General features: G+C 46.6%; 1 protein-coding gene and 1 long non-coding RNA gene across 3 annotated transcripts; one reads left to right on the top strand and one right to left on the bottom strand.

Annotated features, from left to right (window-relative positions):
- Positions 1 to 39113: 39113 nt before the first annotated feature.
- EDN2 (endothelin 2) lies at positions 39114 to 44100 on the bottom strand. Its single transcript, XM_003212474.4, has 5 exons — positions 43941 to 44100; positions 43615 to 43753; positions 42443 to 42562; positions 41913 to 42017; positions 39114 to 40998 (listed from the first exon to the last, which is right to left on the bottom strand). Exons 1-5 carry the CDS (start codon positions 44002 to 44004, stop codon positions 40887 to 40889), a joined length of 540 nt encoding a protein of 179 aa, XP_003212522.1. The 5' UTR covers positions 44005 to 44100; the 3' UTR covers positions 39114 to 40886.
- Positions 44101 to 44142: 42 nt separating this feature from the next.
- Positions 44143 to 52442, top strand: LOC104914268. Of its 2 annotated transcripts, none has more exons than XR_004161967.1 (3): positions 44143 to 45220; positions 46399 to 46473; positions 51466 to 52442. It is a non-coding gene; the product is annotated as an uncharacterized LOC104914268 (long non-coding RNA). The 2 variants fall into 2 exon arrangements; XR_004161968.1 differs by lacking the exon at positions 51466 to 52442 and adding an exon at positions 47100 to 50036.
- The last annotated feature ends 19169 nt before the right edge of the window (positions 52443 to 71611 follow it).

Genomic DNA, 71611 nt, shown 5'->3' with positions numbered 1-71611 from the left:
TATAACAGGGCAACATGCATCCTCCTAAGGCAAGCCAGTGCCTTGAGTCATGCCTCAAAATCTCTGAGTATGCCATAAATCCAGAGTGGATACTTCCTTGCATTGCATGTGTCTGTGGCCCGTTTTGCAGCAGAGCCCTACGTTTCCATTGCAGCCTGAGCTGTAATACATGTGAGCCATCCCTGTGGTGCTCCTGTGGTGTCCCTACCCCTGCTACTGAGCTTCTGTGTGGGACTGGAGGAGCCCTTTAGCTCCATTCTCAGCTAGATACCCTGAATACCTCCAGGCTGTCTTTGGAGCGTGACATACTAATGCAATAACAGCACTTGGAAGGTCTCCAGATCCTACCAATCAAGTTCCCAACTTGCAAGTCCCACTGTGTGGGGTAAAACACACTGCACACCTGTGAGACAGGAAACTGCCTTCCTGCTCTGCAGGCACAGAGAATGGCCTCAGAAGTCTCAAAGAAGGAATGGAAACTATATTCCCCACTCCTCCATCCCAGTTGTAGAAATGGAGACATGGCACACTCCAGTTCCACCTTACTCAGTAGGGAGTTGTAAATCTTAGGAGATCTCTATAGATAAAGGACCTATAGGTGAAACACAAGCTGGCAATGAGCTGCGTACTTCAAGCAGGATAAAGGATTATGCATCAGAACAACCTCACTGACCACAGTGCAGTGACAGACAGCTCTGTGCCTGTGAGTCTTAAAGACCCACAGCAGGTCGGCCATGAACTCTTTTCTTCACCACTGGGGGATGACCGAGTGACATTCCAAGGCTGCACTGTTTGGGAAGGTCGGGTGACATCATTATAGTGGTCCTTTCTGACCTCGTAATCTACAAACCCTCATAATTTGTAATCAGGATACAAATTATTTGCCTTCTAAGTTGAGGAAGGAAGTCCTCTGCATCACCTACCTGCTCCAAAACATCCGCTGTTTCACAACTGGTTGTGTGCTGTGTGCAGGATTTTCACATGTTGAAGGCTGCAGTTCAGTAGGGGCCACCAGTTCCTTTTTCCAGGATGGTTGGCTGGATCTGATCAGGCAGACCCTACCACTGACTTTGTGAAGCATACTGGTGTTCCGTCTGGGGAGAAAATACACTTTCTACAGATTATTAGGAGCTGAATTATGTTGACTCTCCTTGGTGATTGAGGGAACTCAAAATCCAGCCAAGCGCACTCTGTTTTTCGAAATGGCTCATGAGCACACCTCCTACTGAGACAAACAGCAAGTTTAGAGCTAACAGAGCAACCACACCAGCTACTATGTCATGGCTACAGCCATGGGGCTACATGGGGAAATGGACATGCTTCTGATCTCACCAGATACCTCCATTCTGCACGTTCACCCTTCCAAAACTGTCCTGCATCCCAAAATGTGCAGAAGCACCATGGCTACACCACATCCCATCACACGGCCCTGCTCCATCAAGATCCTGTGTGCTGTCACATTGGAGATACACTGCACATAGAATGGCTTAGTTTGGAGGGGAACATAAAGATTGTTGAGCTCCAACTCTCCTGCCTTGGGCTGATTGCTCCACACCAGACTGGTCTGCCCAGGGCTCCATCCAACCTGGCCTTGGTTCCTCTGGGGATGTTCCCTATGGAATGTGTAGGCTCACACATTCCCCAGCACCACACCAGCCCTCAGCCTTGATCAAGGAGTGTCAGAGCTCTGTTGGAGCTTTGTCACCTGTCCCTTAGTTAAACAGAGCAAACACACATGGGTGAGCTGGACCTTGTCCACCCTCTGACGTTTACACTTGTATTTATTTGCCCTATGCATTCCCCATGCCACCTGGCAAAGCAGAAGTAACACTGCTAACTAACCATGTTCCTTCTGTCCACTGTGAAAAAAGAGAAAAACAGGAGGACTGCACTATAGTTAATAAGTGCAATTTCATTTCCAAGCTCCATAGCGCAGACAGGACCACAGAGGTTTGGTGTGCACAGAGGGCAGGAACACGGCTGGTGGTTCAAAGTGGCTCTGCAGGGCTTGCTGTGCCTGCAGAGGTCTCCATCTGAGCTGAGTCTCATCACTTCAGTGAGAGAGGCATCCCCAGAGGATGTCATCCCAAGGCCATATCTGAGGTAGAGGGTCGAATTGTCCAACCATGCTGTTGCCTATATATGTCTAAGATGAGTGCACAGGACCAGACCCTTCACCATGAGCTGGCTCCAGTGACGTGACCTCAGTGAATTGTACCTCGAGAGATTAAATTTGCCATTTCCTCACCCTTCAGCACACGTGCTGTTCTGAGGAAATCCACTTCACCAACCTTGACTCCAAGCTCTTTGTACAGAGTATAAATAAGTCTGGGACCTTGAGGGAATACGAGGAGAGAAATGGGAGTATTAGTCAGCATTGCTCCTGGGGGCACTCAGAGCAAGGATCCAGACAGTGTCTCCTCTGGAGAGCATAGAAAACGCACTGTACAAAGTATTTGTTCAGAGCAGGAAAGCACTGCATTCTTTGGATGACAATGGCATTGTGTCACTGTCTGTGACCACAGCCATGACTCAGGCTGTTGCTGGGGAGCCAGAGGAGGGTGAGCAGGCAGCGGTCGCTGCCAGCCATGGCTTGTGCTGCTCACTGTACTGCACGGCTAGAAATTCCAAAGAAAACACAAGGCTATTGTTTCATTTCTCTTTTAAAAATAAAGGGTTCCTGATTGATAGTCTGGCAGTGTGAGCGTTGCTCCTGGGTCGTGCGTATGAAGCACACAAGCACACAGGGCTGACGTCCCCTGGCAGGGATGGACATCAGCTTGCTGCAGTGGCCAAGGCAGCTGGTCAGGAGGATCGTGGCACCCAGCATCTGGCTGCATTATGCCACTCCTCCCAGCAATTTGCAGCATCTGTCCCTAGGTGTTACCAGCACAGGTTTGAATTCATGAATTCACAGAAGGCCTTGAGCAGAGCACATTGCACTGGAACCGGAGCAGTTGGAGGCAGATAGGTTGAGTGTAAGCCCTGTATGCTTTAGCAAACCCCTGAAGTTGTGCTTCAGGACATCATCAGCGTGCCCTGTCATGAGAGGGCAGCTCAGCTCCTATCCTCCCCCTGTGGATACGAATTTTCACATTCATTTTTAGGAGCTGGATTTGATGTTTCCATTAAGTCCCTCCCAACTCAGGATATTCTACGGTTCTATGACTCAGCTGATAGCAGGTGGGGAAGGCAGGCTGTTGTCTCCAATAAGAGACCGAGATTCACTCCAAGGAAGAAGCAGGACGTGTTCCTGGGTAATGAGCAGTGATAAATCTGTATGAGCTCTTAAATATCACAAGTCTTAGTTAATAGAGAGGGGAAAGCAGCTCCCTGGGGCAAAATATTTATCACCAAATCTCTTACAACTGATCTCTGCTGCAGCCCAGGAATCCTAAGGACCAGCAGCTTTTGGAGCTTTGTTTCCTTCTCATGTTTTGTCTGCTATCATCCATTCTTAGGAATTGCAGATGAAAAGAGATGTGAATTAAACCCTCTGGACAACAAATGCATGGGTGGCCATTAGACAGCAAATGCTGCGGCCAGACTCCATGGCAACAATTTTTGAGGCTGTGGTTTGGAAGCAGTGGGCTTGGTGGGCTGCACGCTAGCTCTGGCTGAGCCCTTCTGACTGCTGCTATGTGGACATCTGTATTCCAGCTCTGGGGAAGCTGAAGGTGACCAGCACACAGCCAGGAGACCCACCTGCTCCTGCTTTCCTCCTAAGCAGAGGCATATTTAATGCTGGAGGAAAGCTGGGCAATGTTCATCCCTTCTTTCACCTGCCTCAGGGGGAAGAAATCCTGAGCTCAGCTCAGCTCTGTGGCAATGATAATTTTGTGCTGGCCAACAGCCTGCAGTAATGCTAAAAAGTGACCCCTCCATTGGAAACCTCTTCTAGGGCCAAGCCTTGCTACAGGTTTCCTTTCTCGAAATGCAACACAGCTGTTTCTTCACCAGCTTGCTGATGCAGAGAAATGGGGAAATAAGCCTGTTTTTGTTCCTTCTCTTATTGTGAATGGTGTGTTTTTGTATTGCTCTTGGAAACAATTGTCCTTCTGGGCAGAGGGCGTGGATGGAGCTGGATCGAAGCACTGTAGGAAAACATATTTCTCCTTCACTCACAGACCAAGCAAGATCCTCCCCCCATCAGTCAGGCAGGAAATACAGGAAGGCTTTGAAAGCACCAGCAGAGTGTTAACCATTGGAGAGCAGAGCACAATGCCTGGGAAAGACAGAAAGGTCCTCAGCCCACCCCTACCTGAGCAAGGTGATGGGATAGGGCAAAGCTGCCCAGCCCTCAATGTCCTCATGTGTAAGGAGGAACAGGGTGTTCTGTTGGTTTGGAAGGTGCTGGAACACATTCCCTTTTTCACCCCAGTACCTCAATGCTACGTCCAGGGAAATACGTCTGTTCCTTAAAGTTCCTGGCACTGACGGTGCTGCTGGCCTTCATGCTCTGCCAAGGAGCGTGCTATGTGCTTGGTGACAGCTGCCATGTTCCTCTTGCTCTGAGGTATGAGGCTAATGGCACTCAGAGATGAAGTTTGTTTGGAGAGGAAAATAATTGGGAAGAAGAAACTATGAAATGTACTCAGTAACCCCCAGCACGCACTGGTAGGTGAGCCCAGCCCAGCCCAGACCCGGGGAAGGAGCTATCAGGGCAACAAGCAAACAGTCCCACAATGCCTGCAGCCAAGCGTGGACTGTGAGCACTGATCTAGAAAACTCACCTGCACACATCCAATGTTCATTGCTGTTGTGAGAAGGGAGGGAAGTGTGAGGGTCAGGGAGTGCAGGGCAGTGCAGCTATCAGACCCCACCTCGGGTGCTGCTGACGTGGCTGTGCCCAGCCTACACCTCTCATCACACCTACCCTTGGAGCAGCTTTTGGCTTACTACCTGTACACACAGTCTGGCACCTCCAGCTCCTTTCACAGTTACACGGGCAATGGTGCTTTGGCAGCTCAGTGCATAAGGTTGGGGCTGAATGTTATGCTCTCTTAACACCCTCTAGTTTATGAACTTCTCTAAGAGGACCTGTAGTTGGGGTGTACTTTTCTTTCCCAACCTTAGGAGTGCCTGTAAGATCAAGGGCTCTGTGCTGATTCTCCTTAATTAGTAGAAAATTTAGACTGGATATAAGAAAGAAATATTTTACTGTAAGGGTGGTGTGGCACTGGAATAAGTTGCACAGAGCGGATGCCCTGTCCTTGCAGACACCCAAGGTCAAGCTCGAGGGGCTTTGAGCACTGATGGAGCTGTGGGTCTCTCTGTTCATTGCGGGGAAGTTGAACCAGATGGCATTTGAAGGTCCCCTCCAACTCAGATGACTCTATGAAAATTAAACGGAAGAGATTTCTGGCAGGTGTCAATGAAATGTATAAAGGAAACAAAAAAGTCCGAGATTGGATCATCATTGTTAAAGACAGCTAGCAAAGAAAGGCATAAACATGAGAAACTTCAGAAATGCTTACAGAAAGCCATGCAACAACCTTGGAAAGAAGATGGGATCTCAACTTAAGTCCTCCACTTAACACAGAAGTGAAACACTCAAGATTGTGCCCATAATTTCTGTTAATGTAAAGCCACCTCCTACTCAAAACCCTCTTCCTCATTTTACCGTGCATTTCAATTCAGAACTCACCCAAGATTTCAGGCAGAAACCAGCAATGGTTTATTCTTGGTTTATTCAACTCAGGAGGACAAGAAGGTCAGGTGAATACTGAGAAATGCCATCAAAAAGACTCCAGAGCTTGACAAGTCTTCAGGGTGCAGGAAAATAGGTAAGGGAAATGTCCACATTAAGTCATATTGATGGTTATCCCTTCAGAGTCTGGATTCTCCCCCACTTCAGTGACCACACTGCTGTATTGCAGGGGTAAGACCATAGGCTGGAGCTGCTATATTTGCAAGCTGAGATAGCACCAGGGCAAACTCTGGAGTGGGCAATGGTGCAGCTGTGAGCTCCTTTGTTTTTGTCTTAGTGGAGTATTGGGGGTATTCATTCCAAATGTGTACGGTTTTTGTGATACTTGACTTATGCTATGAGACCCCATAAACTTCCCACCTCTCTTCCCATGACTTGTGGTACACTGACACAGACCAGCATCAATGGGGGGGAAGGGACTGGAGCATCTTTCCACAGAGAAGCTGAGGGAGATGTGATGCTTAGCTTAGAAATTAGAAGACTTGGGAAGACCTTAATGATGGCCTTCAAGACCTAATGGGAGAGAATGAATATGCAAGAGCTGGACTTCTTCCAGCAGTGCCCAAGGACAAGAAGGCACAAACCGAAACACAAGGAATTCTCTCTGAAAGAACCTTTTTTCTTTTTTTTTCTCACTACTCAACAGCAGAAAGGGGCCCATGAGACTGACTGTGCAGGTTGCCTTGGGGAGGGCACACCAGAAGGGAGCTGTCATGAGCTTGGGTGTTTCACCCTTTCTGCAGAGCTCCAAATGGTCAGTGATGAAATGCTGGGGCGCTCCTTGCCTCGTGGCTACCAGTGAACAAAGAAGGATTTTCACACAACAGTCTCACAGATAATATATGTGCTCATTTAGCTATTGTGGGTGGTTGTCTTTGGGAAATCAGTCTGCCACAAGGGGAACATGCATGCTTCTTCTCCAGGCCAGATGGGCATCTTAAGGCCATATCCTCCAACCTCACCTGTGCCCCAAAGGGCAATGCACCTCAGTGCAGATGAGGACCTGATTCTCTATTTGGACCTGCATGGGTTTTTCCTTGCTCCTTCCCTAAGCTTCAAGTCTGTAGGTGTTCCCTGTTGTGAAAGTGTTTTTGTGCGCTGCTGCCTTCCCCATGTCCCCACATTTATCCCCCACATACCCTGTGCCCAAGCCTCTTGGTGTGTCCATTATTCTTCTCTTTGCCCAGGCAGAGAAATGGCAAAAAGTGATCCCAGAGGGGACTGAAGCAGGTGGTGGGCTCCAGGATCAGCCCAGCTGGAAGGTCCAGCAGGATCCTTGCAGGGTGGGGAGCTGGAATCTCTCCTTATGTACATACCATCTGAGCAGGACTCAGCTGCTTGCAACCCACAACCACGCTTGAGATTTAGGCTCCTCTGGCCACGTGTCCCAGCTACAGCAGGTTGTTTCCATCTGGAAATGGTCATTTAGCCTCACTGCTCTTATGGATAAAAGGGACTTGTCCAACATTCATTCCTCTGTTTCTCTGTACTCGGTTCCCATCCACATTCAAACTTTATCTAGATAAAACTGCAAGCAGTTGTGGTGTGTTTGAGGCTGTAGGAATGTCTCCCCACTCTTTGCTGTCTTTGCATGGGGCACCACCTCCCCAGCAGCCCTCACTGCAGCTTTGGCTCCCTCACATGCAGGGCTGCAGCACAGAGCTGTGTCTGTGCTAGTCTTAGGATTCTCTGCCTGCTCAATCCAGCCCTCAGAGATGAGCAATAAGCTTTCCCAACCTACTCCTTTTTAGCCTTCTGATTTTCTCAGCAGGTTGGCTGGACTCCCCCAAAGCAATGAAGCAGAGGTCTTTGGCCAAGACTACTATTTTTTATCTCACAGAGATAATTACAGTGATTTGTCTGGAAAATGTGGCTTTCAAGGAAAACAGATCTCTTTAATGAGAAAGACTTTAATCATGCATTGAAAAATATCCTGAGCTGAAGTAGATGCTAATATGTGTCACTGTATGTATGTTTCTATGCAAGTATGTTCATGCATATAAATAACTATGTTTACTAAACTGCTTCAACCTGCTTTACAGTACAGCCTGAAGTTATCTTATCTATGCTGCTGATGAAAATAAACAGAGGTATCCAAACATCAAAACAATCCTGCATGAGGAGTTCCTTATCAGGCCTGTTTTCTCCCCACTGACCCAGTTAAACCCGCAGTAATTCATTAATTTCCTAACCATGACTTTTAAGAAGTACAAACCAACTTTCCTATTAGCATATTTTTGATCCTGTGAAGCTGCAATTCCCTAATGTTTTGTTTGCCTTCTGCATCCTACAAATACGTCCATCAGTTCAGCTCTGGCACTGCATGCCTACCTTTGCTAATTATCACCTCTTTATCCACACTCTTCTTCCTTAGCAAGCAAGTTCAAAGCCTCAGCAGAAGAGAAGGCCAAACAAGAAATTATCCCAAGCCTGGCAGCATTTCCACTTCCTAAATTTTATTATTCACCTCCTCCAGATGAAGGGAAATGGAACAGTGCAAGCAAGAAAAGCCAAGGAGAAAGAGGTCTGGATGCACACCCAAACCACCCAGCTATGACAGTGAAACACCACCTGTGCAAGCTTGAGAAGATGGCCCATGTGAATCTAATGAGGCTCAGCAAAGCCCAGTGCAAGGTGCCATGGCAATCCCAGATAATGAGATGAGGCTCTGATGGGCAACCTGATCTGGTGGGGGGCAACCAGCTCACAGCAGGGGTTGGGGCAGGGTGGGCATTGTGGTCCCTTCCAACCCAACCATTCTGTGGTTCTGTGATTCTGTTATACTTAAGACATGGAGAGCTGCTGCGTTCAGAGCATGTGCATCCCCTCTCCATCCTTAATCCCATGACGCTCTGTCATGGTGGCCCAGTGGGGATATCACCTGACTGTGCAGAGCAGTGAGATGCTTGGGAAGGATTTATCCCACATAACTAGGGATAGGACAAGAGGGAATGGTCTCAAGTTGCACCAGAGGAGATTTAGGTTGGACTTTAGGAACAATTTATTCTCTGAAAGAAGTGGTCAGGTACTGGAACAGGGTGCCCTGGGAGGTGCTCCATCCCTGGAGCTGCTCTAGAAATAATTAGATGTGGTACTAGAGGATGTGGTTTAGTGGGGAAATATTGGTGGTAGGTGGATGGTTGAACTGGATGATCTTTTCCAACCTTAGTGACTCTGATTCTATGATGGGACACCCTGGATCTGGAGATCCCCAAACAGCCTGATTCCAGGGTTCAATCCAACCCTTCCCTACCAGACCTTCTGTCAAAGTCCTTTTTGGTCTTTCTCCCACCCCTCTCAGTCAGGCTCTGTTGTTTTTACACCTCACTCAGAACAAAGTCAATCAGCACAATCCAACCACCACTACAAAACATTGATCCCATTTGCTTTGTGTTCCCACAGAAAGCACTCCAGGTGCGAATGCCAGCAAAATGAAATTCTGATTCCTATTCATAATGCCCCTGTCAGAGCAAGGTATGGGTATGAATGCACTCCTTAGCCTGGGGATATATAAAAACCAAAGTCTAATCCCAGATAAGATAAGGAACTTTTCTTTCCATTTAAAGAGTACTTTTTGGACACATGCTACTCCATCTCCCTCTGCCTCACTATAAAAGAATCCATAACTTTATCAAAGGGTCCCAAATATGTCATTCCTGGGCAGTTCTGACACAACTTTTTCTGGCACCTTGTCCATGCACATGACATTGATCTCTGTCAGCCCTTCATTCTGCATTCACAGCATCTCCATTTTGGCACTGTAGATCTCTCTGTTTCTGCACTAAGATAATTCATCACCCATTTTAAGTGCAATAGTGGGGAACTTCTTTTCTAAAACCCAGTAGCTTGACTGTAAGGGCTTTGTGTAAACATTGTTTTCAGCTCTGGAAAATGCCATATTAAGATGTGCTGGAAAGCGAAGGTTGTCCTGTTTGCAGGAGCTCTGCAAACCCAACAGCAGCATCACTTCCAGTGCCAGGAAGGCTGACATGAATCCACCTTTTTATACTCACTCGTTATTAGGATGTTTGTTAACATTTAATTCTTCATGGAAACCGAACGAGGTTGGAGAGTGCAGCTCTGAGCATCAACAAGGGAGGAAATGTAGAATCACAGAATAACAGAACCATAGAGTCACTAAGGTTGGAAAAGACCTTCAAGGTCATCCATTCCAACTATCCATCTGCCGCCAGTATTTCCCACTAAGCCATGTTTCTCAGTACAACACCTAAGCATTTCTGTAACACCTCCAGGATCAGTGACTCCATCACCTCCCTGGGCAGCTATTCCAGCACCATTTTTTGACCACTCTTCCGGAGAAGAAATTTTACCTAACGTCCAATAATAATAACATAACAAAACATAATAAAACAGACCATGAATATGTTGAACACCAGATGGTACCTCCATGGTGATTGGTTCAATCTTTGGTAACTTGGTCTTCCCAAGAGTTTACAACCAGATAATGAAGTGTCCAGGGCCCAGTTGTGGAAATGCATTTTTACATCCAGCAAGCCAGAATGCTTTGGACTAAGAAAAGGCTGAAGTGCTTGTAAGAAAGGAGAGTGGCCATGCAAGTCGCTAAGAGGGGCTCTGCTGACCCTTAAATGCATATCTATCATCAAACTGCTTTCATCAAGGCTTTCTTCTTTGTAAGGAAAAATGTTCTGAACTTTCCTGTGACCCTGCAGTAAAGGAGATAAATATCCCTTCAAAACACGCAGGATGCAATGCACAGTTCTGCCAAGGGTGGCCCCATTTTTCATGATGATTATTCTAGCTGCATCTTCATGATAAAGGGTTATTTTAAGGACAACATAAAAAATGTTCATATCTGCCTTGATATAAAGATATAAAAAATGCCCTCTCAGCCTGGAGTCTCTTACTATCGCTGCTTCTGAGCTTCCAGAGAATATTTCTTACCTGTCTTTAAGGTCTAGCGTTACTCTGTGCAGGAGTTCTGATGGAAGAGACTTGGGCATTAGTGATTATACCTTAGACTTCATGGAAGATTATCTCATTTATTTTCATATTTACACTCTGTTGGGCCAGAAAATGACTCTGTTATCATCCCTCAAAGATAGAGTTAAATCAGTGGATTCATCAGCCCCTCTTCTCATGGAAATCTACCCGAGGAGGTGGAGCCAACCAGAACAACTGACCACATGCTCGAATAGAGGAGCATTAACATTGCTGCAAGCTATTGGAGAGAACAGAGACTAGGAAATTATTTGCCCAGTCATTTACAAGCAAAGAGAAACCTCAAAATACAACATAAAAATAACCATAAAAGAGATATAATCAGAAATAAAGCCTTGAATAAAAGCAGGAACAAGGGAACTCCTTGATAACTGAAATTCACTGGAAACGCAGGTAAATGCAGCATATGTTCCAAATGCCTTCTAGGAAACAAAATGGATGTTCCTCTTCCCTGTACATAAACAGAATTTTTCCAGGGAAATATTTTGATTCACATTACCAATTTCTTCCTACAACAGACACTTTAATGTCTAGCAGGATCTGGAAAGAGGTAAACACGACTAGATGAAAAACTTAGCACCATGAGCTTAGGCACAGGCACATCTAGGCTTATTTAGCCATATCTTGCCATATCAGTTCATTTGAAGATCTAGAAAAACTCAGTGCAAACTGGAAGCCTTACACAAAATGTGAATAATGTTGAGCACCAGTGACTTGAGATGTCTTGTACCAGAATAGCACTGTCAATGACAAGCTTAGAACCACAGTTCATTTGTTAATCTATCTTTATTGTTTTGTTTTTTTTTTTAATGTCTTCTCATTATATCCTTATTGTAAGTTTATTTGCTGAGTACATTCTAAATGCAAAAATAGTGTCTTGCCCATGGGAAATACAGTTCTCATGAATTACCCTCCAACAAATCTTCTTTATTCTGGACACTCTCATAGTTATAAGCATTAATTTCTGATAGGATTCACGAAATGAAACCCTATCATCTGTAGTAACATACAAATTCCAAGGCTAAAGACAGCAGGCTGCAAAAGGCATCTTCTGTTGCTACTTTATGATTCATTTCCACCTTTACTTTCAACTACCTCAGATCAGATGGATGCTGAAAGAAATTCACGGAGAAACCCCAGATAGATCATTCCCAAATAGGAAATGAAGGTGAACCCAGTAACAGGACACCGAAGAGTAGTCTTAACATCTTCCATGTTTGTCTTTGTGTTGCTTTGTGGTTTTGTTTTGTTTTTGTTGTTTTTTTTCCCACAACTTATTCTAAAGAAACTAAGGCCAGGTCTGTAAATCGGTTCCTCTGAAATCAAGGGGACTTAAATCCCTAAATATTTCTAATGGTCTTGGACTTAAGCCCAGTGCAAAGCTCACCGAAGCCAATGGAAAGAAGCCAATTAACAACAATGGGATTTAGAGTGTTCAGTGAGAAAGAAAATAAAATCTAATGTTACCACCAGCTAGCAAAAACTTCTGTGTCCCACTAAATCATACGCTAATGATAGTATCATTTCTTAGGGTGATAATGGCTTGTTATCAGATGCAAAGGCACAAATAGAAAAAATGTTATAATGCTAGAAAACAAGTTATGATACTGGTAATTAGTCACGCAACACCATCAAGAATGATCAGCCAGAATTATACATCAAATGAGAGCAAACAGAATATGCAATAGTCTCCTAAGGGAAGTGGTAGAAAAAAAAACAATTGAGTCTTTTATGTAGTAAGCTGGAAAATACACGGCAAGGATTGGTGTTCATGGGTTGTATGGCAGCAATCGAGGCTGTATCAAGCTAATAACATCTGAGCGTACACATGGCAAGAAAAGCCCTAACCCCACAAAGAAAAAGGGGAGAAAAAACAGGCACAGCATCTCTGTCTTACTGGATCATTCACACGGGACAACAAGCTTCATTTCCTTCTAATTTCTTCATCTAGCATTTCATCCAGGAGATGATCTATGCAGAAGCATTAATGATAGCAGTTAGTGTTGTAGCAACAGAATAGCCTGTTTTGAATAACACCAAAGTTATAAAAGCCTTGTCTGGTTCCCAAAGTTATAAAAAATAATGCAGGATTTGTCAGCAAACAGGATCTTTTCTGGATTTTGCAGAAGGAAAGAAAGAGGTGGGATGCAGCTTGCAATCAGGACTCCTAGCAGCCAGTGAACCCATGTGCACTACGTCTGTAAGTTTATATTAAAGTCAATGGACGTACAGGGCACAGTTCATTTTTCTACCCACCAGCTGCCAGCCAAGAAGAGAACGGGTCTTCTGTAGACACTGTTATATCTGTCACCCTATGCAAATGTCTCACATTCCTGAAGGTGTCTCAAAGGGCAGGAGAAGACTGTTTAGGCACCTTAATGGAGTCCAAAGCTACAGTCATGTCAAGGCCAAAAGTGTCATCATTATGGATGTGGTTGTTTTCAGTAGAAGGTTACCTGAAATCGCATCAAGCCCTCCAGGCAAGTCAGAACTCAATAGAAAATGGAATGAGAGCACTTCCAGAGGACTGTAAGTTCAGACTACCTATCAAAGTTGGCTGAAACAAGAAACAAGCAAACCCGTGCTGATATCTCTGCCAAATCAACTACACGCTTCAGACACACAGCTGGATTGGGATTCCCAAAGGAACCAGAAGTATTTAGCTACCCAGATCTTTGAAATCAACGGCCAGATCCTCCCCAGCTTCTTCGAATACCATTGAGAATACAGATCTGATTTTGGTTTTGCTTCTGCCTTTCACCCTCGGCCCAGCTGGGATTTGCACCTCCCTGCAGCGCTGCCATTTTAGCCGTACCTGCAGGACGTGACCATTCCTCTCCAGGGAAAGCATCGCCCAGAGAGCCATCAGTGCCACATCTTGCAACACCCGGGTTCTCCTCGGAGGTCTTCCAGTGAAGTAACAAACAGGCCCAGCCCTGCTCTGTTTAGGAGGCCTGATAAGATCACTGCCCAAGGTGCCGTGGCTGCAGGCCAAAACGCTGTCCCAATAAACCATTTTCTGGAGGACCACCTTGTCTGGACTTGTCTTTCCGTATGAAGCCAGGCAAAGCAAAGCATTCAGATGCTAAAAACGTGTAACTATTATTGGTGTTAGTCCAACATTCAGAGACTCATAAATCTCCCGGGAAAGATAGAAAAGGGGCATGATTAAGAAAGCAAAAAACTTTATGCATTGATTCCTCTCCTACTGCTCCCAGAAAATCTATTGCCTGTTGATGAAATGCTCCACTCGACTGGCCCTCGAGCCAGCGCTATCCCTGCAAGTGTTCTTTTTCCAATCTCCTGCATGACGAGAGTCAGTCACACACACAGGGCTGCATGGGAGCAAGAAGAGATTGCTAATCCATATTTGCAGGCGTGTCTGAAGGCGGAAGGTAAAAGCCGGCAGCAAAAAGAAAGTGAAGAGCCCCCAGAGAGAGTTCCTTCTGCCTTTTCACTGAAGATAAAGCTCCGAATTAGGGATTGCTTTCTGCCACTGGAACTTTAAGAAATGATAACCAGCTCTCTAGCGCTGTTCTGCCGTGACTGATCTCGGCTGTTTCCAGCAGCTGAGATAGAGCTCCCCACTGATCTCTACACTGTACTCACCCTTTCTGTTTACATCAATTACCTTGAGACATTGCTTCATGCAAATGAGACAGCATGTGCCACGACAAAGGTTCTGCTCAGCAAAGAGAGCAGACACGGCGCTCAGCACAAATCAACCCCTACTAGAAAGCAGAGCTAAGGAAAGAACATTTCCTGTTTTTAAGCAGCCAATAGATATGGTGAATAGTTCTTTGTTTTTACTGCCAGCCAGGGAAATGGCTTGCGCTCTTAACAATTTTTAAGGATGTTGTATGTACACAGAGAGGATCTGGGGAAAAAGCACAGACTGAATGTCACGTAGGAAAGAAAAGAGGACGCCTGCATACAGCAGGGTGTCCGGCACAGCTGCACACATCCAGCCCTGCTGCATCCCTCCTCTGCTCCCAGGGGCAGGGAAGTTGAGTGAGGGTGCTGGAGCAGCTCTGCTGGCAACCTGCTTGAGGATGTTTAGAGCCAAAGAAGCAGCTTTCTTTACCTGGGAGACTCCATGAATGGGTGCTTTTCTCCCTACTGCTCTGGCCCACGGGTTCCCCCCAGGTCCTTCCTTCAGTTCATATTGTTGGCATAGTGTAGAACACAAATATTCCACTGAGAAGCTCGAGTGAAATCTATCCCTACTCTTTTTTTGGCATCCCTAAAGTGTAACAGTTTCGATAGAGCTGATATTAATTAAAACTCACAGTCTTGATGAAACAAGATGAAAGAAGATAACTAGATGAACACAAGGCACGGATGAAACAGGTGGTATGGGGAGTCCTTAGAGGCTTTTAGAAGAGAGATCTGGCTTTATTTCCAGGATGAGGAAGACACTTTTGGCTCTGTATTCCATGCTCACTCTGGAACTGCCTGCCTAGGCTCTCCTTTCAGAGCCAGGATCAAGAGTTTGTTAAAGCAGACATGAAAAACCACCATTTCTCCAAGCAATCTGTTCACCCCTGCTTGCATAAAAGGCCCAGCTCTTGGTGAACAGCACTGGACACTGATCAGCACAGACGTACAGCCGTATGGGTTATGCTATACAAAGTGATGGTGCCAGAGAGCAGGTAGCCTGCCTCATGTCTTCTTCGGTCACATCAAGATGCTTTCAGTGAACTGAAGAGATGGCCAGGTGACCTTTACATGCAAGTCCAGCAAAGGCTGAGATGAGGCACACAGTACTGAAAACAAACATTGGCATTTTTGGAAGGAAGATAGCGTCTCTCTCTGTCTAAAAAGAGACAAATGGTGGAGAGAGGCTCCCTCTTTCACTAGGCTAGATTGATAGAACAAGGAAATACAGACAAACAACACATCTGTTTTTCAGGATGAAGAGGAATGTGCAACATTCCATTCCTATTTCAAAAGCAAGGAACAAACAAGCAAGACAACAAAGTCTCCCAGAGAGAGACTGCACCAGGTGCACGTCCTGAGCAACCAGCCTGCTGGGAGACGCTCAGAATGGCTGCTCTCCAGTGATGCTGCTTCCATTACATATTTAAATATGCAGCACAGAGAAAATGAAACTGTTTTTCTAGACGGTGCAGTACACAGTGGTAAGAGCTGGGCTTACAATGCGTGGCACTCAAATTGAATACCTGCAAAACGCCAACCTTCGGATGCTGAGTCAGTCAGAATGCTTCTGTACAGCTCCTGCAATGATTATTATCCCAACAGCTCCACCAAATACCATCCATTTCAAATATACAAATACAACCTGCTCAAACAGCTTGTTGTCTGCTCTGGGGGAAATTAAGTGTAGAGGTAAGTGGAGGCATTTGTGTTGCGTTGAAGTGCCCAACTTTCTTCTCATGGGCCCCATGGGAGGGCTTTACAACAGCTGCACAGCGTAGTGTGGATGGTAACCATCTGCCAGATACACCGTGTGCATGGCTGAAAACCACACTGCATGGCCTCTCATTTGCCCAGCCAGGAGATTTTGACCCTACAGACACTCGCTACAGGTGTGCAGCCTAAGGAATACTAAGACCAACCCCATTAGATCTCCTTGAACCTTCCAACCATGGAGGCTCCAGAGCAGAGCTGTGTGGCTCCTCCTGGTACTCCACATCCTTTTGTAATGAGGATGTTTTGTCCTAGCATCAAACCTAAATCCTTTTTACTGCAAATTTATCAGATTCCTATTTTGCTTTCCCCAGGGGAGGTGAAAAACTGTTCATCAATGCCTTCTTTATAACAAGATCTATGAGCTGGGCATTGGTTATCAAACTGCTGTTCCTGCCAAAGAAACTCCCAAAGGCTTTGCCAAAGATTTATTTTACTTACTGCTTTCCCCATATCCACTAAATGGAAGAAGTACATTAAAGCAGTTGTTAGACAAAATTTATTCTTCACAAATCCATGTCTGTGTTTCTTTTGCACCTTATTATCCTCTTGGCACATTTAGCTGAATTATTTAACAATTTGTTCTTGAATCTTTCTGTTGCACAAGCTAGACTATTCTGGTGTGCAGCTCCCAGGGCTCTCCCTTCCTGCTCCAAGAGGCAGTACTTCTGTGTTTTACAGTTTTTAGTCCCCTTCAGTATCCTCCATCACTACTTGAAAAGCATTGGTGCAGAGGTCATCATGCAATTCCTGCAGCACTCTGTGCTAAACCTCACTGCGCCTCAATGCCCTGAGCCCTATGCTTTTACTGGGTATTCTCCATTTTTTTCCCTCCTCTACTCTGATCTATCTCTTTCCTCTTGTTAGCAGAACTAGGCTGGATGTGGCTCTGGGCAGCCTGGTCTGCTGGTTGGCGACCCTGCACATAGCAGGGGGTTGAAACTAGATGATCACTGTGGTCCTTCTATGCCATTCTGTGATTCTACGACCTCTGTGAATGCAGTAGTCACTGAATACCAAAGGCTGCAGAATTATCTTTTCTGTCTGTGTGATCTCATGCTAAACAAGAAAGATCACTTGCCTCTTATTAACCATATCTCACTTTGGCTTGAGGGTTTCTGACATTATCACTGTGTGTTTTAGATTCTTGGTTAATTTTTATTTATTTATTTGTTTGTTTGTCTAAACTTTCACATTGGCACCCAACTCATTATTTCGTATCCTAGGACAATTCAGGTGTCAGGGCTGGGGTTCCAAGTGAAGCCATTCAGGGTGTTTGAAGCCTTTCAGTTCATGAAGGACCCTAACAAGGGCACATTCTGTTCCTGTTACCTAATCAGACATTCTCAAACTCCTTGTTAACATCTCTTCCTCTAAATTGGCTCCTATGACCACACGTTTGTTATTTTCCGGTAACTTCCATCCAGACATTATGCACACTGTAACTTTGGTTGGGTTTTGAACAAATCTATGGCTATTGCCCTTCCAAAGAGTGCTTCTGTCCTGTCCACCTGCCCCTCCCAAACCAGCTGCTGCTCTCCCTGCCACCACCCCAGACCTGTGGGCTTTCACTGCCTTTGGTGCCAAATCAGTCACCATGTTTGCCATGACCTCACATTCCTTTTGTTTCATAGAATCATAGACTCATAGAATGGCTGGGTTGCAAAGGCCCACAGTGCTCATCCAGTTCCAACCTCCTGCTGTGTGCAGGTCACCAACCAGCAGACCAGGCTGCCCAGAGCCACATCCAGCCTGGCCTTGAATGCCTCCAGGGATAGGGCATCCACAGCCTCCTTGGGCAACCTGTTTCAGCACATCACCACCCTCTGTGTGAAAAATGAACTTCTCCTATTAGCTCATGCAAGGCTGAGACTTGCTGTCAGGTTCAGCTGTTTCGAGCATTCATGGTCACCCTCTCTGAGCACTCCTTGGGGCTCCCTTTGAAGCCTGATGCTGTCTGCTGTCAGAGGGTTGGTGTTGGGTCCCAGCATGTCTTGCTGTAGCAAGAGGGAGAGCGGTGGGAACTGGGATGGAATAGTGGAGCTGATGTCCTCTGAAGGACCTCAGCATTTTTCAGTACTTTTTTCCCCCAGGTAACTTTCCTTGTGCCTGCAAGAGCTGTGTGCATATCTGCTCACCCATCCCTCCTTACCTCTTTGCTAAAGAACCAAGAAGCCAAAGCTGAGGCAGGTGGGGAGGAAACAATCCCCAGGGCAGGTTGCGTTCGGGGCACGGTGTGAGACATACTTTGCATTCCCTGAGCCAGAACCAGCTGCAACATATCCTATACGCAGCAGGCAAGCCCCAGACTCAGAGCAGCTCTGCAGCTCTTCTGCAGAAACATCTGAGGCCAGTTTAAAAGCTGAGGCCAGGCAATGCAAGACCAGGCCTAGAGATCATCACTGAGATATGGGTGTGAAAATCACTGCAGATCAAATTGCCCCGAGGGCAAATAATAACCCAACTCTGCCACCATATTCACTTGCCTGACACCAGGTCAGAGTTTATGATGCAATCGCTTTTCCCTGCGATCACCATCTTTTGCATTTCTGTAGACAGACACTGAAACAGTGAGAGTGAGTGAACTGACCTCTGAGGCTAAGCAGCATGTGAATAAATACTGATCTTTGCTTTGCCAACCAAGCACAGCCTTGTTCTCCATTGCCTTACTTGGGTTCTCACCAGGGAAGTAGCACCTCATGAAAACACCTTTTTCTCTGAGTTTGATCACAAATCTTCTAACTTGTTTCCAGAGCCTCTGAAACTTAATGGAGAAAGGTATTACTTCCTGTATTCGTGTAACCTGCTGCTTCCACTATTGACTTTTCATGACCTTGGGTTGCTCAGCAGTGGAAAATAATGACAAGACTTACTATTTCTGTGGGAGAAAAAAAAGAAAGAAAGGAAGAAAGAAATCGTCAGGAGCAAAGGTGGAATGCTTTTGAGTAGAACAACCAAGTCAAAACAGGACATTTTTTCCCCGTTCTCATGCATGGTATTCACTACGGAGAGGACAATGTTACCCTCCAGCTAAATATACAAAGAAGGAAAGAAAATAGGACATGCAATGCAGGAGAAAACCTGCATTAGATCAGACAGACATCTGATCAAATAGCCTCGAGTTATGGTCAGCTCTACCTCACTGAGGAGGTTCATGTACAGATTTAAGCAAGCTGCATGTTGGTGTCTGTACGTTGGCATCTTGGTTCTAGCCCGGGGGAGATGATTTCTGTCTTCTTGGACTTTAAAAATAATGAATCTTTGAAGTTCTTTCAATGGCTCTCCTAAACAAGGAATCAAGCAGTTGAAACATTTCAGTAGAACCACTCAGAAATTATCCTGGAGACAAGCAGCATGCATTATGGAGGTGGTAGGAGAGGATAGATGAACTTGTGGCGTGTGAAGCAACACAGCAGTTGCTAAAGACGTCTCTCTGCATGGCTGCAATAGCTGGAGATGGATGCAAATGGAATGGATTAAACATCAGCGGTGATTTCCAAAAGGGAGCAAACACCTGTCTTAGGAAGAAGACATCAGCAATGTGCAGAAGGCAAGATATCACTCTAAGGCTAGAAAAAAAATAATGGTACTTCCAAATGAAAATATTTTGGTTTCCAAGGCAAAATTGTAGCTTTCAGACTGTTTCTTGAATGAGGAAAAAAAAATTTAGAAATCCAGGGGCTTTAAAGAAAGTACCACTTCTGGGAAAGGTTTTGTATACTCATAGACCTGTTATTTTGTCAAAAAATAGTTTCAGCCAAAGAATTTCAGCAAGCCATGAAGGCAGCACAGCATTATTAATCACTTTCTTGGACAATGCACTTGTAATAAAACAAACTAAAATTAGCTGGAAAAAAAATTTCAAAGAAAAGGCCACTTTCCAACATCCTGACAAATGAAATAAGTGGAGAAGCAAACAAAGGGCTGAGAGTACAATTAAGGCAAAGCAGGAACCAAAGGGGCAACGCTGGTCCAGTGCACTTCACATGGCGTCTTTCATACATCACAGCCCCCAAAGGTACTTAATCAAAGTAATGGAAAGCAGGAAAATAAAATGACTTGCAGGGAAAAAAAGATAAATGAAGACTGTGGATACAGAGAGGTAGGGAAGGGGCTTTTCAGCATCTCTTGTAGAAATCTCTTCAGGCCACTTATCTTCACTGCTTGTCTCAGAAATCACTACTATTTTCCCCCCTCCTTAAATAAGGTGACGAACTGCTCTGTGTATTGGCAGCGAGAGAGCAGCACTGATTTATCTAACAATATTAGCATATTTTCACTATCATTTTTCTGCCTCATTCTTTATACAGCTCATCACCACTTCCATTCTTTCTTCGCCCTGCCACCAGGCTTTGAGGTAAGGTGCCTTGTTACTGACCACACATGGCTTTGCCTTGCCCAGCCACACACATAAAGCTCTGCTTCTTCCTCCAAATCTAGTAGTTATCCATCTTGCTTTCCATCCGACAGCACTCTACTCATTCACCTGACGTTGGCAGGAACACCTGGATTTTTTTTCCAGTTCTTCTGAGGTCCTGACTGACCTCAGTAGTTTTGTGTGATCTGAAAATCTTGCATTGTTCACTTTCTTTTCAAGATCACACACGGTGCCGCCTGGGACGGTGTCAGGCTCATGAGTTAAATGCAAAATGGCATTTGCCCAAAACATAAATTATATCCACAAACAGAGCCGACATAGGAAGCTTACAAATAAAAGCATGTGTTTGAGTAATATAACAGCCATCCTTTATTTTATCAATTATGTTAGGGGTCTTTTGGTTAATGGTTTACTTTTTTTCCCTGAATGTGGAAGAAGATCTTTGTGTAAAGGAGTTGCATTAACACATTAGCAATGTTGCACAGATCAGGACAGGGCTGACGAAGTGCCATGGGAGGTCAAAGTCAGTGCATTCAAAGACATCCTTGCTACCCACCATGCCCTTGAACTATTTTCCCTACCTTAGGGAACTTCCTTGGGGAAACAGCGACAGCAAAAGGAAAGCAGTGCTGGATATCAACATCACAGACTTAGAAAAGTACATCCACACCAATTTGGAGACATTAAGTCACCTGAATTTGAGATAAATTTAGCAGTAATACATCATGACAATAACTAGAGAGTTTCTGGAAAGCAGCAAATGATACACAGGGGAGCAATCTCCAGTCACCCAGGGTAGGTTCCAGATCAGTGATAGCCCAATGTGCAGCACGAGTGGACAGCTAGGGTGGCACTGAGGCAGACAGACCCATAAGAGCATCATTGGTCCACAGCACACCTTGCACAGAGAAAATCATTGAACGTGGGGTATTTGCTCTGGGGAGGGCTCATTGTGGCCTTCCAGTGCATATAAACAGGAAGGGAAATGGCTGTTTGTGAGGGTGGATTGTGATAGGACAAGGGAGAATGGTTTTAAACTGAGACGGGGAGGTTTAGGTTGGATATTAGGAGCAAGTTTTTCACCCAGAGGTGGTGAGGCACTGGAACAGGTTGCCCAAGGAGGCTGTGGATGCCCCATCCCTGCAGGATTCAAGGCCAGGCTGGATGTGGCTCTGGGCAGCCTGGGCTGCTGGTTGGTGACCTGCACACAGCAGGGGGTTGGAACTGGATGAGCACTGTGGTCCTTTGCAACCCAGCCATTCTATGATTCTGTGATTCTGTCTGTGCTCATTGAGGCTCCAGGACCTCTGGGGAAGGCTGTGGTGCCCTCTCAGCTGCTCCAGGGTTGCACAGCAGCTCCAATTGCAATACTGCTGCTTGATCAAGGATCATTCTTGTTGTAAACGGTTTGTAAAAGCAGCTGTGCTCTGAGCCCAGTGATCAACCGTACCCTGAGCCTGGGAAGTGCCAGGTGCTGGTGAGAGGCACTCAGGGCAGTAAGAACAGCTGTCAACAAGGAGGTCATCAAGTAGCACTTCTTCTTGGCCACTCCATTTGAAGCTCCAAGTACAGCAAATACAAAAGAAACAGAGTGGAAAGTGAGTCCAGGAGGGCACCAAGGACATGAATGTTTCATAGTATGCTAAGATTAGAGGCAGATCCCATTGACTGAAGTGCTCAAGAGCCAGCAGCGACTACCTTTGTGCAAGGCATTCAGTGGGAGTGTGTCAGTGCAGGATAATGTGCGAGCTCCTTCCTCACTTATGTGTTTTTTTCCCCTATCTTCACACTTTCTCTCCTGAGATGTATTAAAGGGTAGTGGATTGGTATAGGGAGCCAGGACAGAGATCTTTGCATCTCTTTAACCCTAAGTTCCCTCTCAGCCCATAGGGTTCAGAAAGTTTCTTTCCTTTAGATGCCTATTTGCATGGCAGTAGGGTTAGCCCTTCTGCCATCCTTTGCATAAGATATATAAATTTGTGTTTCGCCTCATTGATCCCCTTCCAAGAACTCTGAGTACCCTTTGCATCTATCCTCAGTCATTTCAAACCATCCCTTATGGCTCGAATAACTGTTCACACCCCTCTTTAATCTGCACATAATAGTTAAATTTGTGAGACTGAGTCATGGAGGCAGCTTTTAATTCCAGAAGGATTGTTCAGATACTCTCTGCTCATGTCCTGCACAGGAGCAAGCACACTTCAATTACTTCAGTGCCAGGATGGGCTGTTACATCACTGGGTAAGCATAAACCCAGTGACCCAGCTCACTGGGAGGCAGCCATGGTTTCATCCTTACCTCAGAAATTGTTTACACAGAACTAAGGTCTCAAAACATGAAAAAAGAAAAAAAAAAAAAAGTACTATATTACTCAAATTTCAACTGTGGTTTTCGTTGTTCTTGTTGGTTTTGGGTTTTTTTGTTGTTGTTGTTGTTGTTTTTGGGGTTTTTTTTTTTGGAATTTTGTTGTTCTTGTTGTTGGTTGTTTCCTTTTTGGAAATTAATGCAAAAATTTTAAGAGGAATCAACATAGTTCAAAATAGTTGAAGTAAATGGAAAATTTACCTCTTCATTTTGTCAGAATTAAATCTCTGGTTCTCTCCAAAATATCTTTTTTAGATTTCTAAAATCTCCAGCAAACCAATCAACGAAGAAAACAGATATTGACCACCCTTTCAGTTTTTAAAAACAAGACATTCTCTCTTATAAGGAAAGCCAGCAGCCTTTGTTCTGAGGTAATTCAAGTGCCTCCACTCTCAGGAAAGTTTCCAAGTTTTTGTCTTAGACGTTTTGTTTTGTAGAGTTTTCTGGCTGTTGTTTTGTTTTTCCCTCCACAGCACCTGACCTTTCCTCTAAGCTCCTCTCCTCCCTCTTTAATCTATAACCATTACTTCAGTTGAGTGATTGGCTTGAGCTTTTTTATTTTCCTTGAGAGTGACCCATGCCTCTACAGCGTGGCCAGTTATTGCTTTCAATGTAGATACTTCCCAGCCCAAATTTCAAGATGTTTTGATATTGCCCAGTTCAGCACTTTGAATGCTAAAACTTACATTGTGGTTTGTAGGCACTCATTACTCACTGAAATCACTGGAATATCTGAGATATTTGGGCTCTCATGCAAACCACCTGCACTCTACTTTCAGTGTCACTGTGCCCAGTGGGGTGTGATGCTCTTGCTCCACAACTCAACTTTTAACATGGGTTTGCTTTGAGTCTAAAATCTCTGCTGGAATAAGCTAAAATCTCTGTTGGAGTTCCTCTGTCCAGGAGCAATTCTGTACCACAGACAGAAGAGGTTTGGAGATCACTGAGAGGCAGACATTGCCTCCAGGAATGGAAATTCCCATGCTGTGTTGGGCACTGCCATCAGAGACATGCTGGAGGAGAACAGACACTGGAGAACTGGGATGGGGATGTCCTTGTGTTATGAAATCAGTCAAGAAAGAATGGAATAGAGGGTGGGCAAATGATTGCCTCCTTTCCAGCATGGTTATTTGCCTCCATGGAACTAATGGTTTGGAGCTCCCTCTGAAGCTGAGGCTTCTGATCTGCAGTTTCATGCTCCTTTTAATGGAATGATTTCCACCTCACAGTGTTGGATGTGAGATCTTTTGTGAGATTTTGTCCAGAGAAGTGGTGGAGTCACCATCCCTGGAGGTGTCCCAGAACCATGGATACGTGGCATTGAGGGAGGTGGTCAGAGGACATGGTGGGGGTGGGACAACGGTTGGACTTGATAGTCTTGGAGTTCTTTTCCAAACTTTGTGGTAAATGCAATATTGATATTATTATAAGCCGTCATTTTCAGGATTAAAAATGCCCTTTTTCTCATAGAGTTTTACAAAACTCAGGCAGATATGAGAAATAACTACTGTCCACAAATATTACAGGAAGCACAAATCTGCCTTTTTGGTAGAGACCTACCTTGAATGTTCTTTGTGATATGGGCAGAAAAAAAAAAAAGACAGGGAAAATATGAAAAAGGATATGAGATACTGAATCTCCTTTGTAGAGAGGCTCTGTGACACAGATCAGGCTGGCTGAAGCAGGACAGAAGAAAGCAGCATGATGTCCACATGTGGCTATAGTAAAAGATTTTGCATGCAAACATGAAGGAAAATGACTGCAGTCAGGCTTGATCCCCAGAGAGCATGAGCTTCTGTACTGCAATTTTCCATAGAAAGAGACCTGAAAAGTGGAAAGGAACAAATCAGCCAAAGGGAGAAGGGATGTGGTGTTCCTACAGACAAGAGGTACTGGGATGTCCTCCTAGTGGAGACCCAGCCTGTTACAAGAGTCAGTAAAATCACTGATAGAAACTGGAGAAGACCAACCTTCACTGGCAAATGGCTGTGTGAAGGAAAAGAAAAAACAAATTCCACACAGAGTAAATGGGTCTTCAGCAGAAGCAGTCACTGTGGGGGTGCTGGGCTCCTTCTGCAGGCATCACTGCTGTAACTCACTGCATTATTCTTGTTCAAACAGCTCTGCTCAGATCTTGCAGTGAGTCACTCCAGCATATTTAGGTCCTTACATAACCAATGCCAAAAGGCAAAAGGTGTTACAGCACTGCTGTGCCAACACAAATGCCCAGGGACCAAACTTACACTCGAGAAAATGAGTAAGCACCCACTCCAGAACAGACTGAGAGCATCTCTCAGGTATCACCAGCATGGTATGTTGCAACAGGGATGAGCTGGTGCTCTGCCTCTGGTGGCAGAAGTCTTACCAGCAGGTGAGGCAAGGCTGAAAAATGAATCAGGGCCATTTGTACACTACCAGTGCAAATGTTGCTTCATGGAGGTAAGCATATCACTACGGTGAGTCACTGATTTGTGCTTAAGCATCAGAGGTGAAGTGTTCAGTTAACGTCACAGGATCCTTGTAGACCCCAGAGATACAGGTGAGCATCACTGCAGTCCACCTACAGAGAGGAACTGAAGATGGTCTTGGTAGATATAATTTGAAACCAAACATTGACAGGCATATTATCCTCAAATCACTCAATCTTCTTGTCTCCCATGGGATTGCAATACTCTGTAGCTTTATGCTGTATGGTAAATGTGAAGTGGCCTTAATAGGAAGTTCCACGTTCTCCATACTCTGCGTCTCACTTGGCTGCCCAAACCAGGAGCTGCCTCACACCTGCCCCCTCCAACAAGAGAAACTCCCCTTATTACAGCTTCAGTCCCCAGGAAACAGAATGACACTCTTGCCTTGCAGATACATACCACACCCAGCACTTACTTCTAATGAGCCTGGTAACCACTTCAAAGCAGCTCTGCCCTGAGTAATGCTAATTCCTGAGAGGGTTAAATCAACACTTCCTAAGTAAGAGCACCTAGCAAACCCAAAGAAGGTATCTGTGCTGAGCATGTCTCGACTGTCCCACCCAGGGAAGACGAAAAGGACAGAAGGACAGGAGATTCCAGAGCTTGGGGTGATACAGATGATGCCAGAAGTGATGTGACACCGTATGTTAGTAGGTAAGTGAAAGGAAGCTGTGAACCTGGCAATCTCAACTTAGAGAAGATTTTTTACCCCATTACTGGGGTTTGCATGTGAAGAGGTGCTGGACAGATTCTGTCCCATCTTCCTACAAATCCCTTTCAAATCTGTGTTACTTTAGAGGGACTAAAACAGAACTTGCAACTCACAAGCCGAAGTCAAATTACAGGTGCAAGAGGTTAGAGCAGCACCGCTGCTTACCACGGAGACAGCAAGGAGCTCTGCTTCCTCCAGGAGTGATTGTGTTTCTCCACCCTGTCTTAAAACACACAAAGCAAAGACAGAATGCCAACATGTTTTGTCAGCAAGGGTGAAAAGCTGCTCTTATCAAACCTTCCTTTGCCTCCAAGGACCTACTGATAGCACCAAGTCAACTCTTCAGTTCTCAGATTATCAAAGAGAAAATTCCTTTTTTCAAAGCCAGGCCCATTTCCTTCCTGCAGACAAACTACTGGCATTCAAATGGGTCCTCTCCAAAACTATAGCTGTATTTCTAACTCACCTCAGAGCACCTTGCTGGCACCAGGCAGCATCCTCAGCCCTGCACAGACTGCTCTTCAGCTCTCAGACTTCAGCAGGTTTTGCTGAGCTGTCTGGTTAAAATAACATGCAGCCTATTCAGATGAACTCTCCAGAACCTTGTTTTGCTCTTCATTTGGTGGCTGATACATTTTCATGCTGGCTCTAAGACAGGATTAAATTCCACAAGCACATGTGCAGTATGTCAGTGAACAGGGCTTGAAGGTGTCTTAGTTCTCCTTTCTGCCATGGCTGGTTCACAATGGCTGAAAATGATGTTCTAACACAGATCTGCTGCAATAAATGCAAGTCCAGTAAGCCAAGGCTTGAGTTGAAGGTCCAATAAAGCTAGCTGTCAGCAAAAGCAATCGGTTACACTCTAAGAAATAGGTATGTACTAAGTAATAAATGTAGCTAAAAAAATGCATAAAAGTTGTTCATGCTACAGCAAGGCAAATCGAGTTAATCATTCACAAGCTTAAATCAGGACAAGAGTTACAGTGCTCATCTACCAATAAAGCACAATAATTTCCTTGAAACACCATCCCTTAGTTCTTTAACTACCAATTTTCTATATCAGTATCATTGGTAGGTCAACAAAAGGACATGCTGCTGACTATCACTTCATTCCTGGATGATTACAGTCCAAAAGTAGAACAAGGTTTCAAACTGTGTCCTGTCAGCTGTGGAATTGCCTTCAGTGCTGCAATGCAGTGCTTCCTGGGGCTGGATAAAACGGAAGGTGAGCACAAAACCAGGGGGTTGGCTTCAACTGCTAATTGATGCATCTCTTTATGATGCTGATTTAAGTCTGATGAAGTATGTCCAGCCAGGCTTTTAATAGCTTCTGTCTCCTGGGTAAGTTGTGCCAAGAGAGGGTCAGGTTGGATATTAGGAACAATTTCTTCTCAAAAGAATGATATTAATTGGCACAGGCTGCCAATGGGAGGGAGTAGTGGGATCAGCATCCCTGGAGGTGTTCCGGAGCCATGGAGATGTGGCAGAGGAACATGGTCAGTAGGCATGGTGGGGAGGGGATTGGATGTGGTGATCTTAGGGGTCTTTTCCAACCTTCATGACTCTGTGATTCTGAAGGCAGAAAGTGAAATCCAGAATGTAATGCAAAAGTTGATGGCATCCAACCATAGGACCTCCCAGGTGGCAAGAAGCAATTGCAGTGCAACATCTGGGAAAGCTGTGCCTGATCTTAAGTCCATGAGATAAGAGGACAAAGGTTTCAAGGCAGAAAACTCTCAAGGCACCTCCTGCCTGTGATCAGCAGCATTCCTGTGTCTTTACAAATCAAGGCTATTTGGGGTGTAAAAACTGAATATCTCTGCTCCTGGTTGTCCAACCTGTAGCAATTAGAAGTCATTAGCACGCTCATGGTGGGAGTGGGACAGATGGTTTAGCAAAAGAGGTGGAAAACCTTTATAACCAGAAAACATCCTAAGGTGATGTTCAAACAATTTGGAAAGGCAAGTTCAAACCTCTCTAAGTGGATTAGTGCCTGAATATCAGGGCACTCATCTCCTCCAGTCGGTGATCTAACCAAGATCTGATGCTACTGGAAGAGATTCATGTAGTTGCCATTGTAGGCAGAGAAATACATAGGTGAGGTGAAGAATCACAGACAGACATTTCAGGGCCCAAAGCCATCTTCCAGCAGCATCTGGGTGCAGCTCTGACCCACTTGAGCATCTCCTGCAGGTTAGATATGGGTGCTCTATGTCATCAATCCCATCCAACGTACCTCTCTCCCCTTCGCTGTTTTGGGAACCATAGTGCCAAACAGAGCACTGAGTTTGGGATTTCACCTGAGTTTAAGCAATGTAGCACTGAATTTCACAATTCCTGAGGTCTTCTACCAGACCAGTGACACAACCCACCAACAAAATGGATAATTCACCCTATTTATACTATAAGCTCCATGAGCATCCCCTTGAAGAAGGCATCCAACATGGAGGTGTTGTTCCAAACTGCCCACACTCTCCCACTCTCTGCTACCCCTAATCTAGAGATGGCAGATTTATCATGCTTCAGACAGTGGGGCATTGATCTTCCACTGTGTGAAAACATGCATGGAAGTTCGAAGTTCTTCACAAGGAAGAAAAGTTTCTATTTTCAAACTATGTATAGGGTTGCAGCTTGAAAACTGGGCTAAAGCTTGAGGTTCTTAACTGCAAAGTGGAAGCCCTTCCCAAGGCCAGGATGTAGCAATCAGTGTTACAACTTGTATCTGACATCCTCCTTAAATCCCAGCTCCTAGAGCTCCGGTGTGATGTGAGACTCAGTTATTTTATCAAAGATTAAAGTATTCTCCTAGCTGCTCCGCTTGAAAGCACGCTTCACACATGACATTTGCTGGCTCCACATCAAAAAAACAATTAAAAAAGACCCACATTGACATTATTCTATACAGCCAAACGTTTAAGTCAGTGTTATACTGAAGTAATTTTCATACAGATGTGTGATCTGTTTCTCAGCTTAGTGGAAAGTATTCAACTCACTCTAAAGGTACAACCAATAAAGCAGTAGCTGAATTGTGTGCTTCTTTTGCACTGTTCTTTATCCAAGTAACAGCATTTCTTTTCTTTATTCCAATTTCCTTTCCTCAAGGTTTATCCCTGTGTACGATGCAGTAATAATCCCAGCTGCCCCCACTGCAACCTTCCAGCTCACCTCACAGAAGCCAAATCGATGCAAGGTTGCAAGAGCAACCACGGGTGTTGTTAAGGAGAGAGGAGAACAGAGGATGGTGCAAAGGAATAGCAGCCCTGGTCACTTTCTTGGCCCCACTAGCAGCTCCAAGCAAAGCAAGGTGCATTTGGTGCAGCACACCTCTGCATGTATTGCAGGCAGTGTTCATCCCCATGCATCCTGCCATGGCTGGTGTAAGAGAGACAGGCTCCCACTGCAACCAACGTGGATATTTCCTCTCTGTATTTTGGAAACTGATAAGTGTTTGCTAGGTGTCTGCCTCACACCTCTTACTTCAGGCTTTTGCACACTACTCAGCACTCTGGGAAGGAGCAAACCCTCCAGGGGAGGAACCTGACTGTGCAGCCATTTGTTTGTAAAGCATGCCCCTCTATCCAAGGGATTTCTGAAGCGCCCGTCACACCCATCTCTGAGCATGCACCATCACATTCTGGATGCTCATGGCTTGACGGCAGTCCTGCAAGATGAACAGCTGCAACACCCCTGTTTATAGGTTTAACAACTGTATCCAAGCACACAGGAGCAACAGGAATGCAATCCAGAGGTCGTTTGGGTAGAAAGAATGAAAGACAGACAAGACTGGAGCAGCAGGACACTGAACAACCCCAACTCCCTCACATCTCCCAGGTCTCTGTGCTGTAGGGATGCAGGGTGACTCCTTCCCACAGGCAGTGCAAGGCCCCCAGCCCATCCCTGAGACTCACCTTCAAGGTGCTTTTGAACTGCCACATCAGATGCTTCCATTCCTCTGTACAGGGGACTTTGCACAGCTCCATACAAACGCTCAGTTTTGAGTGCATTGGTGAAGGGTATGGGGAGCTGCATTTAGAGCTTAGATCTGTGCATTTTTACATCTCTGCAACCAACTCCTCGGACATGTGTGTTCAAATATTCCTGTGCCCTACACAAACATGGCAGCAGCTTCAGAAGTGAGCCAACAGGCCAACCAACAGCCATCCTCACACAAGGCCTAAGTCCCTCAGTTGTTGCTTTAGCAGCTGGGAAAAAAGGAAACAACTTCTCCAAACAAACCGTTCAGGCAGGGTGAAGCATCACCTGTTCCCCCAGTAAAGCAGCAGCTTCCCATTGAAAGTGGGGGAAATGTGTCTGCTTCTCACCTGCAGCTCCAACAGCATGAGGAAAATGATGACAGTGTTGGGGATGCAGTGATAAATTCATACCTACTCTCAGGCTGTAAGTCTGTCAACGGCTGCTTTGTGGTCACCTTTCCCAAGAAACCGTCAGAAATGTGCAGGATGACAGCTCAGGCTCTGCAGATGCTCCTCGAAATCCCCTCCTGCAGCCATGGTGGTTTTGGGGGACAATTTGCTTCAGGGAGGGCTCCCACACACAGCATGAATGGAGCCCAGCTCCATCCAGATCCATCCCAGCAGACTGAGTGCCACAAGCCCTCCCGCTGGGTTTTACAACACACAGAGCATGTCTTCAGCACTGTGTTGCAGAAACATCCTGCTGTGACCAAACCATCGTTGTGACCCGAGAAATCACTGCAAAAATAACAATATTCCAGAGAAGCTCCTAGGACAGCCACACTGAGGACTTCACGGAGCAGTGGGACATGAGCTGCTCATCCCTGCTGGGCTGTGGGGTGAGGATCTGCTGTGGGGTGGGTGTCCTGAGCAATATGGACATGGCCACTGCAATACATTCATTCCATTGTGTACCCATATACATGAGCTGACACTGAGCTGCCCCCTCATGCTGCTTCTCTTTCCATTACTGCTCTGTGTTTCCTCTCTTCACATCTTTCACCCATCCTTTTTCCTGACCCAATGTCCCCTTTTCACCTTCAATCTAAAAGTGTGTCAGCTATACCAAAATAGAAGAACAAAAAGAGCAACAGGAAAAGGGTGAAATTAAACATGGAATTAAGGTAGAAAGCTGGAAGATGCAGAAGGGAGAAGGAGAAGCAGAGCAGAAGCACAGTGTAGGATGGAGGCAGGCAAGGATGTGCAGAGATGTGCAGAACAGTGAGGTCTGAAAGTTTCCTACAGGTGAAAGCAGCCTGGAGAGCACAGCAGCAGCCTGCAGCCACAGGCAGGGGTTTTTAGCAGAGCAGTTCCCCTGTTTACTCACTCTCTTTAGCCCCACAGACCCAGACTGGCTGATCCGTTCTGTGTTCAGTTTCCACGTGCTTTATCAGTCACTGATTTTGCTGGTCTCCTTTGCATCCTGTCTCTTCCAAGCATTTTGGCCAGGCCTCCCCTCTGCTGACATGTCAGGAGTGTGAGGTCTCAGCCACTTCAGGTCTATCAGTCATTTCAACACCATCTCCTAGCAAGCTTCCCTTAGGGATGCAGTGACAGTGGAGATAGAGTTGAACTGCTCAGGATCAATCAGGAGAAATGTTCAAGGACACTTTGAGCTCAGCACTGTGTCCCATAGAATCACAGAATCATAGAATCCGAGGTTGGAAAAGTCCTCCAAGATCATCCACCCCAACCATCCACCTACCACCAATATTTCCCACTAAACCATGTCCCTTAGTACCACGTCTAAATATTTCTTAGGGACAGTGGCTCAACCACTTCCCTGAGATCTTGGTGGTAGGTCCTTAAGGCTGAGGCGTGAGCTGCAGTGCATCTCTGTTCAACACCTCATAGCTTAGAGGTGGTAGAACAATTCCTACCTGACAGTAACCCATGGTGTGCAGAGAATGAAGGTTCTATGATGGCCAAAGAAATAACGCATTTAAACTAAGCCTCCAGCCCTGTGCTTAGCCTGTCCATTAAGGACATGGCTTAGAGGGCATGGTGATGATGGATTGGCAGTTGGACTTGCTGATCCTTTCCAACCTTAACGATCCTGTGACACACATCCACATCACCTCTCCATCTCTGCTCCACCTGGAGCAGAACCTGCCTCTCGCCACTCAGGCAGCGTCACCTGGGAGCAGAGCACTTAGCTAATTAGCCTGGCATGCACGCGGCGGCATCGTGGGAATGTTTGGAGCCAGGGCTGGTCCCAGCACCAGGGTGCCGATGGGAAGATGGGGCCCCACCCTTCGGACCGGGATAATATTTTTCTAATGCCTTGCAGTGGTTGGCTTTTGTTTTGCTGAGTTGTTGCTATGCACCTGAGGCTCCGCGAGGGAAGTCGGTTCTCCAGAGGAAACAACACTGGCAAAAAAGTCACCACATCATTGTCCTGGCTGCTTTCTGTGTCATGAACAAACACATGAATCTGCACTTGTTTATCGGGAGGCACAAGGGCAGGATTTTGCTGGCTATCCACAGAGGTGATTTGTCTGTTGGACCTGCGAGGCTCGGTGGCAGCAGTTAGCCCTAAAAACAAAACCAGGAAGAGACTAAGTGTTCCCATACAACTCCGAGCACAATCAGCAACCCTCCTCGAAAGAGCCTTTAGAGCGAGAAGTGGGAGAGGGAAAAAACAATTAGCACCAGGGACTTTATTAAAGAAAAAAAAAAAAAAAAGAAAAAAAAGAAAAAAGACAATTCTTCCATTAATCAGACCGTTATCAGCAGCAAGGTGATATAAAGCCAGGGTTTAATTGGAACTGAGAAAATGTGTTTGTGCTAGTGTGCACAGCCTTGTCTATGTGGCCAGGAATGTGGCCTGCATCCTGTTTTCTTTACTGATGGGGGAGGAATCCGCTCTGCGATTCCTTGAAAAGCTGCAGCGTGTTTTCTACCAGCTCCATGCTGTGCTTGTGAATTCATCCCTGCTTCTTAGCATCCTGGAGAGCAGCTTTGTGCTCAGAGGGATCCTAAAAAACACCAGCTTTGTTTTGCAGGAAAAGAGACACCGCTTCATGGACATCAACAGGTGCTCTTGGCTCCTGCTGGTCCTTGATTCGTCTGATTCCGCTGGTATCCGTGGATCAATGGATATTCCTGAAGCACCATGCAGGAGAGGACCTGACAGTCTCTCTGCTCCTATTGTCCCATCAGGTGCCTTTGAAAGGCACTTGTTCATTGCCTTCTTCGTGGTAAAGAATTTAAACTAAAAGAGGTTTAGAGCTAAATTTGGTTAATAGCTTTGAAATAAAAGAGGGGAGATTTGGGTTAGATATGGGGAGGAAATTCTTCACTGTGAGGGCAATGAGGCTCTGGCACTGCTGCCCAGAGCTGTGGATGCCCCATCCCTGGGGGTGCCCTCAGCCATGGATGGGCCCTGGGCAGCCCAACTTGGTGGGGGACACCCAGCCCATGGCAGGGGGTCAGGCTGGGAGGGCTTTGAGATCCTTTCAACCCAACCATTCAGTGGTTCTGTGATCTTCAAGGACCCTTCCATCCCAACTCAACCCGTTCTCTGGTTCTTCAGTTTTTAAGGTCCCTTCCAACCCAACCATTCTGTGGTTTTACCATTCTACATTTCTATGATTCTACAGTTCTATAAATCCTCAAGCATTCAACCATTGTCAGCTCCTCAGCTACTTCCCCATTGCTAGGGAATGTCTCAGTGATTTAGCCAGGACTTCCCTCTCTGCCCAGGGTTGTTTCTGCTGCTTTACATCCATTCTTTTTTAGCACAGGACTCAACTGTCTTGTCCTGTGTTGCTCCCATCATCACTTGAATCTCCAGTGAACCTCCACCCTGCTTAAATACCGTGACACAAAACAGCAGGCAATCTATAACACTGCAATACATAAAATCTACGAACACATTTTCTCTGCTTCCCAGCCCCAACCTCTCAAAGGCATAAACACAGTCATGCTTCCATCCTGCTTTCTGTCAGTGTAGTTACTGTAGGAATGAACAGCCTTCCCCCGAATTCAACAGCCTTCCCTGCATCAAAGCTCTGGTTGGCTTGGAAGGACCTTTCACCCTCCCAGTCCTACTGTGTCCTTGGCCACACAACTATGATGTTTGTATGATGCTTTTGTAGGCAGGAGTGGGAATGCGACCCAAAAGCAAGTTTGAAGAAGTGTGACAAATTCAGCCAGCACTGCAGCCCAGCATAATTAAGCAGCATTCTTATTCACGTCATCTCCTGGCTCTGGCATCGTTTTTATTATAGTCATTATGAAGACAGATATTACTTTTGGATTGACTCACTTGATGGGTTGATCAGCACTTTATTGTAGCCTCCAGTTATAGCACTTTTTATGGCATCCAGAAGAACTTAACCATTAGCACACTATTAGGAAGCACACTGGCAGCTGATTAAGTTGCTGAAGGTCAAAGACATTTTTCTTAATTGCTCCATGTGTGCTCTCTCCTCCTCCCCCTCCAACGGAGCTGGAGGGAGATCATTTTGTTTTAATAATAAAGTCACAAAGGCATACTTCGTATTTGCCATCAAATCTCCAGGGAGAGGGTTATTCACCATTTAAGATCTTGTCTAAACTGTTATGGTCTTGCTGCTGAAATGAAGTCTTGGAGATTTTCAAGACATGTATTGTGATCTAAAAAAAAAAAAAAAGAAAAGTCATCAGGGTGACTGATTGAACTGGTTAACACATATTGCAAATAATGTTGTATTAGGGTCATAAAAACTGAATGCATGGATATGCTGAAGGGAGGGAAGGCATTATGATATCCAGCCTACAGCTCCCAGGTAAATCTCCAGGAAACTCTGTCAAAGATGAGAGATCCTGGAATTCCTAAAAGACTTTTTGATCAGCCTTGTCATTCTTTCCTTTGGAATGCAGCACTTCTGGTGTTCTCCCGTTGATTCACAAAGGCAGCTCAGCAAGGTGTTCATATCCTGTCTCCCAGACCTCACCAGCCACACACCGAGCTCTACTTTCAACATGTTCCAGGTGCACTACAGGAATGACAGCTTCCAGCAGAGACACTTCAGCAGACACGATGGGATGCTTCTCACCTCTTGCAAATACAGGCATGAGCCTGTATTTGTTACCCAGCACAGCTAACAACTGTAGCTCTAAACTATGTGATTACTTAATCTGATGTGCCCAATTTCATTTTCTTCTTCCTTCTCCCAAGACTCCAGGACTCACCTGAAATGAGAAACTAAAACCACCAGAAGTCATATCTTTGGCAAACCCCACCTCGTTGGACCTGGCAGCCTCCCACATTTCAGTCTCAGCCAGACGTTCAGCTGCTCATGGAGCTTCATCTTTCAGCTCCAGACTTGCCTGACCCAACTAAGGTCACCGAGCCTGAGAAACATCTTCCTCATCTTCTGAGTTGGATTCCTACCAGCTCAATGCATCCACCAAGGGTTAGCCTAGCACAAGAGCCAGTCAATGGTCAACGAGGGATAAGGGCTGAAGAGTGCAGGGTTGCCACTGCAGGTTGTTAGATTGACCTGGTGGCCTTAGGAAGCCCGTCCATCAGGGGAGCTCAGTGAAACCTTCTCCTTTGCAGGACAAGCTGGTGGAGCAGTGCTGTGCAGAGGAGCAGTTTCAGTTTCCTTTGGACAAGGGAGTGGCTGTAAGGTTGCCTCAAAGGTCTTACAGAAGTTATGTGGGGAGAGGCACCCAATTACTCATCAGTGAGCGGGTGTGAGGCTGAGGAAAGGATTTCAAAAAGGATGAGACAGCAAAATGCTCCTGCTGAGTGTCAGAGGAACGTGCAGCAGATGGGAGAGTGCTTCACACAACGGTTTTGTGCCTCTCCATCTCCTGCTTCCCACCCAATTCCCTCCTAGGGTTTGTGAGGAAGAGTTAAACTTTGGATCTTCTCTGCTTCCTGGATCAGACCAGACAGGGCAATGGGGAGAGCTGGAGGAAGAGCTGAGAGTGTCAGGGCAAAAGGCTTGAACATGGAAAGCCAAGGGCTTGAAACCCCACATGAGGGATCCCTTTCAGCCCTGAGCCTGAACTGACCCCCAGAAAGGTGCTGGATGTAGCTGACCACAGAGCTGCCATGGGGTTATGCATTGGTTATGGAGCTGGCATCCACTGTTCATCTGCCTGTTGAGTGGACTCCTTCAGTGGACTCCAGTCCACTCAAGACCACCCATCAATCAACAGCCTTCACAGCCAAGGATACTGGTGTGAGAGAAAAGATTTGGGAACTTCAAACACAGCATTGGGCTAGGACTGCCCAGTGACATGTCATGTTCTATCTCAATCTGAAGGGTGTGAGCCACACCACAGGGATGTGCCATGGCCATGGCCACGCCAGCTGGAAATGAATGCTGCTCTCAGTGGAGAAGGATGCAGAGGAACTCCCATTTCATTTAACTAAATTATCCTGAGCTTGACATTACAGCATATAGAAGATGTTCCACAGGCAGAAGACTTCCTGTAGAATATCTGCCTTGGTGCATTGCAGCTTTGCCTTTAGTCACTTCTATAACAGATCAAATTATAAAGATGGAGACGCAGCTGCTGGGAGATCCACACTGCTGGGCAGCCCCTGTAAAACCATGTGCTGAAACCAAACACATGGCAACTAGCTGCTGACCCATAGGAAAGAGTCACCCATCACTCATTTTTTTCAATGTCCCTACTCTAGGTCTTACTTCATAAGGGTTTACAACAGAGAGATCCAAAGCAGAACAAAATTATAAATTGCCAGGCAGGGAAACTTTTTAGCAGAGTAGATCTCGTGTGTGGATGGCTTCTTCTTTCCTGTAGGCATTGACTGGCCAAGACAGTCACTCACCAAAATGCACTTCACTCAAAGCATCTTTCCATGCATATGTCAACACATCTTCTGAGCAAAACCAAACGGTTCAACAAATGTGAGATGCAGACAGATCTGAAGAAGCACTGCCTAACCTGGTGAGGACAGAACAGTTCTGCAGTGTAAAAGGAACAGCTCATTGCAAAAGGGCTCTTCTTTAGGAAATCCTGCTGCAGAAAAAAATGTGAGGTCCATGCAGGGCACCAGAGTTCCCCTTTTATGGGAATTGTCAAATGAATGAAGAACTTCTGAACTGAAAAGTTGTTTTGTAGGAAAGATGCCCTGTCCCTTACACGTAGAACTGGCTTTGGAAGTTGCCTGCTTTCCTGGATTTTCTTCTTTGGTAAAGTTTTGTTCTCTTGTTATTGACTGTTATGCATGAAAACTGATAAAATAGATCTCCTTCCATACACTTCAGCTGATCTTCATCACCAAATTCAATACTCTCAGAATAAACAGTCCTCTCTTCTCCCTTTACATCCTAATTAAGATGCTCTCAAATGTCTCCCTTCTCTCCTTCCTTGGGTGATGCTTAATTAGCTCTTTTAATTAAACCATACCCAAAGGACAGGGCTCTGTACAGATGTTGGCACTGGTACAGGAAATGCCATGAGGGTGCTGCCATGCTGCAGTGGTCCCACGGCACTTGGTGGGACACATGAGGGGCTCATGTAAGATCCTGGTGAGGAGCTCTGCTGAGGTTCTGTGATCAGGGAATTCAGGTAACCCTCTGGATGCTTGGCTTGTGGTGGCTTTGTCCTGCTTTTTTCCTTCTGGGAACCTCACCTGTTCTCCATCATTCAATCCCACATGGATTTTTATTTTTATTTTTCTCTATTTATTGATCTTAAGCAGAAAAAATAGAAAAAATAACCTCGGATAGATTGGTACAAAATTTCTCACTCCTTGCTTGGATGTCTTCCTTCTAGCCCATATCTTGCATCAGGGCTACAGAGAGCATCCCCTGGGCTCCCCTGCAGCAAAGGCAATATTCCACAAGTGCCGTTTCCCTGGCAGGTGGGATGGTTTCATCCTCTATGAGCAGGGAAAGGCAACTGCTTCCAGGCTGACTAAGGTCATATTTCTTCTGTGACTTAAAGAAAGATAAATAAAAGGCTGGGCCCAAGGCTGGGCAGTAGACATTCCAGATGATGAGAAATCTTTCCTGGGAAATGAATGAGTATCCAGCAGCCCTCAGCTTCCTCATTCACACCACTGGGACTCAGCCCAAGCAGGTCACTCTGGAAATTACTCCAAAAACACACCTTAGATTCTATGCGTAGGGAACTGAAGCCCGTTGCTGGACACCTTTTTGTCATAAAATCATAAAAAAAATCTGAAAGAATTTGATTTTTGTACATCCTAACACCAGGTCGTAGGGTTGAGGTTTGGCTGTAGCTCAGCCAGGGAATTTGGGCAGTAGGAAAGGGCAGGGCTGTTGCTCTCCAAACTTTCAATCCTTCTGGCACAGAAACCCACAACGAACTTAGAGCTGCTGGGTGTGCAGTAAGCACACTGCTGGCTGTTATGATAACATTTCTTTATTTCCTTCTCACAGCTGCACCATGAAATTCACTGAGTTAACTACAGCAATCTATGACGTGGTCTTCAAGCACAGCTTTAATGGGATCAGGGCCTTTTAACCATACTTGGAAAAAAAAGAAAAAAAAAAGAACTGAAAAAACAAAGGATTGAGGGAAAAATAAAACAAACCCCAAACTCAGATCTCAAAGTCAGTGGGGCTGCAGAGGGGTGGGATTGCTTTGTCCCTGCAGTGCTAACAGCCGCAGTCGGACCTGCTGAGATGATCTGCAACAAAGTGCTCATCCATGAGAGAACATTAACAGGACACACAGAGCAGGGATTCAAGCTGTGCTCAGCACGGCATCCCCATCCCTACCCAGCTCTGCTGTCCCATTCACTGCCACAGTGCTTCTGTCCCACTGCCTTCTTCCTCTTTTCCACCATCACCGCCCCAACAAAATAAAGGAGAAAAAAAGGGTATCGACTTTTGCCATTATTTATTACAAATTAGATCTTTTTGCAAATTGCCATCTAAAAAACCAATAGATTTAAATAAATATACAGATGTCAGAATGCTACATACAGCATGTGTGCAGTTGGTCACGCTAAAGATGAGACATCACACACACAAGGAGATATACATAGTATTTTACAGCAGTAGTTTTATTTTAAATTACGAGGCTCACATTAAACCATGTGCAAAGTTTCCTTTGGAACAAACCCTTTCAGGATTTATTTATTTTAATTATTTTTTTTTTTCCCAAATGACTCAAACCTTCAGAAGGTCAAATAGAAAAAAAAAAAGTTTTCTTGCAGCTTTGGGGACCGAAATGATCGGTCGGTTGTTTCATTGACAATACAATCAATCAGTCTCATCTTTGCTCTGCTCCCCAAGGCTTAAAGCAAAATCAAGGAAGTATTTTGTGTGTCCGATGGGACTACACTTGAGACAAACACAGGTTTTGGTCCACCACCAATCTCAAGCAATCTTTTTCAATGCTCATGTGTAATGCTGGACCGGGCAGCAAGGGGGACCTGACAGCAGTTATTTACCTGCACTAACCAGACAACAGCCACAGCCACAATTTATAACAGAAATTCAATCTGCCCAAGTAAGCAAAAGTGCATCTGCAATACAGCCCCAGATCCTTGAGACTGTTTGCCTACAAGATGGGTTTCCAGCTCCTGGGCTGTTTTTCCCCAAATTATTCCTTCTCTCCTCTGAGCCAGCAGCACTGTGCAGCCCCTGGTGAAGCATCCATCATTTGTGTGGGTTTGAGCCCAACCCTTTCTCCTAAAGCTGTGCAGACAGTGCTGTGCTCTCTTCCTGCTGATCCTTTCCTGCACGTTAATCCCACCTGGCTGCCCCTTGCCTGACTCATTCTCTATTCTGGTTACACTCATAGTGATGTGCTATCCACACACTGATTATTTATTATATAGGGTCCGACTCAGAAATCTGATTTAAGTGAAGCAGCAAGCAAGCCTTTGTGTATCATTCTCCCACCACCCATCTTCTCTGCCTCTAACCCTTTATCTCAGACAAAGCTGAGAGCATGCTGGGGTATGGGGTGAAGAGCTGAAGAATCCTACCCCTATGGGAGTGTTTCCCAGGGAACAAGCCAGGTTCCCAGCACTGACCCCATCCAGATCACCAGCTTGGCTCTGCTCGGACCCTCCCCAGGCTCCATGGAGCTCCATGCGTGGGGCTCCATGCGTGGGGCTGCAACAGCCTGGCAGGGCCAGAAACTGCTGCAGAGATAACAGCTGCACATGAACATCCCACCCTGCTCTGCTCTGCATGGTGGCAGGAGCCACGCTTGGGTTTGAAGAGAGCTATCATCCACCTAAACAAGACCCAGAAGGCCCTCCTGTGATTTTCTCAGCCAAAGAATGCCACCGACCATTCAGATGGCTCTCGGGCTTTAAGATGATACACTTTTATATATATATATATATATATATACTGGGAGCTGTTTGACCACAGGAGTCTCATTCATATGCACATCGCACTGATAAGTGAAAAAAGTGCAACGCTGGGCCCAGAAGCAGCTTATCCCCATCTACAGCAGCCAGACCATGTCAGAGAGGGCCGAGCGGACCCACGCTCAGACACGGTCTGAGGGCAGAGCAGACCAGGCCAGTGATGCAGGCACTCGATGCTGCCATGTCTGGACGGCATGTGGCTGTTTGGGTTTTGTTGGTGATTCAATCACCTGCAGCAGCTGAGTGTCTACCTTGGGCTCCAGTGCCGAGTGAAGCAAGTGCTCTACCAGCAAGACCCTTGCCTGATCCAAAAAGGCACAATTCAGCTCCACGACACGTCTATGACTGTATAGAGAGACACTGATTTCCCTTTATAACAGTCTCTGGAGTGCATGCAGTATTCGTTCACGCAGTGGGAGCATGGAGACTTCCACTTCTTCCCCCCTCCACTCATGGCCTTTCCTTCAGCTCTAACTACCGACAGCGGAGTTAGCGGCACCCACGGAACTCCAGATTCTTCTGGCAAACTTGGTTTGCGCCTGCTCCTTATCTCTTCTTCTTCCAAATGTTCTTCTTCCAAGGCAAAACTGCTGGTGGAGCACTCCGCTGAGCACGGTGCTGCTGCTTGCCAAACTGCAGGCGGGATACAGCAAGGTCCCTGCAACCAGGAGACACAAAGTGTTCACTCATCAATCCATTTTCCTACTCAGCAATAGCCTACAGTATGCCATTTACCTACTGGCAATAGCCTACACTAAGTCATTTACCTATTGGCAATAGCTTATGTTATGCCATTTACCAACCAGTCACCACTTTGGGTCTTGTTTTGTTGCTGGGTTGTTTGTTATTAGACTTATTTTTGGTGTCTTGGGTTTGGTCGTTGGCTTTTGGGTTGGTGTTTTTGTTTTGTTTTGTTGTAGTTTTCTTTTTTGAGGCAGAAGAAGGGATGGAAGAGTAGAAATCCCTAGCTGCAGCTGTAATAAGTTACAGCACTGATCCACCTGTTTGGGATGATACAACTAATGCTTCCCCACATCTGTCTTTCAGAAACTGTTCCCCCTGGATCTGATTTAACTGCCACCAATGGACCAATTCTTTCTCTATTTGCAGGCACCTTTTGACTTGTTTAGATTTCTGGAAGCTCTTCCAGCACTGTTCAGTGATGGGATGTTAGAAGAGATATCTCTTTTAATCCAAAGCTGCCCCCCAGTCTATCCTTTTCCTACGGGATGACATCTCTTTCTTTCTTACACACCACCCTTTGCCCATCCCATATCAGAGGAACTTCCCCACCAAAAATTACATTATGTAATGTTGCTTTAGTGCTGGAAAACCCCTGGTTCCTTCAGCTGTTAGCCTTCAGTTCAACACAGCAGAAATTTCTCAGTTGAGTTATTAAAATGGGGGAAGCCAGCAACCCAAGCAGCAACTACTGAGGTCACAACTCCAAATTTTTACATTGCTTACAAGGGAAGTTCACATCGAATCACAAAATCATAGAGGTTGGAAGGGACCTCTGGAGATCATCAAGTCCAACCCCAAGTTCAGAGTGGTTTTCAGTGGCACACTCACCTGAGGGCTCTCAACAGGCTGTGCTGGGAAGGCTTCACATCACCGCTCTGTGGAGCCTTTGTCGATGCTCCAGAGCTCCTTGGGAGCCTCAGGCTCTGGAGGTACCTGATGAGCAAGGAGAGGTGCATGAGCCACCTGCAAGCAGGCACCAGGGGAACGCTGCTCTAACATCACTGGGGGCAGACTAAGTTCAGTGCACGATTTGAAGGGTCAATTGCAGCTATTTGAGAGTTATCTAAGCCTCACTTCTGCTGCTGTCCTCTTGCCTCGCTCAATTCATAGTCAATTTAATGATGGGAGGTTTTGACTATTGCTTTGATAAGAAACTAATGACATTTGTACAATAACTTTGCCCCTCATCTCCCCAGAATGCACACAGTCCTCTATACCTCTGGCTAAAGTGAGACAACAGAGTGCCCTATATAAGCTCCCAGCACACGGGAGATGCCAGCACCCCAAAGCAACCCTACAGCCTCCACTCCCCTCTCCCTGGAGCACTCAGGGGAGCATCCCCAGCCCCTCCAGCTCACCTGGGCTCCTCCTGGCAGAAGCTGGCACAGATGCTGTCTCCGGAGCGTGAGCACTCGCACCTGCCAGGTGATCTCTTGCGCCGTCGTGGCGGGCTGCCCAGGCCATAGGGAGCAGTGTGCCTGTTGGAAAGAGGAGCAATCAGCGCTGCTGCTCGCTTGTTATCAGCCAGCAGGTTTATAACACAGCCTTGGGAGGCAGCCAAGCCAGCGCCATGATAATAAAAGACTCATCTATAGACATAAGGTGAAAAGGCCACCGATAATTCCAAGCCTTTAAACTCCAGCTCCTCTCCCACCTACTGTTTACTCTGCCCCTCCCAGGGAGATGGCCGTGCCAGCCCTCCCAGTCGCATTTTCTCTCCTTGCACCCATGCAAGGGCTGCTGCACGGGCTGGGCTCACCAGCCACCAGCACACGGAATGTGCAATGCATAGGACATAGTACAAATCCCAGCCATTGTAATGCATGGGACATAGTACGGATGAAGACATCTCAGGGCCATAGCAGGTCCTCCTGATCACAGCATGCTTCCCGAGCTCTTAGCGTGTGCACATTCCTGCTCCATCTCTGATCACAATCTCTCCTCCCAGAGCGTTTAGGATTGGCAGTGATTGAAACTATGCTCCGAGCAAGCAGCGAGTTGTAATTGCACGTTAGTGAGCATGATTTTAACCACACCTGAGTACATGTGTTTTGCTACAGAGCGATGGCCATTGGTCTGAAACTGCACGGAGAGCTGCTTTAGCATTCTTGAGGGCAGGACTTGGCAGCCACGGGACGTTAGTGCCAACCCACCACTGTCTCATTAACAATGCTGGCAGCCAGCAGGCAGTTACAGTTTGCAAGAGGGTAATGTAACTTATCTGGCTTGCAGCTATAACATCTTGCTATTGCTTTTGTCTTGCAGAGGTACAAATCTCAAATAAAGATAAACCATGGGGAGGCAGCACCCTGAGCTTTCATCCCGCTCCCCTTGGGTTATGCTGGAACCCCCAGGCACAGCACAGCCTGTGTTCTAGCAGCTGCAAAGGGCTGAACTCTCAGTGCTCTGTGGTGCAGGTGCTGCACGAACCTCCTTTCTCACCTCCCTCTAACTGCCCCCCATCCTGGATAAGGATAAGGAAGGCAACGACTCACCCACAGAACCACCCCGCAAAAAAACCCACGCTCACCCAGGTGTGTTGACCCAGATGATATCCAGGTGACAGAAGTAGATGCACTCCTTATCCAGCCAGCTGTTGCAGGAGCACCGCTTGGCTCTCAGGTGCGCGGCCGCGCCGAGGTGGGACTGCAGGGGAGGCTGCCCCATACCTGCAGCAGAAGGAGGAGGGATGAGTTGCAGGTTGGGTTCAGAGCACCGGAGCACATTCCGGCGGGCGCTGCGGTGATTCCAGAGCACAGAGGTGCAGCCTGGCACAACCCGGCAGAAACTGCCCCGCAGTGCCCCCCACCCCCAACCCCCTGCTGCATCCGGGACCCCCAAAGCCCCGGGGCTCACCGGCTTCCAGGAGGACGCAGAGGGCGAGCGCCAGCAGCGCAGCACCGGCAGGATGGTTGGGCATGGCTGCGGAGAGAGCTGGAAGGTTTCGATTTGGGAGTTTTCCTTTTTTTTTTCTATTGATTTCTTTTTCCCCCCCTTTCTTATTTTATTTTTTTTTTTCCCCCTCCTCTCCTCTCCATGCACCGTTTCAGCCGGAGCCGCAGCGATGATCTGGAGGCAGCGGGCCCCTGGCAGGTGCTTTATAGCCCCGCTCCGCCGCGTCACGGCCACGCTCCGCCCCGCAGCGTGGAGCCCCGCAGGGGAAACATCGGGGCTCGGGCACGCGTGGAGGGGAAGGGGGGAAGGAGGCGGCATCCCGTGGGTCCGCCCCACTGCGGGGAGGCACCGTCCTGCAGCTCGGCTCCGGCCCCAAGCTTCGAACACCGTGTGGTTCCCGTCCCGCACGGGGATGGTGCGGGGAGAAATTCCCCCGCCGGGGATGCTCGGAGCGTGGGGCAGTGAGACACGCTGCTCTGCGTGTGTGCAACTGGGTTGGTTTGCCGTAGGGGTTGGTGGAGATGAGTCCCGAGTTGGGATGGATCCCACGCGTGCTGCAGGTGGAGGCAGAAGCAGTTTGCAGGCGCTGCCGGCAGATGGAGCGGGAGCGGTGCCCTCAGAACGGCCCCGTACTGCTCTCCCATCCCGCGTATTGGGCTTCCCGCAGCTTCCCCATAGACTGACCCCGGGCTGCCGCAGCCCTTGGGGCACGAGAAATTAAAATAACCCCCCAAAAGAATAATAAACAACTGGGAAACTGCCCTGGGAGGAACCCCCGGGGGCATCGCGTGGGCCAGAAGCAGCTCCTGGCTGCACGGCCCTTGGGAATGGCGTGGGATTGGGACCTGCAAAAGCAGGTCAAGAGGCAAAAAAACACGGACACAAACTGCTCCTGCACTTGACTTTCTCAAGGCTTCTTAGGAAAGGGAGTGTGTTTTCATCTGTTTACGACGAGCTGTTTTATAGTGTTTTTATTGCGCGGGAAAGGATTTATTATCGGGAAAGGATGCGAGGTGGTGTGTGTTAATGTGATTCGGTGTGAGGTCCAATACAAAGTGTGGAGCACAGCGGAGGAGTGGGAAGAGAAACAAGAAAAATGAAATGGGCCGGAGTGAGGAGAACTGATTTTATCTGAGTGATGAGTTCTGCTGGCTGCATCTCGTGGAAGGAAAATGGGTTGGGATTGCATTCCTGCAAGCAATAGTGAGAGGTTTTAACATCTACACTGACCACGCAGCAGGGTGAGTCCCTCTCTGTGTTCGTGCAGTCATTGTGTGCAGGGGGAATCCCATGGTGGGACTGAAATAATAGGATCTGGGGAAATTGTTTCTCTGCTTACTGAACTGCTTTGGTTGTGATGGCGCGTGTGAGAGCACAGATAATGCAGAGAGCTCTGTTTACTGAGTGGGAATGAAGAGGGGACAGGAGGACAGGGAGGATGAAAAATACAGCTGGGGCTGCAGCTACTAGAGGAAATGCTAAGCAGAGAAAATCAGAGATAGTGAAAACTATTTAAAAAAAATAAGAAGAAAATGGTGTTGTAATTGATAAAATAACACTTCTGTGCGAGCAGCAACTAAGCAGAAGCAGAAGGAGGGAAGTTTTTGACCTCTGTACCAATGCAGCAATCATTCTGAAGACAATAGGGAAATACAATAGCAGCGTTACCTGTTACAGCCCATGTTCCAACTTTGCCAAGTTGCAGACTTATGTCTGAGCTGAGATACTACATGTCATCCCAGATGCCAATCCAGTGATATAATTGAACTCTCCTGGCTCCAATTTCTACCATCCTCATTCTGGTCACTGCGGGATGAAAGGAGATATTTTCGACGTGGGGAAGGTAGCACAGCAGTTGTGCACACAGAGGAAAGGCTGGGGAGTGAATGACATCATTTGTTCTTGAAGGGGCACTTTCTTAGAAAGGGTGCTGCTGCCATTTAGGCAGTCCTTTGACTTTCAAGGATATGTTTACTGAAAGGATCAGGCAGAGAAGTGTGTTGCGTGAAGGTCTCCCATGCCTTTGGGAAGGGTGAACAGCCTCAAGTTAACCTGAGGGTTTGGAGATCTGCGTTCAAGCTGTTTCCCTTCCCAGCCTTCTTTTGTAGCCACAGCTCTCTCAATTAGCTGACACTTCCAAAAAGCACCTGAAGCAACATGTAAATATCTGTTAAGGTCTTGTAGTTGTTGCTAGAAGAAGACAAGTGCTGGGTTATCTGTTGGGTATCTATCTTTAATGCCAGCTGCAAAAATATCTTTACAAACCAGACCTTTCATCCAAGATCTCTCATTTGTTTTGTTCGTTTCTCATCAATCCCAAGAGTGATTTACACTGTTGGAGAAAATGGAGCAAATGTTACACCCTCTTGTTCATATATGCCTATTGAATGGAGTTTGAACTCATTTTTTTTTTCTCCAGGAAATACCCTGCTGCGTTGAGCAGGCACAAACCTGACCAGCATGTGTGGGGATGTTTGGCACCAGTGCTTCAAAGGTCTGAGAGGATGTGGGGCTGTGGGTAAAGGTCTCCACTTGTGGCAGGAATGTGGGAACACTGTGGAGGGGAGGTGGGATTGGGATTATGTTGACCAGGACTGTTTGGAACAGAGCTCCCAGAGCTTTGCCCAGGGCTGCAGAATTTCTGTGTTAAAAACCAATGGCTTCTTATGGAGCAATTTGCCTGTAGGCTTGCAAAGAACAACTTTCAGACATGGGGAAACAGCTGTTTCAGCATCAAGCATCCCCGCATGTTATTGCTTGGGCTTGCAACCATCACTGTTCCAATAGCAGCTATTCATTTTAGCTTGAGTGTTCAATTCCCCTTTGCACTGAGAGGTTCTGCCTGGGCTGAGAGCAGCGACCTCCTGGCCACAGAGACGCTGCATTGCTCCTGCTGTTCCCCTGATAAGGAGCAGGGGACACTGCTTCCTGCAGCCAGTGCTCTGGCATTATCACCACACTGAAATCTCTAAGAAAAACAACGGGCTCCAGCAGAGGGACGGGTCCGTGTTGCACAAACAAGGCTTCCAAAGAAGGAACAAAGGCGTACACAGGGTCCTGGATGCCAAAGATGGGCTTTGCCTCCTGCAGTTATTTTTTCCCTTTTGTTTCTGACTGTAGGAATACATTGTTCACTCCGCTGTAAAGAATTCCAGGCAGACATGACGAAAGGGACATTGCAGCTCAAGAAAAGAGACGTCCCGTGCAGCATTGATGAAACGCTGTTTGGAAACCAGGAACGAGCAAACAGGAAAGCTCTTTAACCATTGAGGAGATAGGATCCCAGCATGTTTTTGGCACCGACGGGAACAATGGGGTGATGTCACAAGCCAGAATTCCCCACGGTGGATGGAAGCCCAGCAAATAATCATAATTCTTTCTTGGTACATTAGTGAAATTTTTCCACCATTGGTCATCCCCCACTGAGTCCCTGTTAGGAAGTATAGGAAGGAGACATTGTCAAATGGAGTTTCCTTTGGGAGAACCGTGTCTCCCCTCCCCATCAGCTGTTATAAATCACGGCTTTCTGCTGACTACAAGAAATTCCAGCAGAGCAGCTCTTGCTGCCTAAGCAGTGCTTTGCCCCATAAGGAAGGGTGCACAAGGAGGTCTGGATTCCTCTAGGGCAGAAGCATCATTTGCTGTCCAGCACTTTCAGCCTACACAGCATCAGTACAGAGCTTTGTCTTTATAGTTTCAGAAGTGCTGAGAATGGCAGGGAGCTTAGAAGACACCATCCTGGCCAAACATTGTGGTTTGGAGAGTTTCAGCCTGTGGAATGCTACCAAATTGTATGAGCAATGCTACAGCATCCTTCAAATCCTAACTTCACATTTTTATTTTGGCTTCAAACCCATGGAGAGTGACCTGAAGTGTACCTGAAGCACCTTGGTGCTTCAGTATTGGTAAACCCTCAATATTTGTTATCTCCATCACATGAGACCCCAACATTTGGGGGACCCCAGTCCTCCGGGACTTCTGTATTTGGTGGCTCCAGTTTTTGAATCCCAACATTTGGGACCTCCACATTTGGAGATGTGGACATTTTGGAAGTCACTCATTTGGCCTTCCAATATGGGTAAAATCAGTGGTTGAGACCTCAATATTTAGGGGGATCCTCCTTTTTCTGAAGCAGCTCTGGAACTCCCCTGGCTTCTTTTTTTGGATAAAGGCTAGACCCACTATGTAACTGGGGTTGCTAATCCATCCTCCCAGGTGGTGACAGCACTGGAACATTATTGGGCTGTTGCTCAAGATCCAAGCAACTCCCACCTTTCCAAAATTTGCTCTGCAAGCACCTGGTTATACTCTGTGTGCAGCACACCAACTCCAGGCTGTGACTTTCCTTTTTTTGTGTGTGTGACCATTGGTGTTAGTAGAAGGGTGGGGTAGAACTGCCTGTTTGAGTTGAGATGGGATTTCTCGTTCAACAGCAAAATGGACATTAATGAGTCTAAACCAAAAAGAAGCATTAAGACCTGAGTGCCTGCATGGTCTACTGACAATGGATTTGTCCTTGTTCTATTTTTGTCTGTGGTTTGCATTATCAGCACCCAAATGTAGCATGTGGGGTTGTTTACCCCAGTCCCAATCTTGGTGTGTTCTCCCCAACCTAGGAGATTCCAGAGACCCTCAGATACACAGAGAGGGGCAGCCTGGCCTCAGACATTGGGTCTGCCATTGGAAACTGCTTGAGATGCTCTGCTGCCCACGTGCCCCCATATGACCAGGTGGGCAGAAATCCCTCAGGAAGGCGATGGAAGGAGGATGAAGCTTGCTGCTTCTATCCTTCCCAGGAAGGAAGATGCTTCTCCACTGTAACTAGAGATCTTAAGATATCACTGGGTTGTGGCAATGGTGGACCTTCATGGGACGGCGGTCAGGCAGAAGGAGCACCTGAAACATTGCAACTCAGAATGCTGAGAATGAAAATGTAAGGGAAAAAATTGCCTCTTGGGCCAGTCTGAGCCAATTCCAGGAATGGGCCAGCTAAACTGAGGATATTGTGAATGTAGGGACTTGTGATTGGCTTTGGAAAGCACTTGAACATTACGGATTGTGGCTCTCCTACTCCATCAGGCTCCCACCTACAGTGAGAGCAGACTACTGGTAGGACTTGTCCCCATCAGCATCCCCTGCTCGTCCCCAAAGGGGCACAGATCTGATGTAGGCTGTTTTTATCACTCTTATTATGAAGTTGAATAAATGTGCTGTTGATGATGCCCTGCCTCTACTACAGCAGCTCCAGCAGGGAGATGCCCTATTGAAAACTTGCAGTTCTCCCACATCAAGATTTGCTGATCCTTTTCAGCACTGTTCACTCCTTTCAAAAATTCTGAAGGCTGTGAACCCATTGTATTCCTTCCTTACAGCCTGGGAAGCAAAAGCACGTTCACCTTTTTTTTTCTATGGATGGAAAAATTGTGCCAGAGGGGAATGTTTGAACATAAGAAATTTTTTTTATGGAGTTAAATTGAATGACAATTACAAATCTGTCCTGTGTGCCTGTCTGATTGCATATTTTCTCTGCCCAAAGGGCAAGAAAAGAAAAGTGCAGTGTGTGTTTAGACAACCCATGGAGACATTCCTCGTACGTTGGGTGTTCATTGGAACACTTTAACATGGATGTCTGCATTTACTCCACCCTGATGGCTGAACTTCTTCAGAACGATGAGTGACCTGGAATTTATAATTACAATAGGTGTAATGCAATTAATCACCACCTCGGAGCTGTCTTCCATCGCTAGCTGCTTGATGATACCACTCCTTTGTAGCAAGTGCAGAAGAATAGCTTGTGTAAAGTTGCTCTTTCCAGCTGAGACAAGTTCAGAGGGGTTCCTACCACCCGGACAGGCGCAGAGATCCCTTTCTGCTCTTCTGCAACAGCTGCTTTCTGCAAATGCCAAGGTGTTCCAGATTGCAGACACAGCAGTGTATGTGCTGGGCTGTACCAGCTGATGACACGTCTGCTTGAAGGCCTCTTTAAGCAGCTAGTTTCTGTTTGGACAGAAGCTTTTACTTCTTCCACATTGGAATGAATAAAAAGACATTCTTTTTTTTTTTGGAAGGTATGTGGGGTAAGCATTTCTCCTCCTGATATTGCCATGATCAATCAGAGACACAATTAAATGCAGGGAGTAAGGCAGAAGGTAGGTACATCTTGAAGAAAATCAAAGAAAACAGAGAAAATGCACATATGTGCCCTTTAAACCTCAGTGCTTGTACATGTGGTTAATTATTAATTATTTATATGGTTTATTGATGTATTGATGTATTGATTTGTGCCACCTAGAGGACAAATCCCATTGTTCTGAACAATGTACAAACCTACGGCGGTGCCTGGAGAGCTTACAGACATCTTACAGACATTTTCCAGTGAGAGCACTGAAGAATCTGAACGCTGAGAGTCTCTGCATTCCCCCCACTATTATGAGTAAGGGCAGAAATCAAGTCCAGAGCTTTTGAATCAGGCAGTTGTTACACTCAGTGAAATCTTTTCAGCTTTGTGTCTTGCTGTTTGTTTCAAAACGACCCAAATTATTTCATTTTCTTCACTCAAGTGCTCAAAATCGTAATGGAAATATTCCCTGCCATGAAAATGCAGAATTTCAATCAGGCTTGCAACTTTTTACAACACCTTGTTTTTAAAGGAAATCTGAAATGCTTGGCTTGAAAAAATACTGACATATCCAGCAAACTAAGAAGGTCATAATTTCCATCCAGCTCCATTTGCAATTTTGGTAGGAGATGAGAGACTTCAGTCTGCAGAAGCAGATCATTTAGGGAAGGAAACAACGAAAGTTTTACAAGAAACTTTAATTAAAGTAGGAATAATTAGGTGCTGAGGAATCACAACACAAACTTGGCAAGGGATCAGTCTATGCTAGCAGTGTCTTTTTGCTGTATGTCTCTGCCCTTGGACAGATGTAGCCATAATTTCAGTTACTGGTTAACCATCTTGCCATGAAACTTCAGTTCTTAGAGGCTGGTTTATACTGTAACTATTGGTATCTGGCTGCAAGTCCAGAGGGATCAGAGCTGAGGGCTCCAACCGGATTTTCTGCTTCAGTAGGAATTCTGCAGTTCTTGATTCCCACATAAAATGATGTAAAACGACGAGGAATTTCATAGAAGACAGCATTTCCATCAGTAATATTAGCCCAGGTCTAAAAATGCGTTAATTCCGAGCAAAAGGCCGGAATTGCTTTGCCTGAAGGAAACAATTGTGGCATGTTGGACAAGGGTTTCACTGTGAGAGGTGCATTCAGGCAGAATAGAAGAATAATCAATTTCAGAACTGTGGAAATGAGACACCGCAAACTCGTAACGATGGTAATATTTGTTAGTGGTGCTCTTAATTTGCTGGTTTCAGCAAAATCAATGTATTCGTAAAGGATGCTTAACAATATGTCAGTCACTGGCTGTGTTTGTAACTCAGCCAAAATAATGGTGTCCTAATACTCGCTTTATCTCTGTTTCTCCATAGGAAAATGGTGAGGAAGAACGAAGGAAATATTGTCCTTTTTCTTGAGCTGGTTGTTTTGTCTATTTGCTATATGAACTCCCAGGGATCTGAGCTCTCTGCTCCGTGCTGCTGAGCTGGGAGCAGCATTGCCAACCAGCAGTTTTGCTCCGAAGGCCGCATGGTAGTTATGTCTGACTCCGACACGTTGGCTCTTGGATGCCACAAACCATCTCCATTTTTGCTGGAGATAATGGGAGAAAACAAGGCAGATGAGCAGCAAAGAAGGTGAAAGGACTTGGCTCCTCCCCAACCCCGAGAAATTTCTATTTATATCTCAGGGTTTCCCAACAGCAGCCTCTGCTGTGGTTATGGGGTGGTTTTCTCTGGCAGGAATCACATGGAGATGTGTGCTCCCTCTGCTCAGCACTGCAGCAGGGTCTGGTCAGATGATGGGGAGCTCAGCCCTGGTGAGCAGGGAGAAGAGGGGATGTTGTCAGGAAGGACACACTAAGCCTTCTCGACAATTTCTAAGCAAACTCCCATGGAAATCCCTCTCTTTGGCCAAAGGTGACACATAGACACCAGTTCCCATCAATGTGGTTGGCAAGACCACATTGGGATGGACCAATGGATGACCAAGGGATGGACGAGATCAACCACCAAGAGATGGACGAGCACCCTACACCCAGCTCACTAAGATGCCCAGGGGTGCTTTTGTACATGATCAGGATGGACATTTGGTGCTCCAGTGCAACTTATAACACCACCACCTCCAAATGGACGTAGGCTGAGGAGGCATCTCCACCCCCTGCACGGCCATTCCCTCTCAGTGTTCCCTGCAGCACTGTAGTTTGGTTCAGCCACCAAGCAGGTGTGCTTCTCACTGCCCTCCACGTCCTTTTATTTCCCTCTCTGTAATAATCCTCATCTGTCTGCCCCTGAATCTGTGAAGCTTGATATAAATCAATGACCATAAAGCACTGCATATTTGCTGTATTGGAAAACTAAGTTAAGTCCTGTCGTTTTTCTGCCACAAGTTTTTCTAGGGCCCAAGGCAATCAAAAAACACAGATTCAAAAATTTTAGGCATTTTTTCTGCTAGCATGGTAAGACCTAGAACGTGCTGCTATATAAGGGTTTATCAGGTCTCAGAGAAAACCCAGTATGAGCAGAGAGTTGCCTAAATCAGTGGGAAATGCAAAGAAGGGAGTTAGGCAGCCAGAGGGATTGTTAATTGTGAATGCTCTGCAGAAGTTCAGTAGGAGAACTGCTCAAGCCTTTCTCATGGCAGGTGACATCCTCCCTACTCACCGTATCCCATAGCCCTCCGTTCAAACGCTTGCCTTCAAGCCTCTGCTTTAACCACTGTCTAATTAGTTGTACAAAATAGAAGGACAGATATGAAAAAGCCCATCCCAGGTAGCCTCATTGTCTCCTAGCAGGAGTTCTTGTGTTTAATAGCCACAGTATAAAATAGATTATTCACACTTGGCCTCTCCCTCAGCTCCTGAAAGTGCTGTAACCACTGGGCTTTGAGTCTACTAGTACACACACATGTCTGAGGGCTCGTCTCTGCTGTCTTTTGTGTGGGTTTGGCAAGCTCTGCACATGCCTAATGGATCAGGTCTTGCCAACAAAACAGAAAGTGGGGAACGCCTAGTTTAAGAGTCTCTCTAGGGCTTGTGCACAAGCAGCTCTTCGTGTCCAAAGAGCTAAATCCAGAGGGGATTAAGTGCTCAAGCCTAGCATGTAGGCATCCTTGAGAAACCTAAAACCTCAGCTGCCACCTAACACTGTAGGTGCTTGAGGTGCCTAGGTGCTGACGTTCCTCCAAAGGAGTGCACACAAACCTGCCTACACCCCGTGCCTTTAAACACTCATATTTCTGCTGCTGCACGGCAGACATCCTACACGAGGTACGTGCACATCCCCATGGCATAAACATTCTCCACCGTACTCAGAATGTTCTCCCCTTTCCTAAAACAACAGAGTTGTCCCCATCGTTTTATGACATTTTGGAAAGGAATTCAGCAATACACCGAAGGACACATAACAGCACAGGGACAAACACTGATAACGTTGGCAAAGTGGCAAACAGGGTGGGTGTTGGATAGTTCCCCAAATGCAGGTTTCCAGCCTCTGCTTAACGATAGGAAAAGTGTAGACAGGATATCCCTGCAGGGTGTCTCTTCAGGAGAGTTGTTGGCAAAATGTGTGTTTCTCTATATGCGGTGAGCAGAGGCGCTTTGAGCCAGAAGGATTTTTTATTGTGTAAGAAAAAGCAAACAAGAAGGAACAAAAGTAGTTTTCATTAGAGAAGTGTGTGTGTGTGCATGTGCTTTCTCTGTAATAGCCTGCAACGAAGTGAACATAAATTGGCTGCCTGTGTCATAACACATACAGAGCTCCATGCATAACAGCACTCATTTGTTTCCAAAATCCCTTCAGACGTTCTCTATCCGAAGGAGCAGGCTGGTGTAGTCAGGTATAATGTGAGAGTGGTGGATTGTGGGGACAAAGTGATACCTGCAGTGTCAGAGGCTTTAAGGAGAAGTTGGTCTTGTGAGGGACGTATGAAAAAACACAGGGAAAGGCGTAGGAAGAAGTTGGTGTTTGTAGAGGGCCATGCATGGCTGGACAACAAACTGAAGGTGATTTGGTGTTATCACTCCTAAAAGCAGATTTCTGGAGGAGAGATGGGAACACCTTCTCCTTTGTAATCCCACCAGAGGGTGAGAGTGCTGAAATTCAAAGCCATCTTCACTGGAATGGCATGTGCAGGACACGTTGTTCCTGACACCAGCTAAGCTTTGTGCTCTGTGAAAGGAAGGGGAAAATCGAGTACAGAGGGGAGCGATGTGTTTTACTACTTACTGTGCATCAGAATCTGAGCTTTTTCAAGGACCTAAGGCCAGAAAAGCCCAAGAACCTGGACAAGGTGAATCTAACCACAGAGTATCCACAGCATCAACATTGGATTGAGAGTCAAGAAATGGGGAGCCAGAGGGCCTGGCCTGCAGATGGCAAAGGAAGAGGGAAAGGCTCCATCAGGAGCAACTTTTGGTCCTGCTGCTAAAGTTTACCCTAAAGTTTACTGCTTTAGTTGCTAAAGTTTACTGCTAAAGTTTACCTAGTTACGAGCCAAGAGAGGTGCTGTTAATTGCTTTGGAGGCACAGCTCTGGCTTGGACATCCTCTGTCCTGCTTTTACAGTTGTTCAAATCATCATGTTTATAGGCTCAAACTTTTGTAATTCAGTGCTAGCAAGGCAGGCTGCTTTGCACAGCTAATTGCATGCAGCAGCAGATGCCTCATTGTGCTACGGTTGTCTGGACATGATGTAGCAAAGCTTTGGTCTAGCTGTGTCAGGGGGATGAACAGGCCCAGAAAGACTGGGAGGATGATCTGCCCTACGTTAACGGCATAATGACAGAGGTGTCAAAGTTATGAGTCGTGGCAGCCCTGGAAGGCATCTTATTTATCCACGTGGTGACAGATGCCACCTAAGGAAGGGGTACATGTGCTGAACACTGATGATGTAACACAAATCTCGGTTAGCATTAAGCACTCTGAACAACAGCTATTCAGATGACAGTTCATGGACAGCACACATTCCTGCAGGCAGAGAAACTGCAACTGGGAGCATACCCCACCCAGCTCTGCAAAGCAACCCTACGGCACAAACCTACTCAGGCACAAGGGCTTGTCTGGGAAGGGCATGTTGCACCCAGCCCTTCAGTGTTTCATGGCGCTTCGTATCCTGGGCTGTTACAAAAGGGATTGCAACTGGCTCAATGTCACTTCTGGAGGTGCATCCTCTATGGCTGAGTCATGGCAAGATCATGGAATCATAGAATCATTAACATTGGAAAAACCATTAAGATCATCTAGTCCAACCATCAACCTATGCCTGTGACTGCTTTAGACCATGACACTCAGTTCAACATCCACTCATTCCTTGAAAACCTCCAGGAAAAACTCCACCACAAGACACAACTGCATCGCAAAGAAGGCAAGAAGCCCTAGGGGAGCATGGAGGTGCTCCTCACTCCTTCAAATCGAAGGCTGGGAATAACTGAAGTGAGAACATGCGCCAGAACTTCTGCAGCAATTGAGATGTTATTCTGTTATAGCCTTTGTCACCGTGGTTTTTGACCACCATCTTCTGGATGTAGTCATCATTAGGTGGAAGTAGAAGCATTCAACTCCTCAAAAGAGCTTTCTGCAAGCAGAAAAAGAGGTCAGGCTGATGTACAGTATTGTTTTATGGGATACTGGCTTGCTTGGCTTGCTTCAGAAATGCATCAGCATGCTTGCAAATCTTAACAGAGTTCCTTCCATTCCCAGGCTCTGTATTTGTGTGGTATTGTGAAAATCTCAGATTGCACCATTTGAAAAAGGGCTTCTTAGTCTGTGTAGCTGTAAGGTAAAGCTAGAAGACATAAATACAGACTCAGAAAGAAACTAATTATGTGTAGGTTCTTTCTCCATGATTTTGAAGGAAAAGAGGCAGGGAACACAGCCTGCATAGGCTGATGAACTGACTCTTGTCTGGAGGACCACCTGTGACTGCTGCAGCAATACTGCCTAGGAATCACCTCCACAGAAAACTCACTCTGCATATTACGAAGCAAGAGTGCTTGCTGGTCTATTAGACATGAATATCTTCCAGCCTGCAGCTCTGCTGCTTTGCTGCTGTTGTATGTGCTTCTTGTCTTTACCTTTGCTCGAATCAGTCATGCAGGAGGTCTGGAGCACCACTCCAAGATGATGCTCTGTGGCACGTAAGTGTGAAAAGAGACGTGGGATGCTTTCATGCCACCACATTCCTCAACTGCCAAGGAGCAAATACCTCCACGTGGTCAACCCCCCAAAAAAACAACCCAACAACTGGATTTTAATCCGCTGAGATGCCAGCTTAGTTTGGCCTTGACACAAGTGCTGAGAGAATATAAAAGCTGCTGGGAGGACAGGCCAGATGGGAGGATTATCTTCATTGTTTTGGGAAAGGCTCTGACTTTACAAACATTCTCTCGCAGAAACGAACAAAAACATCTTTTGCGGTGAGTGCTGCCTGCACTGAGCCTGCTCCCAGCTCCCTGATATGCAAATCTCACCACACGCAGCTGGGCTGGAGCTCTGCAGTTGGCAATCTTTCTGTACCAATTTTGGTAATAGCTTTCTACGTGACTGGGGTATGACTAAGCAGAAAGGAATGAGTGGGGACTCTTTGTTCTTGAAGCTCAGCCGAAATATGAACGTGCTGGCCTGACAAAAGCCAGCTCTTTGCATAAAGAAAATAAAGAGGTCTGGAAGGTTAATGAGTGACATAATCGACTCTCTGGGAAATGCACATAGGCAAGGAATGAAAACAATGTGCAACTGAGATAATTGATTACCCACAGCGCTGCACTCACCTGTGGCAGCATGGATTCCCCAGCATGCTGACTACACACAGCTCACAGGGCCCAGCAATGAGGCAAGGGCTGCAAAGGGCTCATCTGGTTGTTTCTGAGCTGTCTTCAACCCCTCAGCTCTGTGGCAGGAGCCAGGATCACAGAATGGATGAGGTTAGAACGGATCATTGGGACCATTGAGTCCAACCTCCCTGCTGAGCACGTTGCCCAGTCCCCATATCCAAACTGCTCCTCTTAAAATAGCACAGATGCAATGAAGAATATGTGAATCACTGACTTTGATTTGTTGGACAAAAGTTTGACATTAAAAGTCTTAGGTCCAGCTTAAAAGTTAGGCAAATAAAGAGGGTTTCTGTGTATACTTATACAGACCCTACTGCCAAATAATCACTGAAAGAAATAGTCACTTCTCATAGTATTTTGTCTTTAGATGTCAACACATGTCTGAGCTTACAACAATAAGAGGTCACAGAGCTTAAGTCCTGCCACTGACCTGCCTTAGTGGGAGCCTGGAATGTCCCATTGGAGAGCAAGGATGTCCCACCACTGTGGGATACCATGTTAAACCACTGAGCTGTTGAATGGGCAATGTGAAAGACCTTGCAGCTGATTTTGATTCAGCTAATTGCAGACAAGTGTAACTGTGTCATCTACCCAACTTCATGCTGCTCGGATGAATAACAACATGCTTTCCATCTAGGTGCTGAGCGAGGATGTGAACCCCAATGCATCGCTTTCTAAAGGCCTGATAAGTGTAGGAAAATAGTATGATCTGGACACAACCTTCCAGGCCAGTTTCCTCTGATGATGACCTTCTGCAGCAACACTGCACATGGAACCTCCCATCCCAGGCCATGGAGGCTCTCAAATATCAAGAAGTCTGTGGAAATGATTTTAGCCCAAATACTTCAAACAGAAAGTGAATGCACTGTCAGGAGCAATACTTATTCCAAGTTTAGAGCAATCTCAGTGAATCACAAAGACACAGGCCTGTGGCTGTGTGGGGGATTTTCCTCCATTACTGTGCAATGGGCAGCTCACATGGGCATGAAGAGTCATGTTCTTGCTTCAGTGAGTGCCAGGGAAGCTGGAAGGAAGGACACCATTATTATCAGCCTGATTTTGTTTGCTGTTCTCACAAAGAATGAGTAACAATTCCTAAAAGGGTATTAATCTCTTATGATTGTTGCCACATGGTTTGTTCTCTGCAATCCCTGTAAAATGAGCTTCCAGTTCTGAGGATGTGCATATCTGGGTTTTATTCATAGCTTCTAAGGGGGCTGGAGCACCTCCCCTACGAAGACAGGCTGAGGCAGCTGGGCTTGTTCAGCCTGGAGAAAAGAAGGCTGCGGGGTGACCTCAGTGCAGCCTTCAGTACCTAAAGGGAACCTACAGACAGGAGGGGAATCAGCTCTTGGAAAGGAGAGATAACAGCAGGACAAGGGGAAATGGTTTTATGTTGAGGGAGGGAAGATTGAGGTTGGATGTCAGGGGAAAGTTCTTTACAGAGAGAGTAGTGAGGTGCTGGAACAGCTGCCCAGAGAGGCTGTGGATGCCCCGTCCATCCCTGGAGGTGTTCAAGGCCAGGTTGGATGGGGCCCTGGGCAGCCTGGGCTGCTATGAAATGTGGAGGTTGGTGGCCCTGCCTGTGGTGGGGGAGGTTGGAGTTTCGTGATCCTTGAGGTCCCTGCCAACCCTGGCCATTCTGTGATTCTGTGATCACCTCTCAGTCCTGCCCCAGTGTTGCTGGAGGAGTGTCAGCTCCCCAGCTTCAAGAGATCATAGCACTGTCCTTTCCCAGAGGGCACAAAGGGCAATAGTGAGGATGTAAAATGGGACAGGGATGGGCACAGGACTTTATGTGCTTATGTGACTTTCTTTTGTTGCCTATATTGAGCTTTGATAATTAGCTGTGATCAGTGTCAGAGTCAACAGGGGCGTTAGGATGCACACCTCAGCTCACAACCATAGAAGACATCTAAACCTCTTCCATTCATACAGCCTGGGATAGCGAGAGCAGCCCTCTACCCAGTATATGCTCCATGGTGGCAAGAAACAATTTCTGCCTTTGGCAGTGGCTTCATCTCCTTTTAAATGAAAATGTGAAAATGTGTGCATGGACCCTGAGAGATGTGGATTTGGAGAACAAAAGCAGTGCAACCAGCAATACACTTTTTTTGTGCTGATGCACAGCAAAAGACTAATGGTGGGAAGAAGGGAATGGTGATCACTGTTCCTTGTTATTGGGAGGGACTGTCCAGCTTCAGCCTAGCAGAGAGCAGCAAACCTCAGTGTGATTCTTATTCACTTTCAGCACTTATTCCTTATTTTGAACATGGGTGATGCCTTGTGCAAAATATATCTTTGCTGTTCACCTTTGCTCTGCCTCAGTGAGCAGGTTTCAGATGCACTGATGGTGTAGTCACCATCATTAATGCACCAAAAGTAGATGGTCAATAAGGTTTGCCTTCATCCCCTTCAGCATGGAATCAGACCATTACATTTGGTGACTCCCTGCACAGGACTCTTATGGGCCTCTGAAAAGGCTTTCCTCTCACCTGCTATCACCCTCTGGAAATGTGTGAGTTTTCAAAAGTATGTGCTTAGGCAGATGAATCTCACACCTGGTAACTGTCCAGAATGACGAGGAGTGCATTTCTGTGTTTATGCTCCTGCCATGGCTCAGTCAAACTCTCTGGGCATGGCAGATCTCCTCTTTCCAGCAGTCACCCCAAGATGAAAGCCGTTCTCCTGTAGGTATTCGTGCCTCCTATGGGTACCATGGGGGGCTTCCCTGTCTGCTGGAAAGCAAACTAACTGTGCAGTCTTGTGGCACCACTTATCTTTAAGTCATTGAATTAGAGTAGGGGGGAATTCTTTAGAGGCTGGTAAATGGGAGTCACTTGAGTCCAAGCCTCATTAATGCCTGGGGTCATGAAAGCTAAGTACAGTAGCTACAGCTGAAGGAATCTCAGGAAGATAAATATCACCCCCCCAGGGGATGATGAAGGAGGCAGAAGCCTACTGGGATGCTCATAAATGCATATCCACCGTTGCTCCTGTTTGCAGTCTGCTGGCTGGGACAGCCATTGTGCCCTGGAATGTGGTCACACTTTGTTCTTAAAGCAAGCCGCCTTGCCAAGATACCAATCTGCACACTGCACTCCTTGATCTGGTCAGTCAGGTGTGGAAGTGTGAGGGACCGGGCAGGAAGGAAAAAATTGCATGCTGCAACTAAAAACCCAAATCATCTGCCACAATCTGGGAAATGTATTGGCAAAGGGTCAGAGAAAACAACGCTCAACTCAGTGGCCTCTCCCATGGCTCCTTGGAGTGCCTCCAGCCTCACACCTTTGTTAGGCTCTGGGCAGATTTCAGATTTGTCAACACTTCCTTCTCTCCAGCATTGCCCTCATCGCCTCAATCGATGGCTGTCTGCTTCTCCTCTCACCTGGGCATGGGCTGGCACCATCTCCTAAATCAGCACCTCCGAGACGTTAGGGCCATGTCTGGGAACAAGGTACAAGCTGTTTGAGGAGCTCAATTCATCCTTGGAAGAGAGTTTCAGGGAAGGGTTGACTTGCCATCATCTGGCATCTGCAAACGAAGCCATTATGGCTGCTTTGGGATGACAAAATGGATGGCAGCCATGGACAATGGGGGAGAACAATAGGATCTTCTACCTCCTACACACATAGATATCATCACCCATGTCCTCATCTCCAGCTAGCCTGGGCAGCTGCCTCTCAAGAGGTTAAACCATGACTGATCTTTCTGTTGGACTGCATCAGTTTACCTTATCTTTCCATGTAGGGATTGGAAAAGTTCTACTTGCAATAGATTAACCACCACAAATCAAGGAGATCTTAACAGGGTCTGCCTTACACTCAGCAGATGCGGAGTTAAAGCCGCCCCAATAATGCTAGCAAGATTTAACATAGGGAGGGGTCATAAGTGACCTGTCCAGAATCCTCCTGTAACCGTCCTGCAGCATCTGTGTGTCTGAGAGGATTTATATTCACATAATGTGACAAAGGACAGTGAAACCAGAGCCTGGAGTTCTAGGGTGTTTTTTTTTTTAAGATTTCCCATCATGCTGAAGCATTTCTGGAGCAAGCCACCAAACAGTGGCATCCTAATGTCCTTTTGGGGGTGAGTTGTTTCTATGTCACCATTTTTAATTTGAGCTGTGTTCTTAAAGATCAAAAATCAACCACATCTACAATCAGGGCATTCCAGCTTGGGTTGCCTGCCATTACTGCAGCATGCACTGTGGCTGTCATAGGTTGGTAATATGTCTTCAGCCAAAGCCATGACATAGAGCCTGGAAAAATACATTGAGAAATTCCAGGCCTCTGCCATACCTCACGTAATGCTCAGCCTGAGCCTTGCACTGACATTGCCAGAGGTCCCATGGAGGAATGTGCATGGGTATAGCGTGGTACAGTTACTCGTTCTTAGGTAACCAACATGCGTTTACTGTCGATCAACTGCCAAAAATTTATTGTGTCACACAACATTTACTCTGCAAAACCAATTAAAACACCGTCATGAGGTTGCCCAGATGCTTCAAACACAACACTTCTTTTTTAACATCTGCAAAATGTTTCAGCATTTAATTGACATGTGGTGATTTGCAGGGGTTAGTGCACTGTGGCCATCTTACCAGGTTTGATTAGCAGAAGCAGCTCTGAAATGAAAAGGTAAAAAAAATGTCTCCAGTGCCAACTTCTTGCTGAGCCTGGGACTCTGGATAATGTGTGCAGGCACAGAGAGTCTAGGTGCTGGTTATAGCAACAGTGCCATGACCTTGGTTCTGGGGTTCATCTGGAGGTAACTGAGCTGTGAATCCGTCCCTCGACGTGCACAACTTCGGGTAGCAGAGCTGCACCAGAGGCTGTGGCTGAGAGTGACTGACTCAGATGGCAGCAGGTTGGCAGCCCTTCAGAGAGGCTTTCTTTGTCTTCTTTGTGGGAGGTGTAAAAGAACTGAATGGAGACGCTGAAGGCTTTCCCGTGCCAGTTATTAGCAATCTTACTTCTATATTTAGCTTCTGCCTCTCTTGCACTGGGTGAGCAAGCAGAGCGGCATGTGAGTTATCGCTCTTGTCACGTTTGCCTCTTGATTACATGCATTTTGTTTGCTTGCTCTATTGTAGTGATGTAAGGCGGGCAAAAAGAACCTGCAACGATTCACAGATTCAGCGTGCCAGAGGTCCAGGCTCTGGGCTGGAGCTACCTGAAGTTTTAGCAATGCAGGGCACTGCATCCTCAGGGCAGGGAGCAGAGCTCCAGGTGAAGCCCCCATGGAAAGCTGGGGGCTTCCTGAGTTGACCCTCTCCTATAGCCCCATCTATCCATCCTCACTGTGGTTCATGCACAAGAATCAAGCAGTGGGACAGTGGCAAAATTGTACTGGAGGAAAGCAGTGAAACTTTTGCCCATGCCCCCCGTCAGGCACAAAGCGAACAATCAGAGTTAGGTTGATTTTCCTGTCTTTTTTCATTTCTCTGCAGTCCAGAATCAATGTTCAAATTCAAATTCTGCAGACCAGAATCAATACCACAAAGGCTGTTCAAGTAGTACCATTGAGCCATGGGGTCCCAGCACTCAGGTGAGACTGGAGAAAAATATCCTGTGCCCAGAGCCTGCTTTTGCTAACCCAATGTAAGCATCCCTGCTTTGTTCAGGTTTGCAATGGCTGTTTCCCCTTCTGTCTGCTCCATTTCTCAGTCAAGCTGCTCTTGTATCAAAGTGCTTTCTATGGTTTTTACTTAAGCTTTTTGAGATGTATCATCTGAAGCAGCAGCTGGATCTTCACACCAGCCATGACGAGCTGAGATATGTCAAGGATGTCAATTAAAGATAACAAAACTGTGCTCAGTGACCCAATCCCTCGTCACTGACTCAGTGAAGAGAGAATATCCGTATCTGGGGGCTGATCCTTCCCTGAGTCAGTGCCAATGCAAAAGTGGCTGCAAAGTGCTCCCATGTTGAGCTTAGAGTAGCAGGTCCCCATTGCTCACTCTGTGTAGCATGTATAAAACACTACAAAGCTCTGTGGTCTTTCAGAGGTTGGTATCAAAGGGCCATGATTGCTAACAGTGATTTTATTCCCTGTCCCAAGCACATTTGGGAGCAACATTCTCCAACCAGCTCTCCTGGGGCTGAGGGAAGGTTGTTTGTCTCCACTCCATGAGGGCAAACCCAATGGAAGTGTGTCCCTGCAATGATTGCTTCCCACCTCGATGCCTTGCTGCATATCCATGGTCTCCCCATGGGAGCAGATGTTGGCAGCTGGTGCCAAGCAAAGCCTCTCCTCATCGGTCCCATCTAAAGGGTGCTGAGCATGCCAGCAATTTGCAGTGTTAGCAGGCCCCTGCGGCAAGGTTTCGCACATACAGGCCAACTCTAAGCCCCTCCGAGTGCAGAGGGTGTGTGCGTTGGCAGAATCAATTAAAATTCTTGGATCATCACCAACGGCTTTGACTCTGTTTGAGCCAAATTCCCAATGGGGCCTCTTTGCTGCTTCCATGTTGGCTGTGGTCACAGTCTCTCTAGAGCAGACTGGTCCAACTTGGAATATGTTTTAGATAAACATGTGTTGGGTTATGGCATGTGCCCAACAGCCTAAGCCAGTCTTGGATGCAAATCCCACCCACAAGTCTAGCTCTGCTGGAAAGAACATGGTGAGACATGGCAATGGTGAGCCCACCGTGGTTGGGGTACATCATGATATCCTTCCTTCCATCTGCACTGTGGGTCTGGCAAGAGGTGGGGCAGAGTGGGCTCTAAGGTCTCTTCCAGCCCAACCATTCTGTGATTCTGATTCTGTGATATTTTCTCTTTGATCATGACATCACACTGTCCAAAAGCTCCTGGGTGTAGCTTCAAGGAGAGGAAGAATAATTCCAGGTGACAACCTTTTAACACTGCTAGCGAGTCCTGGAGCAGCAGCGGTGAAGGCTGCAGGCGACTCACACGTGCAGCATATGGCTGTGCTCCCCTATTTGCACCAGTCCATGGTATCACTATCATCAGCCTCATTGAAAATGAGATAATAAGAATAAACAACTGCTCTTTTCTTCCTCTTCAAGAGAAATATGAGCAGGAATTGCCTAACTGGAGCCATGGGATGCTCAAGAGAATAAACACAGAAACTTATCACAGTGGGGTTCCTCCAGGCACCAGGACTATCTGAGAATGAATGGCAGCAAATAAGAGAGAAGGCTAACAGCCAAAAGTACAGAGCAGAAAGCCAGAGCCAAGCTCAGTATTTCCATGCCCAACGATCCCAGCTGGTGATCCAAACCTCCAACTGTGCTCAGGATTCGATGAAGCCCTTCTATTTCTTCCTTGTGAGGGGCCATACTGTGTAGGAGGAGGAACAATGAAGGGTCACAGAGGAGACTGCTCTTGTTGTCCTGGGTCAACCCTCCAAAGCATTACCTGGGTTGGGTCTGATGCTTGCAGGCAGCATTCCTGGCCACAGTGATAATGAAGTCTTTTTTAGATATCCTGTTGATGAGTGTGCAAATAACACCATGGGGATACCCAGCTAGCTTCCATTTTGCATCATCGTCTCCTCAGCTCTTTCTCAGATCAGTAATTTGCAGGTGGAGATATGAGTAGCGAGTGAGTAAAATATGAGCAATGCTATCCTGGACCAGCACCCTGACAGAGATTCACTGCACCCACACGGTGGACACATGTTCTGACAATTCCATCTTGAATAGATATCTCACTTTATTTTAAAAGATAATATGAATTTGGGTTCAATTATTGACAGTGGCTTTAGGTAGACTCACTTCTTGCATTCGCACTTCTCGAATAGGCAGAATAACACACACTTTCTCCAAGTCAGACACACAGAGATGCACATATATAGCACTAATACATTTAGGAACAATATTGCTAATTCTGTAGGGTCTCTCTTCATCGTACATTGCTCAGCCATCCTGTAGTACCACTGACTTACTTGGCCCTTTAAAAGCAAAATAAATACACGAAATATTTTCCTTGTGGATCTTCCTTTCTAAATCAAGATCTATAACACGCCAGAAAGCATGCAGGCATGGTGCAAGGAAGGGAGATGCACAAAAACAGTTGGAAAGGAGCTGCTGTGAGAACGTGTGATACAGACAATTTGCATTAATTAGTTTGTTCTTTCACTCTCAGCCACGCTCATGCACTCATGCTTCGTGCCCATGCACAATGCTGGCTCGTTGTTGGTTGGTTGGTTTCTTTTTTCCTTAAAAACAGAAGGAAATATGGATGATAAAATAAAACCCCACTAGATGGCACTCGGTGGACATGCATAATTCACATCCCAACAGGAGATGTGCTGGTGGCAGCTTGCCGCAGAGCTGATGCAATGGCTGGAGCTGGTGCAGCACCCACCTGAGCATCCCTGCTTGGTGCCAGGTCTTGTGCCTGCCTCCAGCCTGGCGTCATGGTGTGCCTGTCTGCATCCATATTTTTGGGAATATTGTTCCCTTTACACAGCTGATGGTGCAGTGCCCCTAGGCAAAAAAGCAGTTTGCTGAAGAGTGACCAGATGTGGCTGTAGTGCACAGAGAGGACAAAGAGGCACTTTCTCAAGGAGGTCTTGTCCCAGCCAACCTCTCCTGTCTTGTCACTGTCCCCATCTGTCCCCTCCTGCCCCCTGAACATGGGATCCCAGCCAGCCCCCAGCTCTGATGACACACATGGAGAACTTGGCCAGAAGAGGACCAGACTGGGCACGGTGTGGGGTCGCTTGTGGGATAAAGGGAGATGGAAAAGATCCAGTTTTGCATTAGGGCTGTATCAGCATCAGCAAAGAGAGGGTCTGTGGGCTTCCCAGTTCACTCCATACCACAGTGCCAGGACTGTGAGCAAAGGCAGACAATCAGACCTGGCTGGAGAAGCCTGCAGCTTGGGTTAGAGGCAAATCCAGGCAAATCTGGTCCTTTCTTCCATCTGGCCCCAAACCGTGCCTGCTTGGCACAGGGTTGCCTGCAGGAGAAGCGGAGCCCAGGAGAGTCTTTTGTTCTCCAGGGTGCTGCATGGGGATGCCTCAGGGCAGCTCTGCTCTCATGAGTGGTAATGGAGATTCTGACTCCTTCAAGAGCATCATGAGCACAAAACACTCATCTGACCGAAAATCTGCTTGACAGCAGGGCTGTAACTTCCACTGCTTGACTGACAGCTTCCTGAGGCAATTTAATTAAAGACACAAGAGTGCTCAAGAAAAATCATTAATTTCTCTTAAAGAAAAATCTTTGCTGATAACACCTGCCTGGTGTGGGGCTGTGAGGAGCAGAGCTGCGCTCCAGCAGTCATTGGCACGGGCATCCACACCAGCACTAATCCAATCTTCTTGTGTTCCATCCCTGCAAGCTCATTTTAATACCATCTGCCAGCAATCTGATCTCCTCTTATCACCGCTGTAAGACCATCAGACAGAGGCCAGAGGGTGCACACAGCCACCTCTGCACAAGCTGCAAACCCACCCAAATGGCTGTGCCCTGCAGCACCCAGCCCCAGGATGACAATAACTCCATCATGATCATCTTGCTGCAGAAATAAGGGCAAATATGTCCAGCACCACAAGGACTCTGGTGGCACTGGAAGATGCCAATCTGGTTTGATTTTCACTGTTCTGCATGCAGAGCTGGTGGCAAAGTGGGGCTGACTGCAAAGTGATGCTTCTTTGAAGAGCTGCTGGGGCATGTAACTTGCAGTTAGGGGGCAAGCAGCCACAGAGGATGACTGGGGAGGGCTGTGGTCATCTTCACTCAAGCAAGGAGGAGAATGAAGGCTGTTTATGACTAAGTGGATCAGTGTCATGAGCAAAGCAGGATGCTGGCACTAGCTGCGGGCCAGGGCTGGGGAGATTTCGGGATGCTTTGGGTTTACAAAGCACCACTTGTGGTTGCTGGTCTCATTGTGCAGTGTACAATTCATTGCCTCCCACCATGCTCAGGACATTCAGATTGCATGCACTGGCTTTCAGGTATCTCTGGCACAAACACAGCTCAAGACTGGCGCAGCAAGGCCATGAACAGACCTGCAGCATGTGCTGCATGCCCAAGCACAGGCTGTTGGACTTTCTGTGGGATGTGCTGCTTTCCCCATGCAGGCACAATTCCAGCAGCCCAGCCCTACACACCCACCTGTGCTGATGTAGATGTCCCTACAGGATTCTGAATGCCTCTTCCCTTCATCTCATCGTTAGGGGATACAGGGGGGGTTGTCACTGAAGCTGTTCTTTCCTCCAGTGGCCCCTCAGTGCTCCCCAGGAGCAGCAATGTTCACTCTGTTGCCTGGCATGAGCCCAGGTACGTCCCTGCTTGCCTACCTCAAAAATCAAGACTGGCTGTGATTTTTACTGCCTTCAATTAGCAGCAGTCTGAAATGGGAAACGCAGCCCCTTTTCATTGTGCTTTGCAGTCAGGAAAACAGAGCAGGGATTTTGCTTTGGATGCTCTCACAGCAGCCTTTTGGAAATAGCTCACGGGCAGGAATGTGGCCCTTCAGAGCACAAGCTACTTTTGAGTCTATTTTCCCACTTAAAACCAGAAGAAAATGGATCAAAAGTTAATTAGCAGCAAGGGAACACACTGCAGGTTTATTAGGATTTTCCCCATCTGTGGATCTGCCTGATCAGTGGATGGGCTACAAAACACCCTAATACTTCCAGCACTGCACTTCTGCACGGAGCATAGCCAGTGTCCTGATGAATGAAAGCAGGTCAGGAGGGTAGTGCAGAAAAGGAGGATGTTCGCTGAAAGGGCTGATGAATCCCAAGCAGCATCCCTTGTTCTGCTAGTGGCTAACAGTAAGATCCCTGGCTGGGCTCTTTATCTGTGGAATGACCTATCCTCTGAGCTACTTTAGGCTGTAACAAAAAGGCTGGTGTGAGCTCTTGCTGGTATCACAGCAACAGTAGGAACGTTGCAGAGCAAGCTCGGTTTAGCTGCAGCCTCTGGGGTTCTGGGGAACAGTTCTTTAATGTCTGCAAAAGTGCTCTGAAACCCAGCAATGAGAAGTGAGGAAGGGGGAGGACCGTGGTTATTAAAAGCAACAGCTTGGAGTCACCTCTGGAGGCAGAGAGAAGAGACCCCAAAAACGAACCATACTGCTCAGACAGGATGCACTTTGCCATCCTGGACCAGAGGAGCAGAACATTGCCACTGCCCAGCACTGCCGATACAAAGCCACAGGAGAACCAGCACTGCCAAACTTACAGCAGCTTGATGGCACATTTTAGAAATTGAGGCTGTCAATGATGCGCAGAGCTCAAAATCTCTTCCTTGCCAATGGCACAAAAGGCATAAAATGTTATAATGGGAGCTCTGATGTCCGCCAAAGCTGTTCATAGGAGAGACTGCTGGATTTCTCAGCTTCTTCTTCTTCCTGAAGCAGCACCCCAGGTTACTGCACTTATTAAATTAGAAGCTGTAAAGCAACTGGGTAAATAATAAATTGACAGAAGGAAAAAAAAATGCCACCCATTTCTGTTATTAGTCCAGATGAGTGAATTAGGTGTTGAAACAGCAGCTTTGAAGTTTGACTCATTAAATCACACACCAATTCAGTGCTTATTAGGTCTCCAGTCAGATATATAAAAGCACCAAGCTGATAGGTTTGCTGTTAGCAATAGCCATTACTTTTTTGTGCTGTGTGCAGCCTGTGGGTCTCATGCTGCTTGCTTGGTTGTGAGACAAGGATTTAAAGCACCAGATCCTGCTGGCACGTGAGAATTTGGGAATTGTAGGGTTTGATCCTGAAGTCAGAGTCTTTATTCTGGTGAAGGATGGTATGGAAATTTGCTATTTGGTCTTTGAGAAGCAGAAGGCAGATATAAAGTGCCAACAATATATTCTGTATTTTCAAATCAGTGTCACAATTCCTCTCATGTAGCTGCAGATTGGCGTGTGCTGCAACATGCTTCAGGCATCGGACGACATGGCGTCTGTGAGATCGCAGTAGAAGGTATCAATCAACCATTCAATTCTAGCAGAATCAGAAGACAGGTTATCCTGTTTCCCATCATCTAATAAATACCTGTTCAGGGAGAGAACAAAGCCATCTACTCTTCAGTAGGTACATCACTGTTGTAAGCTGAACCCCAAGACATCCATTCTGTAGGGGCGTGTGTCGAGGGAGTATGTGATAGAAAGCAGGTGATAACATAAATGTTAATGTGTAAATGTTCCCTAAGAATTAGATAGGTGTAGAAAATAAGCTGTGAGGAGACTTTTTTTCTGTCTGTCCCCAAGAAGAATCAGACTGTACTTTCTGCAGTGTCTTAATTCAAAGAAGTTAAGGCCTTCTGTTCAGTAACGTGGTCCTACACTTCAGAGGCTTTCCCTCTTATCCATCCATCCATCCATCCATCCGTCCATCCGTCCATCCATCCACACATCCATCCACCCATCCATCCATCCATCCATCCACACATCCATCCACCCATCCATCCATCCATCCACACATCCATCCATCCATCCACACATCCATCCACACATCCATCCATCCATCCGTCCATCCGTCCATCCATCCACACATCCATCCATCCATCTGTCCATCCATCCACACATCCATCCATCCATCCGTCCATCCATCCACACATCCATCCATCCATCCATCCATCCGTCCATCCATCCACACATCCATCCATCCATCCATCCACACATCCATCCGTCCATCCATCCATCCATCCATCCATCCATCCATCCATTTACCAGTTCATCCTGAATGCTGTCTTCCTGTGCATCTTCTACATCTCATCCCCAACCGTGGGTCCTGGAATTTATATTCAGATGTGTTACAGAGATCTTAAAACTGGAGATCTCCACTGGAGCTGTATTTAGATACAGAGTACTGAGTACTAAGTAGGATCTTCAAAGTTATGAGGTTAAAAGAATAATGCATTTTGCATTGCTCACATTTGCCTCATACTAGGAACTGTAGGGTCATGATTTCCTTTTTTTTCACAGCCATGATATTTAGGAATATATTTTTTAAATTGAAAATTTGCATTTTCAGTTAATAGCATGATTCCAGGAGCTGAAGCTGAAAGTGAAATGCACTGTGGGACAGAAAGAATCCAGCATCAGCAATGGCATGCATGTGCCTGGGAATTCCCAGTGCTCACACATTTATAGGACCAGAGCTATAAACAGAAGTTCTGACCACGAACCCAACCCTGCTCTCACTGGGAGTTTAGCATTTCACCCCCTAACCCAGATATTTCAGCTGGAACGTCTCATTTCTTTAGGAATGAAGCAACTGGGCATGTCTGTGGCCTGAGCTGCCTTTCAACTATCAGCTGAAACTGGGGAAAGACCTTCTTAGATAAATAATACATGGAATATGGTCTCATCCGCAGCCAGCTCCTGCTGAAACCACGTTCCTTCTATAGCTGGTCTGTAATTCGAGGAAGGTTGAAGCTGACTCATCTCACAGACCTCTGATGAAGTTTAAAGCTTCTGGGCATCTCCAAATCCCTAATTCCTCCCACACTGATGTACAACTGATAGAGGCAGTTAGATTGGGAAAGAGCAGAGGGCAGGATCAGCAGCAGGGTCAGCCCCAGTTGCTCTGACTTCATCCAGTCTGGTCTTGATGCCTTTGAGTGGGTGATATTAGGAGAAATTGGCCACACCTGGCTTACAGGAAGGCAGTGACAGAGCCATGGATGTCATGTCTTGATCCCGTCTTGGCAAGCACAGAGGGTGTAGTTCCAAGTTTTCCTCTATAAACCAGAGGATACAGTTGTTTGCATCTTTCTGATGATGCAAGCCAAAGCTTTCACTTAATCATGTGGGTTCAGGAGCTGTGGATTTACAAAGAACACACCTGATTAAAATGAAAAGCACGAGCTAAAGCTCTGGGCTTACCCCTGCGGCTTCCTGCCTTCCTTGATTTTATGTCAACCCCATTTTAGTCTCTGAGGGGGCAATGATGGCTCCAGCTGGATGCAAACTTTGTTATTAGGTGATTTTTTTATTTGCCTTGCTAACGATCCCAGAAATATCAGCAAGGAGAATGAAGTCATGCTTTGCCTGCCAGCGCTCCCCAGGACAGATCTGCAGCAGTCATCAGCAGGGGCTGATTGCTGAGCATGATTTTCTCAGGTCATACCCATCGTGTGGGTCCCACCAGCTGTGTGTGTGATGCCAGCAAAGTTTTGACTGCTGGCACACAGCACTGCATGCATGCCCTGCAGGCAGTGCAAAGGAACTGGGTGCAAAGCCCAGCTCATCCCAATGCTCTGCAATGTGCCCATCCCCAGTGGCATCTCCCATCCCCACACCTTGCCTGCCAGCCCCACGACTGACCCCTTACAGGCTATCTCCTCCACCACCCTTCCTCTCCCTCCCCTTTTCCACTCTGCACACAGCAGTCTCCTCCTGTTGTCATAACAACCAGCATCAGCCTGTGACAGCCCCTCCAGCACAACACCCTCCTTGTGAACCCTCCATCAGAGGAATAGGGGCTGCTTCCCCCCAGCCACGTTTTCCAGCACTCAGGGTCAGGCACACACACGTAACAAGCTGTCTCCTGGCCAATCTCTGCAGCACAGCTTTGCCTTTTGCACTAAGTTGCTCTGCTCCTACAGCATCCTTTCCTCTGTCTATCTAAGCCTCAATAAGTGAACGTGGGATATCTAAGATATCAAAGGCAGCCTTCCTTCAGGCAGCCTGTGGCCAGTAAGTGGTGGAAGCCACTCAAGGGGATGTTGCTACACCCAGAGGTGTGTGGC

Source organism: Meleagris gallopavo, chromosome 25, assembly GCF_000146605.3.
Source record: "Meleagris gallopavo isolate NT-WF06-2002-E0010 breed Aviagen turkey brand Nicholas breeding stock chromosome 25, Turkey_5.1, whole genome shotgun sequence".
Lineage (NCBI taxonomy): Eukaryota > Metazoa > Chordata > Aves > Galliformes > Phasianidae > Meleagris > Meleagris gallopavo.
This window is presented reverse-complemented; position numbering and strand designations above follow the sequence as displayed.

Bases quoted from the DNA above. Each gene is read 5' to 3' on its own strand.
- EDN2 (XM_003212474.4), bottom strand. From the start codon at position 44,004: ATGCCCAACCATCCTGCCGGTGCTGCGCTGCTGGCGCTCGCCCTCTGC. The intron at 42,018-42,442 runs GTGAGCTGGAGG...CTTGCTCATCAG, and splicing joins TTCTGCCAGGAGGAGCCCAG to GTACCTCCAGAGCCTGAGGC. The intron at 40,999-41,912 runs GTGAGTGTGCCA...TCCTGGTTGCAG, and splicing joins AGCCTGTTGAGAGCCCTCAG to GGACCTTGCTGTATCCCGCC.